Here is a 72,089-nt window from a genome sequence, read left to right on the forward strand (position 1 = left end):
AAAGCACCATTGGGGCCTGGCGAGATGATTCTCTTCCTTTGAATGGAACATTATATACAGGCATGGGCAAATTTTAATTCCAAGCTCACTCTGGGTCAGGCAGGTTCTTTTCAAAGTGCTTTACATGTATTCAGGAATCCAGTCTTTAGAGCAACCTAAGAGAGGGATACTACTATTATTCATTTAACAAAGGAGTAAATCGATTTGCTCGAGCAGGTCCAGTAACATTGTGAGACTTGTTACTGTGTTTGGCATATCGAATATGTCAGGGGGAGCTTGCCAGGCTTTGCCGTGTGGACGAGATGGGAGTTAAGAACCTGCCCCCAGTCACTGAGTGGGTTGTTCCAGCATTGGCAGGCTGGCCTGTGATGGTGTTTCTCACTTGTTCTCACTTCCTGTACCATCCTCCTTAGCATTAGCTACCAAGTTTTCCATTTCAACAATACCTGGAAGGGACTCACTCCTAAAATGTACACTGAGCTGAACTGATACTGCATATACTGGCTAGAATTATACCTTTATTTATTCACTCAATAAATTACTCCAAGAACCTAGCAGGCTTCCCATCCTTGGATAGGAAGCCAGGGAGTCTAAGGGCATGAACTTTGCTCTCCAGATACTTGCAGTCAAAGAGCACAGAGTGATAATCACCATAGAAGTGCACTACAAAAGATTACCTACACTGTTTTATCAAGTACGGATTAATTTCCCAGATAAAGTAATTAAACTCAGTTTCTGTCTAGTAATATGGATATCAAAGAATAGGTGAGGATAAGTTGCGAGTACAAAGCGAAAATTTGGTTTTAGGGAAGGAATCCAGAAAGCACTTCAGAAATGATAAAACTCCTTCATCTGGTTAATGAGCAAATGAAGGAAAGCTTAACAGAAATTTATACCGTAAATTTGTTTGAAAGTTGCTTATTTTGTATAGGAACTTTGTGCAGGACTTGGGGAAGGTATTTGTAATGTTTTAGAAAATACTTCTGAGGGGGCCGGAAGGATAGTATAGCATGCAGGGCATTTGTAGGTAGTCAACCCAGGTTTTTTGTTTGTTTGTTTCTTCTTTTTGGATCACAACCAGCAATGTACAGGGGTTACTCCTGACTCTGCACTCAGGAATTACTCCTGGTGTTGTTCGGTGGACCACATGGGATGCTGGGAATCAAACCTGGGCCAGCCGTGTGCAAGGCAAATGCCCTACCTGCTGTGCTATCGCTCCACTCCCAACCCAGGTTTAATCCTTGGCATCCCATATGATCCCCAAGCCCGCACAGAGTGATCCCTGAGCACAGAGCCAGAAGCCCTGAGCACTTCTGGGTGTGGCTCCCCCCCAAAAATATTTCATTATTTTGTTTTGTTTTCTTTTGGGGTCACACCCAGTGATGCACAGGGGTTACTCCTGGCTCTGTACTCAGGAATTACTTCTGGCAGTGCTCAGGGGACCATGAGATGCTGGGAATTGAACCTGGGTCAGCTGGGTACAAGGCAAAAACGTCCTACCCACTGATGCTATTCCTCCAGCCCCTCAAAAAAAATTGAAACAAAATAGTTCTGGAGCTGGAGAGACAATACAGCAAGTAAGGTTTTTGCCTTGCATGCAGCTGACCAGGGTTTCCATCTTCAGCACCCCATATGGTCCCCCATACACTACCAGGAATGATTCCTGAGCAGAGCCAGGAATAAATCCTGAGTACAGCTGGTGTGGTCCCAAAACAAAACAAAATCCTATTAGTGTAGATTGGGACCACACTCTGTTGGGTGCTGGGGGCTACTCCTAGCCCTGTGTGCTCTGGGGGTGGCTCCTAGAGGTGCTGATGTGGGGGGACCATGCAGTGCTGGGGATAGTATCTGGGCCTGCAAGGATGCCTAGCATGAGCTACCAATCTGTCCCTGAAAACAGTCCTTTTTGGTAACCAGGTGGACCTCCTTACATATAAAAGACAAGTATGGAAAAACTGGTAGTTCCTATGACCTGTTGTGCATAGAAATCAGGTTCTATGTGACAAATGCCTTATAACAAATATCTATTGAAAGTCTTAGGGAGGTAGAGAGAACAGTGAGGGGCAGACTTGCTATGTTGGTTGCTTCTTGGTTTTGTTTTTTGGTTACACCCAGTGATGCTCAGGTGCTACTTTTGTCTCTGCATTCAGGAATTATTCCTGGCAGTGCTTACAGGATCATATGGGATGCCAAGGATCAAACCAACGTAAGCTTACACAGGGCCAGCTCTAGCTATGTTGATTTTCTTGTGCTTTTTGAGTCAGCTGTGCTGGCACTTACAGCTGGCTCTGTACTCAGGATCATTCCTGACAGGGGCTGGTCAGTGCCAGGATCCAACGTGGGTCAGTGTATAAATGAAACGTATTAAGAATTCCTGTGTTTGGGGCTGGAGAGATAGCATAGCAGGTAGGGCATTTGCCTTGCACACAGCTGACCCGGGTTCGATTCCCAGCATTCCCTTATGGTCCCCTGAGCACTGCCAGGAGTAATTCTGAGTGCAGAACCAGGAGTAACCCTGTACATCGCCGGGTGTGACCCAAAAAGAAAAAAAAAATTTCTGTGTTTACAGGAAACAAACTTATAGTTGTATTACAGTGAGTACTGCCTGTGTAATTCTATTTTAGCATACAAAACACTGGGGATCCAGAAAAAAATCAGACATCAAGTTGCCATTGATATCATCAACCTGCTCTATTAAAATAGGATAGCTCATAAGTGAGGAAAATTTGATGCAGGTTTTCAAAAAGTTGGCAAGGATCCTAAATAAATAAACTACAATTAGGAGATTTGCATTGCTACTCACCTGTGTTTCTAGACTCTATGAGTTCCATTTTGATTATTACTGGTTCCCCTGTTTCTTGGTCTGTGTTGACCTTTCCTATGATAATTATAATTTCTTCAAAGAAAATCAGCCTATATTGGTTTGTTTTAACATGACAATCAAGATTGCCTTCACCCTAATTGAGCTTCACAAATCTACTGATAGTAGCATAGCCGGGTATGGCAAAAATGAATAATCAAAGTTTGGGGGGCCTAGCAAGATAGCTCAGAGGGTTTTGCATGTAGGAAGTCGGGTTATCTCCCAACTCATGCGAGGTCCACAGAGCCTGGTACGCTGCTGTGTATGCCTCCAAATCAAACAAAGTTTCTGGACTTTTGGACAGTTTGAATAAGTGCCAGACAATTAAAATTTTATGATTAGGTGTGTGAAGTTTGTAGAGCTGGTTTATTTAAAAAAATGTCACCTTTCTGTCTGCAATCAGGTATCACTCTCCTACCTTCCTGCTTGGAAACACTTTTTCTTAGGGTTTCAATCCATTGAACGAGCCTCAATTCTGGCAAAACCCTATCCCGTCCCTATCCAATCACTTGGAAAGAAGCCACTGAATTTCTCGGCATCTTCACTTCCTCTTACAGAAAAAGGCACTTGCCCTGAGTTTCTCACGCTGCCGCCGCCGGGAGAGTTAAGGAAAAAATCTGGTGGGCAGTGGCCAACCTGGAGCGGGGCGCGCTCGCCAGACCCAGCCCCGGCTACACGTCCCCGCTCCGGGGGACACCGAAACCCGAACCGAACCGGCGGCAAAGAAGGACGCCGCGGTTAGGCACGCGCTGGGAGGAAACGCGCTGGGGGCAGGCGGGGGCGTGGCAGGTGGTCGCCGAGGGGCGGTGCCCTCAGCCCTTTCCCCCGCGCGCCTCCGCGGCGCCGGAAGTTCCGGTGGGGGTGAGCGGAGGTCAGAGGTCAGCAGGAAGTCGATACGTGGCCGCCTCCTGTCCCCGCTGAGGAGGCACAGCAGCCGGAGATGGCGGCGGTGCTGAACGCGGAGCGACTGGAGGTTTCCGTCGATGGCCTCACGCTGAGCCCAGACCCGGAGGAGCGGCCCGGCGCGGAAGGCGCCCCGCTGCTGCCGCCGCCGCTGCCGCCGCCTTCGCCTCCTGGGGCCGGCCGGGGCCCGGGCGCCGGAGGGGAGCAACCGGAGCCCGGGGAGGCGGCGGCGGGGGGCGCGGCGGAGGAGGCGCGGCGGCTGCAGCAGCGCTGGGGCTTCGGCCTGGAGGAGCTCTACGGCCTGGCGCTGCGCTTCTTCAAAGGTGAGCCGCAGCGGGCCGGGGCTGCGGCTGGCCCGACCCGCCGGCACCGGAGCTCCGCTCTGGGGGCCACGGAAATTTGTCACCACCCGCCCGGCCTCTCGGTTACACCCCCCGCCCCCCTGGAACCTTGGTTTCGAGTTCGAGCGTCTCGGTTCCCCGGGTTGCCGGGGCGTTGGGCGTGATCGGGCGGCTCGAGTGTCCTCCCCGAGGCCGGGGACGAGCAGGAAGCCCCTCGCCCCGCTCGGTCTCGCCTCTTGCCGCCCTCACCCCCTCGCTGGCCTCCTCTCGGCGCCCGTGGCGCGGCAGGTCCGATCCGGCCGGTGGGAACCCATCTTCCCAGTGGAAGCCGTGCCCGGGCTTCCGCGAGCCCCCTTCCCCCCCCCCCACCCCATTCATTTCGGGGAACAGCCAAGCCGAATCACCTGGCGGCGTTTTGGCGTCGGGGAAGGAAGCGTTCGGCAAGGACGTTCCCGGGGAGCCTGTGCGGCGGCCCTGAAGAGAGAGGGTGCCTCCCTGTTCTCGTAACTTCCAGGCGCTTGGCGCCCCACCGGCCGACGGCCGCTCGGGATGGGCTCCTGCAGCCCTTGCCACCGCGCTCTCCGGATCATTTTGGTAGGACGAGGTTCAGCAGTGCTCTTCGCGTTTCTGGACAGTGTCTCGCAGTCGGCGTAGTGTGTCTGCCTGCTGTGTGGACCGTTTGAAGTCGGGTGATTCACTGGGTCACTCGGTGTGATCAGCCGCGTGATCTTGTCGGTGGAAAAGCCCGTTAGTTTGACATTTGGGTCTCGTGGGGCGGATGGTCGAGGAGAGCCAGTGAAACTTTGAAAGTGGTTGCTAGGTCACTCCCTCTCCCCCCCACCAGTTGTACATTCCAGAACAGCGTATTTATGACACTTTTCCCAGAGAAGTGTCTCTCGGAGTACATAGTTTACCTGCTGCTGCTATCCGAGTAGTTCCAAGGGCGTGATACCTGCAAAAATTGTGTACGAGCAAACTAACTTGAAGTCGAGCAGAGGAGTAAGAGGCCCAGACGGTTCTCGAACATTTGCTCATGCCAAGTTTGTTGTTGTCTTTTAAATTAAAAAGCTTGCCCTTGAAATACTCATTGTCGTTTGACAGTGAGTTCCGCCCTCTCTTCTCGCCAGCCAGCTTGGGGAATTGGTAATGGCTAATGGGGCTTAGATCGCTTGACCCGAGGGTCACTGGCGTAAATTTAGTTTCCTGCAGGGATGCTGTAGTAGCACTCATATTAAAATCCCTGGTATCATTATGCAGCATAGAACTACGTTTTCCCTTAAATTTTTATTCTTGGAATATGTTTTTCCAGTGTTCATTAAGATTAAGGTATAACATAACAGAAGTGTGTCTAAGGATAGAAAAGAAACAACTTCTTAGTTGTTTACTCCTAGCTTCTTTAGTTCTAGCTTTTGCTATGTGGCTAAAAAGTGGGTGAATTTTTGCAGGAGGCCTAAGTTCTCTCTCCATGTGGCATCATCTCCCAAAACACTACTAAGAGTGATATTCTCCCTCCTGTCTTGAGTGAGCCCTTGGGTATTTCTAGGTGTGACCCCAAAAAAAGGGGGGATCTAATTTAATTCTTTGAATCTCTTTAAGATAAGTTATATCTTCATTTGGTGGGTTGAAACATTTCTTTGGGAACAGGTAGCCTAGATTCTATATGCTATATAAGCACCTAGGAAATGAACTTTCCAGACTAAGTTTCTGTTTATAGCAAAGGAGTGTTGTTTCTGTGAAATTTGATGTCTCTGGTTTAAGATTTAGTGATCCAAACTCGGCATGTTTGTTTAGTAGTAGAACGCCTAAAGGAACCTGTACCAGTAGGGAAGGAAGGCTCAGAGCTTTCAGTCATTTCATTGATAATTACAGTTCCCTCCTTTCCTATTGTACTCTCAGATACACTATCCAAGTACTTTAAAAGGAGAAATAAAGCAGCACTGAAGCATTAAAAACTACCTTTCTTTGTGGGTCATTATTACTTAGTTGTGAAGACTGTTGTTACATGAGATTCCTGCTTGAAGGGAAAGAAGGGTCTAGAAGCAGCGTAAGATTTATGGAAACTGGAGTGAGTCAAGTGTTGCTGCCTTTGTTGTAATGTGTGAATCTTTCCAGCTTGGTATTTTTGTGTTGCAAAGACTTCTAATAGATCACTGTTTTGTGGTTTTGTAAGTATCCCACAAGAATTAGAAACATTACATTTTATCTTCTGCTGTGGGGTAAGAGTATGAGTCTTAAAAGCACAGATAATATTTTCCTTTGAGAGTAATTTGGACTGGGAATTAGGAACCCAGTATGTCCATCATCCCTATCACAGTCATTGTTAACCTGATATCTAAACCCACTATCTCAACTATATACTTGGTTAATTTTATGAAGATAAAAAATTTAGATGAAAAATATGAGAAAATGTATTTACTATCTAAGCTTCTGATAATGATAGGTAAGTACTAACTATAGCATTCTACGTTGTGTTAACACTGTAAATGAATAGTACAACTTACTAATAGTAATAGAACTTAATAGTAATAAAGAGTCTAAGAGAGAGACTAAGTGCCCAGTGACAACTGCAGTTTAAAGTGGAAGATCAAGGAAATAGATGTCATTCCAGGCAGGGGAATGAAGGGGCAAGGCATGTGTGTATCTGGGAAATAGCAAGTAGGAAGTACTAGTTCAGGACCGGAAAGTTGGGTTGACATATCCAGGGGGCAGACTTGAATGCCATTGCAAGTAGTTTTCCTTTCTATATGGTGAGGAATCATTGAAGGTTCCTAATGGGAGGAACAATTGCCCAATTGTAGTTTAGCAAGATTAAACATTTTCTTATTTTGTTATTGTTATTGGACCACACCCAGTGCTGTGTGTGGGTGGGAAGGGTGTACAGTCAACGCCAGAGTCCTGACCCAGGACCTCACACAGGCAAGGGAAATGTTCTACCCCTGAGCTACGTCACTAGCCAGTGCTAGTCCCTAAATTCCATTTTTGGTTTTTGGACCACACTCAGTGGTGCCCAGGGTTTATTCCTGGTTCTGTGCTCAGAGATCCTCCTGCAATGCTCCAGGACTCTATGTGGTGTCTGGGATTGAACCTGGGTCAGTTGCATATAGTGCAAGCTCCTTACCCTCTTTACTGTCTCTTCAGTTATGAAACTAGTTTTTCCTTTTTTCCAAAAAATTTATGGCCTTTTGTGGAGGGTGGGAGGGCCACACCTGGTAATGCTTAGTAGTTACTCTTGGCTCTACACTTAGGAATCACTCCTGGTGGTGCTCAGGCAGTGGTTTGACCTCAGCCAGGTGCAAATGCCCTCATCACTGTACTATCGCTCTGGCCCCCTAGTGTGCCCTCTGATGCTGATGACAGGAAAGGAAAAGCGAATAGGAACCCTGCGTTCTGATGGTGTCCTCAGAGAAGTATTCAGAGCAGCCTGCCCTACTCTCTCCCGTTTTGACTTTTTTTCATGTATATGCTTGAAAATAGAAAGAACTGAGGCACTTACCTTTCATGCAGCTGACCCAGGTTTGATCCCTGGCAACCCATATGATACCCTGAGCCCTGCCAGGAGTGATCTCCGAACTCAGAGCCTTGAGCACCACCAGCTGTGGCCCAAAATCACATATATGTAGTTAGATAGATATGTAAATAAATCCATAGAGCTAATGGAAAAATTTTAGATTTAATTTTTATGCACTTCAGAAAAACTACAGATTTTTTAGATAGCTGGGAAAGTAAAATGTGGGAGAAATCTCCTGCTCTGAATTCTTGTGGTCAAAAGTTCAAAAAAAGACAAGCCAAATTCCTGAAGTAATTAGTACAAGTTTGTATGCACACTGAAAGGCTTTTACCTGGGAGTACTTCCCTCAGAATGCTGAAGGAGACTAGGGATGGTGTTAGGAGGCAGTTTACAAAGCAGTTAGGCAAAGCGCAGCGGGTGCCCTACTCACTGTATTCTCTCTAGTTCCAGAAACATTTCTTAGATGACTAAACTGGTTTTATCTACACACAAAAAATTTTGAGACTAATCTCTTTTTTTAAACACTATATAATGATGCTTCCACATTTGGAAGATTGAATGTTATGGGAAGATTTACCTCCAAATGACTGAATTAAATGTCCCCAGTTGATATGGGGGCCAGAGTAATAGTTATGCAGTAATACTATTGCATACAGGAGACTGGTGGGGTGGGCGGTGGGGGTGGGGGGTGGAGTTCAATCCCCCAACACCACATGGTCCCCTAAGCGCCCCTTGGAGCAACCCTTAAGCACTGACCCAGGAGTAGTGCTGAATGTCCCTCATCCCAAATGATAGGATAAGTACTATTACTACTACAATGTAGATCTTTTGAACGGCCTTCATGTAGCTGATGTATTGGTTATTATTTGTTTTTTTCTTTTTTCTTTTTGGGTCACACCCAGCGATGCTCAGGGGTTACTCCTGGCTCTGCATTCAGGAATTACTCCTGGCGGCACTGGGGGGACCATATGGGTTGCTGGGAATCGAACCTGGGTCGGCCACATGCCAGGCAAATGCCCTCCCTACTGTGCAATTGCTCCAGCCCCAGTATTGATTATTTTTTAACTCATACTGGTGATATTCTAGTTATACTCCAGTGGAATGCTTTTCCTTTTATACTATTTGGTTTGGGGCACAGTTTCAACAGAAAAGGAAAAGTAATGCTGCTTTTCCTTAACTGATTTTCAAAATAGTTGTTTCTAACAGTCTCAAAAAGTGTCAGTTTTTTTTTAAAATGTTATGTGCTTATGCTTTTAAATTTTTGATTTTTCCCCTTAGCTGCTCAAATTGTAACATCTTTACCAAGTGGAAGCCTTTTCAAATTGTCTCTTAAGTGTTTTTGACATGACTAATACTTCCTTGCTATCTAACATGAGATGTTCCAGGTTCATTCCTCAGCAGGAAATCAGCCATTTCTGTAAAATGTGGTTTCTTTTCATGGAAAAGGCACTTGAAGGGATTCATCTTAGTGATAAGAGTAGATGTTTGTTGCTGCTGCATTAAGCATTGTTTACAGACTTTTCAGTAAACTGTCATATGTTTTTGGGTTTTTGATACCCAGCAGTGCTCAGGGCTTGCTCCTGGCTCTATACTCAGCAATTACCCCTAACAGGACTCTGGGACATATGGGGTGCCAGGGATCAAGCCTGGGTTTTTGTATCATGCAAGGCAAGCACCTTTGCCTACAGTATTAGCTCTCTTGCGCCAGGCGTATATTTTTTATGATGTATGATTTTTAAAAAATATTTATCTAATCACCATGAGATAGAGCATTACAAAATTGTTTGTGTTTGCGTTTCAGTCATATAAGTTCCATTTCCCATCCCTCCACCATTGTAATTTCCTAGCACTGGTGTCCCCAGTTTTCCTCCCACCGCTTCAAGCCACCCCGCCACAGTAGCCTGTTTCTGTGTTAAGCGTCTCTCTCTCTCCCTCCCTCTCTCCCTCTCTCTCTCTCTCTCTTCCTCTCTCCCTTTCTCCCTCTCTCCCTCTCCCCTCTCCATTATGGTTTGCAATACAGATGCTGAGAAGTTATCTATATCCGTTTACCTGTTTTCAACAGTGATCATTTCCAACTAGTATTGTCATAATGAACCCTGCTGTATCTTAACTGCCCTCCATCTCCCACACCATTGAACAACCTGTGACCAGTTCTCCGGGCCCGTTTTCCCTGGCCCAGGCATATTTTTGAGGGCATGCTATATAAAAGGAAATTTGGAATTGAATTTGAAGGAATTAGTCTTGGTCCATTTTCATGGAATTGTTGATGCAGATACATATCTGCTAGCATTGCTGTAGATTATTACACTGTTAAATTACTAAACAGAATTATATTGACATGCTGAAGTGGTTTCATTTGGGGGGGCAGGCATGGTCTCCTTTCAGCATACAACTATACGAACTTTCAGAAAATGGTTCATGGGTTGTTTTTTGTTGTTGTTGTTGTTTGTTTGTTTGTTTTTTTGCCACACCTTAAGGTACTCAGGGCTTAGTCTTGGCTCTGTTGCTTAGGGATCAGACCTGGTGGTGCTCAGGAGATCATATGGGGGTGCCAGTGATCCAACCAAGGTCTGTTGAGTGCAAGGTAAATACCAAATCCCCTGTACTATCTCTGGGCCAAAAAATGGCTCATAAAAATACTTTATGTGATTGAGGATGTAGCTCAGTATAATTTATACTTTGGTGATTTATATGTATTTGGTATGTTCCTCCTAGATGGTAGTGGTTGAGCTTCAGGTAATTTCAAATTTATTTGTTATTATTGAGCATTAAAATTTTGAGCTTATTTTTTCTTGTCTTTAGCTTTAAACATAAGTGTGTAGTGTAGGACTTACAGACCTAACAATAGGTGTAGGAAATAAATTTATAGAGCTGGAAAGATAGTACAGAGGTTAAGCCATTTGCCTTGCATGCAGCCTGCTCTTAGTCCCTGGCACTGCATGTTGTGCTTTGAGCACCAGTTGGTGTGGCCCCAAAACCTAAATGAATGAATAAATTGATAGCCACCAAGAATAATGTTGCTGGGGCTGGAGCAATAGCACAGAGGGTAGGGTGTTTGCCTTGCACACAGCTGACCAGGGTTCAGTTCCCAACATCCCATATGGTCCCCCCCAAGCACCACCAGGAGTAATTCCTGGGTGCATGAGCCAGAAGTAACCCCTGTGCATCGCTGGGTATGACCCAAAAAGAAAAAAATAAAATGATGCTTGTCAGACATCAGAGTTTATGTCTGTTAGTTCATATTTCATTTTATGATGTGCCATGTGCCCCTCTGCCCTTCCTTTTGTGCTCAGTTCAAGGGCTTGATACAGTGCTCTTCATGCCCTGCAGTGCTGAGAATTACCTAGCTTAGCTGTGTTTGCTGCCCCTCCAAGGCTTCAGCAGGCAATACTTGGGGGACCTTGTGCTGAGGATGGAACTAGAGTCAGTAGCATGCAAGGGATATGCTTTCACTCATGTATTGTTTCTCCAGCCTCATTCAGATTAAATTTGAAATGAACTAATTTTTTTTGACAGCTGGATATAAGGATAAGTTAATATATGTACATTTAATGTGATTTTAATGGGCTGGAGCGATAGCACAGTGGTAGGGCGTTTGCCTTGCATGAGGCCAACATGGCTGACCTGAGTTCGATTCCTCCACCCCTCTCAGAGAGCCCGGCAAGCTCGTGAGAGTATCTCGCCCGCACGACAAAGCCTGGCAAGCTACCTGTGACATATTCGATATACCAAACACAGTAATAAGTGTCACAGTGGAGACGTTACTGGGCCCGCTCGAGCAAATCGATGAACAATGGGAGGACAGTGATAGTGATTTTAACATTTGCCTACTTAACCACACATGCATAAAGGTATTGATGCATAAAAATTGATGAATTTTCACAAAGTGCAAACACATTGGTAACCAGCACCCAAAGGATATAATAGGGTCTTTTAGTTTTAAATTTTGGAGGGTTTCTGGATCACACCTTAAGGTGCTAAGGGGGTGAAATGCTTTTTTATACATACTAAAAATGTATGTGGGGATCATGGGTGTGGGGGTTGAACTGGGGCTTCTACATGCAAGTCATCCACTGTAGACCTTTGAGCTTTCTCCCTGGCCTGAAATGTCCATTTTAATCTTTTTTTTTTTTTTTGAGGGTACAGGCTCACACTCTGCAAAGCTCAGGGGTTATTCCTGACTCTGAACTCAAGAATTTACTCATGACAGTGCATAGGGGTCGGCTTGGGATATCGGAGATCGAGTCTGGGTTGACTATTCTGGGAGTTGCCCTACCTGCTGTCCTCTCTCTCTAGCCCTCATTTTTAACATTTAAACTGAGAGCTTCTCTGGCTCACTCTTTTTTTTTTTTTTATGCTTAGAATCAGGTATTTTATTTTATTTTTGTTTTGTTTTCAATCTTTTTTTTTTATTAGTGAAACACCATGAGGTACAGTTATAGGCTTACAAATTTTGTGCTTGGGTATCAGTTATACAATGATCAGGTGCCCATCCCTCCACCAGTGCCCGTCATCCATCACCATGGGTCCCAGCATCCCTCCCCCCATTCCCCCCCCCCCGCCCCCCCCCGTCCCATCCTGCCTCTGTGGCAGGGTATTCCCCCTTGTTCTCTCTCTCTTCTTTTGGGTACTGTGTTTTGCAAGAGAGGCATTGAGTGGCAATCATGTTTGGTCTATAGACTACTTTTAACATGGTTCTCCCACCCTGGGAGGGTCCTCACAACACCCTTCATTTGGTGCTCTCTTCTCTGTCTGAGCTTCCTTTTCACCTAGAACGTGTGGCTGGCCTTCCATTCATGGAGCAAAATTCCTGGTACTAATCTCAACCATTCCTGGGTGTTAGTCTCTCTTTTTGTTGCTTTATGTTCCCCAGATGAATGCAATCTTTCTGTGTCTATCCCGCTCTTTCTGACTCATTTCGCTTAACATGATACTTTCCATGTAGTACCACTTGTATGTAAATTTCATAACTTCATCTTTTCTAACAGCTACATAGTACTCCATTGTGTAAATGTACCAAAGTTTCTTTAACCAGTCATCTGTTCTTGGGCACTCAGGTTTTTTCCAGATTCTGGCTATTGTAAAGAGTGCTGCAATGAACAAACAATTGCAGATGTCACTTCGACTATACCTTTTTGCCTCTCTGGGATATATTCCCAGGAGTGCTATAGCTGGGTCAAATGGCAGATCAAATTCTAATTTTTTGAGAGTCGTCCATACTGTTTTCCAAAAGGGTTGAACCAGCCGGCATTCCCACCAGCAGTGAAGGAGGGTCCCTTTCTCGCCACATCCGCGCCAGCATTGGTTGCTTTTGTTCTTGTGGATGTGGGCCAGTCTCTGTGGTGTGAAATGATATCTCATTGTGGTTTTTATCTGCATCTCTCTGATGATTAGTGATGTAGAGCATTTTCTCATGTGCCTTCTTGCCATTCGAATTTCTTCTTTGCGAAAGTTTCTGTTCATTTCCTCACCCCATTTTTTGATGGGGTTGGGTGATTTCTTCTTGTGGAGTTTAACCAGTACCTTGTATATCCTTGATATCAACCCCTTGTCGGATGTGTACTAGGTGAATATCCTTTCCCATTCTGTAGGCTGTCTTTGTATTTTGGTCACTGTTTCTTTTGAGGTGCAGAAGCTTCTTAGTTTAAGATAGTCCCATTTGTCTATCTCTGTTTTCACTTGCTCGGCCAGTGGCGTGACATCTTTGAAGATACCATTAGCTTCAATATCATGGAGAGTTTTGCCGACTTTGTCTTCAATAAACATTATGGATTCTGGTCTGATGTTGAGGTCATAAATCCATTTTGATCTTACTTTTGTGCATGGTGTTAGGCAGAGATCTGAGCCCACTTTTCTGGCTCACTCTTAAGGAAAACGAGCTCTGGTGTCAGCAATACCTGGGGTACTTTTCTGGTTCTGCCATTGCGTACTCTGCCCCTTTTTTTTGCTCGGGGTCATTGTAAGATTATAAGTAAATTGGGGCTGGAGAGATAATACAGAAGATAGGACATTTGCCTTGCACTCAACTGACCCAGAGTCTGTCTTCTGCACTCCATTGGTTTCCCAGTCCCTGCCAGAGACAGGAATATACCTTGAGCACTACTGAGTGTGACACAAAAACAAAATACTATAAGGAATTACATATGTTTATGAACTAGCAGAGTACCAGGAAATTGGTATTCTGTGGCTGCTTATGTTATTAAATAGGAGAGAGAATTGAAAACTTATTATGGGATATGTTGAATTAATGAGAAGCCAGCTTTTATTAAGCACTTAGTATATATTTTAGGCAGTGTTTTTTATTCATTGACTTCGAAATACTGCATTATATTATAGTTTCTTAGAAATAGGTTAAAATTTTATTCATTAGGGGGTTTTTTTGCAGCCCAGAAATTTTGTTTTAATTTTAGTATGTATAAAAAATCATTTTATTCGAAGTATAGTGTATCTGAAATGGTGGTGTGATAGCACCAGGACAGAAAACATTTAATTTTAGACTGCATTGGTAGAAATATATTATCTAGAGGAGGAAAGGAAGAGATTGTCCTATGCTCTCCTATGCAGATCATACATTTCCTGGATTCTGCTTTCAGTTTGAAGTATTGTCTGTTGGCGTTAAAGACTAGAGCTCATTCAGAAGAGAACATTGTATAAAGTGGGGATGAGTCCCTGCCATATTATTGTTAATAACGGCTATTTAGTCAAGATCTGCTCCATGCAGGCACTGTATGCCAAGACTTTGGGCACCATTATTTCTTTTTTTTTGGGGGGGGGGTTCCCTTTATTTTATTTTATTTTATTTTTACAGTTGTAGATTTACAATTTTTTGTGCTTTGGTTTCAATTATACAATGATCAGATACCCATCCCTCCACCAGTGCCCATTTTCCACCACCATGGATAATATCCCTCCCACCCCCATCCCCCCATCCCCCCTGTCTCTGTGGCAGGGCAATCCCCTGTGTTCTCTCTCTCCTTTTGGGTGTTGTGGTCTGCAAAAGAGGCATTGAGTGGCAAACATGTTCAGTCCATAGTCTACTTTCGACATGCATCTCCCCTCCTGGGAGGATCCTCCAAACATCCTTTATTTGGGGCACCATTATTTCTAACCCACACAACACTAATACAATCATTTTATGATAACAGAACTGAAACTTCAATATATAACTTGTCAGTGGTGATGTAATAAATTGCAGGTCTGGGATTTAGCTATAGGTTTCATATGGTTAAATAAGAATGTTTGGCCTAAAAATAGAGAACCCATGGCAAACATGGATATTGTGAGACCCTTTTTTGGATTTGGGGTCACACACTGCAATGCTCAGGGACTGTTACTACTGGCTCTGTGCTTGGGGAAGGGGGTCATACCCAGTTATGTTTGGGGACTGTGGTGTCCAGGATCAAACTCAGGCCTCCTTTGTGCTGCAAATCATACACTTTTGAGTTCTCTCCCCAGCCCTAATGTTTTATGGCCCTTTTTGAGGTCTTATCTGTGAGAAGAATTTAACTTAATGCTGAAGATAAGAAGTAACCCTGGGGTATACCCCAATGATATAGTCCAGCAGTTGGGGCTCTTGCCTTGTATGCCACCAACCTAGTTTGGATCCTCAGAACTATTCAAGGATCCCTCAAGTCCACCAGTAAGTGATCCTTGAGTGCACAGCTAGGAGTCAGCTCTGAGCACTGCTGGGTGTGACCAAAATATAAAGAAAACAAACCCAAAAAATAATAGAAGTAGCAGCTCAGCCCTGGTAAGTAGAACGATCAACTGAGAATAAAGAGATTAAATATCACAGTTACCTAAAGATGGAATAGACAGACTTCCTTAGAATAGTGAATTCCTATTACCAGAAAGTATTTGTGCTTGGTTTGGCAGTTGCTAGGTAGATATGCTTTGATTCCTTAATTTTTAATATTTTGTGTATTTATTACAGGTTTTGTGTTCACTATGAGACATAAAATATTTTATACTTGTAGTAGTTTGAGTAGATAACTTCCTTAACATACAGAAATGCTGTTTTTTTATTTCTTACATTTTAGGTTATTGGTGTTAAAAGTCATGTCTTATAATGTATTCATTTTTAAATTGTTATGGCCAATATTAGGCCAAGTGAATGTATGGAAAGGCTCTGAGCTTTGGTTTTGCTTTGCAACCCATTGCTTTCATCAAAATAAAGTCTAGAAAGGACATTAAAATAATGTTTACCTCCACAGATTAAGAGAAAAATATTATTTGTCTCAGATTAATTTTAGCAATTGCGGTGTGGGATGACTAACCTTTTGTATAATTAATTTCACTTGATTTTAATCTTTCAGAACTTTGAGTATTGGTATCTGATTAGAATGCCATTACCAAATGATTGAAGCTATCTTTATTAGAACTATAAAGTTAGTTATTTAGTAAGATTATTATCTAGAAATCATTTCTTTTTGCTTTTGAAATACATTGCATGGGATATTAAATTTATTTAATTTCTACTGCTCCTTAGTAGCTTGAAATAACACATACTGTCATTGTTTAGGAGGGCAGAAGTTAAAAATGGGTCTCACTGGGTTAAAATGAGGTTGTCAGCAGAGCTGTGTTCCTTCTAGAAACTCTAGGGGAGAACTGTAACCTTTCTTTTTCCATCTTCTGGGATCACTTAACTATTTTGGCATGTGGCCCCTTCATCTGCACAGTCTGCTCCATCTTCAAAGGTCTCTTTGACTCTTCTTTCCCCCTTCCATTAATAAGGACCTTTGTGATTTTATAGAACCCATGTGGGTACTGCAGGATAAGGGCAATTACAGATTTAATCCCCCTCTTTTTTCATGTAATCTAATATATTTACATGCTCTGGAAACATCTTTTATTATTCTGCCAACCACATATGTTCTATGAACTGATTACCAAAAAGTGATTATGTGAATTTATTAATTTTAATCTTTTTATGAAGATAGAAACCAGAGATTTCTTCATTTGGTTTGGCAGGGAAGAGCCACACCAGTGGTGCTCATAGGGCCTTGTGATGCCCGGGATCCAGCCCAGAGCGCCTGCTTCAAAGAATTCGCTCCAGCCTCTTGAGCCCTCCAGCCCCAAACCAAGTAATTTAAAATTTAAAAGGCCAAGTTGTACTACAAAATTTATAATTAAGAGTTGTTATCTTTTACCTGTTTTTTCTGTCTCCAAAACACTTCTTCCTAGGCAATAATTTTCACTGTTTTAACTGTTCCTTCAAGTTTTTATCTTAATTTTTCCTGCTGCTTAAATTTTAAAATAAATTTTAAAGGGGGTCAGAGTAGTAGTATGTAGGTAGGGAGCTTGCATATGGCCAACTTGGGTTTGATCCCAGGCATCCCAAAGGTCCCCCCAGTACAGAGCCAAGAGTAACCCCTGAGCAACACCAGTGTGCCCTCAAAAAAAAAACCAAAAAAAAAATTGGGGGGCCCGGGGCCAGAAAGATAGTCTAGTGGGTAGGGCATTTGCCTTGCACATTGTCAACCCGGGTTCAATTCTTATCACCTCATATCACTTCCCAGGCAACCAGGAGTGATTCTTCAGCACAAAGCTACTAGTGGGTCATGAGCACTTCCCAGTGTGCCACCCTCCCTTAAAAAAAAAAAAAAGAAAGAAAGAAACCCAAGCACAAAAATTTGTAAGTCTACAACTGTACCTCATGATGTCTCACTAATAAAAATTTAAAAAAAAAAAAAAAGAAGAAGAAGAGGGTCCAGAGGGATAGTACAGCATGTAGGATACTTGTTTATATATTCCCCCAGCACAGCCAGGTGTGACCCCAGCCACCACCCCCGTCAAAAAAAAATGATGTTTATTTTTTCGTTTTTCAAACTCCCAGCTTTTGGGGCTGGAGTGATAGCACAGCGGGTAGGGTGTTTGCCTCACATGCGGCCAACCTGGGTTCGATTCCCAGCATCCCATATGGTCCCCTGAGCACCGCCAGGGGTAATTCCTAAGTGCAGAACCAGAACCAGGAGTAACCCCTGAGCATCACCAGGTGTGACCCAAAAAGAAAAAAAAAACCCAAACTCCCAGCTTTTTATATTTTACATTTTATTATTTATAAGTTTGGGGGCCACAACCAGCCATGCTCAAGGGTTATTCCTGGCTCTGCACACAGGAATTATTTCTGTTAGTGCTCAGGGACCCTGTGGGATGCCAAGATTGAACCTGGGTCCGGCCATGGCAAGGCAAACATCTTGCCCGCTGTACTGTTGCTCCAACCCTGATTGTATTTTAGTTTTTATCAAACTGAAGTTAGACTGGATAAGTTCCCCCTTCCCTCCCTCGCAGCCCCTTTGGTGTTTGGGCCTCACCCGGGGTGCTTTGGAAGGGTTGCTCCCAGCAGTGCTCAGGTGACTGAGATGCTTGAATTTGAACCCAGGCATCCAGTTTACAAAGTCCTGGAAGTGAACCTTAAGCTCTTGAGTGCTGCTGGCAGCAGGAGCGTCCCCCAAATTTATCTTCTGAACAATTCTTTGTGTTGGAAATACAGCCTCAGTTTTTGTCAAACACAAAAAGGGGTTAATAAAAACGAACATTCCCAGATCCTGAAGTTCACCTGCCTCTCGATGAGTCAGTTTGTTTTGAGCATTCGAGTTAAGATTCACGCTTTGCTGAATAATTGGTAGTTTGCTTATTTCCTCACCATCTCCTGTTTCACCTGACCTAGCTGACACCATTAAATGTTTGAAATAAGCAAATTTCTCACCTGCAAAGGAATGAATACTTTGTTAAAATTAATAGTAGTCATAGATTAAATGGGCGTTTTTTCATGCCCACTGCCCTGTCAGCTTCACATAATTTCCCTGCAGTAAATACTAATTCTTTTGAGTGTGGATTACATGACTAATCAGAAAAGTATTTGGTGTTTTAGTGAATAGTTCCATCTAATTTTATGTTTTATCAGTCTTTATTTAGATCAGTGTTTCCTGTAGTGGGCATTACTCCCCTCCCCAATCTTCCAGGGGTTGCTAGATCTATCAGGGTGCAGCAGTAGCCCTGGGTGCAACTGAGGGTCTCTTTCTGTTCTCTCTCTCTTTTTTAATTTTTATTAGTGAAACACCATGAGGTACAGTTTGTAGACTTACAAATTTTTGTGCTTGGGTTTCAGTTATACAATGATCCAGTACCCATCCCTCCACCAGTACCCATTCTCCATCATTTACTTTTTTTTTTAAATTTTTGTTAGTGAAACACCATGAGGTACAGTTGTAGATTTACAAATTTTTGTGCTTGGGTTTCAATTGTACAATGATCAAACACCCATCCCTCCACCAGCGCCCATTTTCCACCACCACAGGTCCCGGTATCCCACCCACCCCCCATCCCACCCTGCCTCTGTGGCAGGGTCATTTACTTTCCATTGATCACTTTGCATATAAGGAAATGTCGTGCGGCTGCTCATGCGGCTGGGTGGTTCAGAAAAAATGTCCTGGTACCCGCATGCCAGAGCCATGCTTGTAGAAGCTCATGGTCACCAGGATTCCATCTGGAGAAGGTGGAACGGCAGCACCTACCCCATCTGGGACCTCCCGGTGATATCTGCTCTCTTTGGGGCCCAGAGCATCCTCCAGGAGCTGTGGGGCCCTCCAGCCGGTTTTCTTCTTTGTTGCTGTGTCTCTTTCTGTTCTCTTAAGGTAGATGTTCAAGGTATTGCTGAGTAATTTTTTCCCCTGGAAAGGGGAAATAAGTCAAATAAGTTTGGAAAACTAGTTTAGATCACAGTACCCACTTTCATAAAATTTCACTTCCATCCTCCTTTCAGCAGTGCTCAAGGGCTACTCTAAGCTCAGTGCTTAGGGGGGCCGGGCCATGAAGTGCCAGGGCTCTTACCCAGGGGGTTTTTTTGTTTGTTTGTTTTTCTTTTTTTGGGTCACACTCAGCGATGTTTAGGGGATACTCCTGGCTTTGCACTCAGGAATTACTCCCACCGGAGCTTGGGGGACCATATGGAATGCCAGGGATTGAACCCGGGTCGGCCGCATGCAAGGCAAAGAAATGACCTACCCACTGTACTATCGCTCCGGCCCCCACATACTCAAGAGTTTTTGCATGCAAAGCATGGATCCAGCTTGTTGAGCTATCTCCCCAACCCTTAAATTTTTCTTTAAGACCAAAAACAAAATGAAATTCCCGGAATCTTGACTGAACAGTTTAAGGAAGTTTTATTTTGTTATGCAGCCTACTCCCACTATTTCTTAGACTTGCCATGCTTTTATTTCCTTAAATCGCTAGTGGTGTATTTCCCTTTTTTAAAATTAAAAATTTTTCCTTCCCTGTATTCCTTTAATGATAGGGTGTTGGAGGGGGAAGTAATGCCCACTGTTGGAAACACTGATCTAAATAAATACTGATTAACATAAAATTAGATGAAACTGTTCACTTGGTTGTGGTTCACTGGAAATTGTACAGTTGTGCTATTGGGATCACTGTCAATATGTGGAGCAGTACCAGGGGTCAAACCCAGACCTCATGTCTAAGGTCTACAACTGAGCTAACCCTGGGCCTTGGTTCCCTTTTTTATAAGACTCAAGATAAAATGACATAGGTTGGTGCTTTGGTTTTGGTTTCAGTTTGTTTCTGTCAGGCATTGAGTCCTCCCAGGTGTGGTTCAAAAACAAGCAAACAAAATGTTAAAAATCTGACTGTAACTGGGGCCAGAGAGATAATACATCTCTGTGTAGGGTAGGGTTGTTTGCCTTGCATGCTGCCAACCTGGGTTCTATTCCTGGCATTCCATCTGGTCCCTGAAGCAAAATAATTCTTGAGTGCAGAGCCAGGAGTAAACCCTGAGCATCACCAGGTGTGACCCAAAAAAAAGCTGCCAAAAAAAAAATCTTAACAGTGATTTTAAATTATATATTTCAAAGTTATTTGTGATTGTGTTTCAGGCATACAGTATTACACTTATCCCTTCACTAGTATCCACTTTCCTTCACCAAGGACCCTCACTACCCTTTGCCTTCCTCCCACCAGTCTGCTTCTAGGAAAGGCTTTTTTTTATAATATCTTTTTGTACGTGGTTTACAGTACTGCTACTGACAAGGTCTCATACACAACATCTTACCACCTTTCAGCGCTACCTCCTTCTGCCAGTTTAATATTCCTTCACCAAAGAGTTCACATCCTCCCTGTTCTATTCCCCAGCTCCCTCAAGTGGTGTGTTACCTGCTGAATACCAGTTCTCATATTTGTTTCCATTGTCTACAGGTATTCATTATTCTACCATGATGTGGGCTGGAGCGATAGCACAGTGGGTAGGGCGTTTGCTTTGCACGCAACCAACATGGCCAACCCGAGTTCGATTCCTCCACCCCTCTCGGAGAGCCCGGCAAGCTACCAAGAGTATCTTGCCCGCATGGCAAAGCCTGGCAAGCTACCCGTGATGTATTCGATATGCCAAACACAGTAACAATAAAGTCTCATGATGGAGACGTTACTGGTGCCCGCTCAAGCAAATCAATGAACAATGGAAGAACAGTAATAGTGACAGTGACCATGATGTATCTTTATATCCCAAATATGAGAGAGATCATTCTGTGTTAGTGTCTTTCCCTCTGAATAGCTTCACTCAGCATGATACTATCTAGGTCCTTCCATGCAGCAGCAAATTTCATGACTTTATCTTTTCTTATGACTGAGTAATATTCCATTTTGTTTATATACCATAGTTTCTTTATCCAGCCATCTATTCTTGAACTCGGGTTATTTCTAGATTTTGGCTATTATACATAGTACTGCAAGGAGCACAGGGATGCAAATGTCTTTTCTCCATTCTGTTTTAGGACCCTTGCAGTATATTCCAAGAAGTGGAATTGCTGGACCAAATGAAAGCTCAATTCCTAGATTTTTTAGAAATGTTCTTATTGTTTTCCAAAAGGTTGGACCAGTTGACATTCCCACCAGCAATCCCTTTCTCCCCACATCTGTGCCAGCACTGGATGTTCTTGTTCTTTCTGATGTGTACCAATCTCTGTGATATGAGATGATGTATCATTTTGATTTGCATCTTCCTGATGTTTAGTGATGCAGAGCATTTTTTCATGTGCTTTGGCCATTTATAGTTTTTCTTTGAGGAAGTTTCTGTTCATCTCTTCCCCACATATTTTGATAGGGTTGGGTGTTTTTCTTGTGAAGTTCTGCCATTGTCTTATATCTTTGATATTAACCCCTTATCAGATGAGTGTTGGGTAAATAATTTCTCCCAGTCTGTGGGCTGTCTTTGTACCCCGGTCATTTTATTTGATGTGCAGAAGCGTCTTAATGTAGGCCCATTTGTTTATCTTTGCTTCCACTTGCTTGATCAGTGGTATTTCATCCTTGAGGATGCCTTTAGCTTCAATGTCAGACAGTTCTGCCTGCACTTTCCCCTGTGTACCTTATGGATTTCAGGTCTGATATCAGTGTCTTTAATTCATTTTGATTTGACTTTTGTGTGTGGCATACTTGCATGTAGCTGACCACTTTTCCCAGCACCACTTGTTAAAGAGGCTTTTCCACTTCCTGTTTTTCTCCTTTACTGAAGATTAACTGACCGTTTCCTCATGGTCTGTCTCAGGATATTCAGCTCTATTCCATTGATCTGAGAATCTGTCTTTATTCTAGTACCATGCTGTTTTAATTGCTAATGCTTTATAGCAGTTTGTAATTGGGGAAAGTGATGCCTCCCATCTTCTTTTTTTCCAAAGGATTGTCTTAGCTATTTGGGGGGAGGGGGGTTAATTTGTATGAATTTCAGGAGTGTTTGATCTGTTTCTTTGAAAAATGTCATGGGACTGCATTGAATTTGTATAATGTCTTCGGGAATATTGCTATTTTATTTATTTCACGCAGATGACCTGGCTGACCCCCCTCGGAGAGCCCAGCAAGCTACCAAGAGTATCTCACCCGCTTGGCAAAGCCTGGCAGGCTACCCGTGACATATTCGATATGCCAAACACAGTAACAACAAGTCTCACAATGGAGACGTTACTGGTGCCCGCTTGAGCAAATCGATGAACAACGAGAGAACAGTGCAGTGCAGTGCTATTAATGTAGGAGTACTGCTATTTATTCAGCCATTGATTAAGTTGATTGAACTGGGCATGAACTCCACATTACTTTTTTTTTTTAAATTGGCTATCCATGCAAAATACCATTACAAAGCTGTTCATAATTGGGTTTCAGTCATACAATGATCCAGCACCCATCCCTCCACCAGTGTACATTTCCCACCACCACCGTCCCCCAACCCTTACCCCCTGCCTCCCTGTATGGCGCTTTCCTTCTTGCTCTCTCTCTCTCTCCTTTTCCTTTTATGCATTATGGTTTGCAATACAGGTGCTAAGAGGTCATGGTGTTTGTTCAGGGCACTCGGTATTTTCATCAGGATGATAAGGCTGGAGTAACTTTTCAATTGGGTGGCCACCTTGGGGTGTAGATGTGACTGCCGACTCTTCCCGAAGTACAGAGGCGTGGGGGTGGGGAGGGGAGAGGTAACCCATCCTGACCCCGAGAAAGCCTGGAGAATTTCAGTCACAAAACCCGCATACAAAAATTTTCAGCAGATTATATCTTGGTGTGATCCATCCTGAGACAGGAATCAGGCCAGGAATATGGCGGTGATTTTGGATTGTGGAAGCAAGTGACTGCTGGGGCCTCTGCTTGGGCAAGCCACCAGGCCAACCCGCTCCCCCCACCCCCCGATTTACCCGTCTGTTCAGCCATGCCCGGGTTCAATATTAACTGTGGCTTTTGACCTCTTTAGAGATTTATCTATGGGTCTCTGAAATAAGGCCAATAAATGAGCTTGTATAGCTGAGCTGGTTGTGAGTTTGTGGGCATGATTTCCATATACCTAAATTTTGGCCATTTAATTTATTGGTAAACTTGGTCCCGAATTGTTGGGGTCCAACCAAAGGCACAGTGGCAAGTTTGGGATGTCAGGAAGCCTGAAGTCACCAAGCTGCTGATGCACTGACCCTGCAGGTACACCCCAGTGTTGCCATTTTAATGATACTAATCCTCCCAGTTCATGAGCAGTGGATATGTTTACATTTCTTTGTGTACGCTCCTATTTCTTGAAGTAGTATTTGTTATTTTCTTTGTTTCACCTCTTTTGTTAAGCTGATTGCAAGGTCCTTGATTTTCTGAGGAACAAATGTGAATGGGGCTTTTTTTTTTTTTTTGCTTTTTGGGTCACACCTGGCGATGCACAGACTCCTGGCTCTGCACTCAGGAGTTACTCCTGGCAGTACTCAGGGGACCATATGGGAATCAAACCCGGCTTGGCAGTGTGCAAGGCAGACGCCCTACCCACTGTGCTATCTCTCCAGCCCCTGGGGCTTTTTTTAAATACCTGTCCTCTTTCACTATTTGCATACAGGAAAGCCATGGACTTTTGCATATTTTGTAGTCTGCTACTTTGCTATACAAATCTTTTGTTTTGTAGAGTCTTGAGAATTTTCTAAATAAAGTATACCATCCACAAATAGTGAGAGCTTGACTTCTTGCTTTCCTATCTGGATGCCCTTGATATCTTTTTCTTGCCTAATTGGTATGGCAAGTACTGCCAAGTACTATGTTAAATAGAAGTGGTGAGAGTGGACAGTCTTGTCATGTGCCTCATCTTAGAGGGAAGGTTTTAATTTTTTTAAGTATTAGTTTGTGCTGGAGTAATAGCACAGTTGTAGGGCGTTTACCTTGCACTCAGCCAGCCCAGCCTAGCCGGGTTCGATTCCTCCGCCCGTCTCGGAGAGCCCGGCAAGCTACCGAGAGTATCTCACCTGCGTGGCAAAGCCTGGCAAGCTACCCATGACGTATTCAGTATGCCAAACACAGTAACCACAAGTCTCAAAAATGGAGACATTACTGGGCCCACTCCAGCAAATCGATGAACAATGGGAGGACAGTGACAGACAGTGACAGTTTGTGCTAAGTAACAGTAATGCTAGTGGAAGGGCATGTTTTGTTTTATTAAAATTAAAGAAAATGGGGGCTGGAGCAATAGCACAGCAGGTAGGGCATTTGCCTTGCATGCGGCCGACCCGGGTTCAATTCCCAGCATCCCATATGGTCCCCCAAGCACCGCAGGAGTGATTCCTGAGTGCAAAGCCAGGAGTAACCCCTGAGCATCGACTGGGTGTGACCCAAAAAGCAAAAATAATAATAATAATAATAAATAAAAATGTTTTTCTGTTTTTCTTCCCTTTGTTATTTCTGTTAATAACCAAGGGGTTTGTACATATTTGGTTGCTACTGCTTTTACTCAGTTACATTACCTCTTGTCTTTTGTTTTGGTTTTTTTGGGGCAACATTTGACTGTAATCTGGGCTTACTCCTTACTCTGTGCTCAGGAATCACCCCTGATGGTGCTTGAGGGACCATATTTGGGGGGGTGCCAGGGACTGAACTAGGGTTGGTCGCATACAAGAGTCTTAGTTCCTATACTATCTCTTTGACCTGCCATTGGATTTTTTTTTTGTAGGAGTACTGCTATTTATTCAGCCACTGATTAGCTGATTGAATTGTGCATGAACTCCACCTTACCTTTTTTTTTCCATTTTTTATAATTTTATTTATTGAATCACCGTGAGAGCAGTTACAAAGCTTTTGGGTCTAAGTCTCATTCATACAATGAAACACCCGTACCTTCACCAGTGCCCATTCTCCACCACCAAAAATCCCAGTATACCTCCATCCCACACCCTCCCCCTGCCTGTGGGGCAGATGATTTCCACATTACTCTCTGTCCACTTTGATCACATTCACTATTTCGACACCAGACCCACCATTATTTGAGATTTTACCCCAACACTCAGATCTGCTGAAAAGGCAACAATAGACAATTTGTGTTCTGTTGCTGGTTATGAATAACATACAATGTGTGGCTGCAGTAGGACCATGTGGTTTTGAAATTCTGAAATTTTAACACTTAAATCTGGAGGGATTTCTGCCAAAAGCCACTGGGTTTAGAGATCTGCTCCTGAGTCTCTGGGATCATGGCTGTTGAGCAGCTTGATGAGGAGCCAGAGAGGCCGTTCATGGGCGATGACTTGGGGTCTCGTTGGGGTGGGGAGGACAGGCCCGGCTCCCCCCCACCCCCCATCCAGTGAGGCCCAACAAGTTTCGTCACTGCGGGCCCAAGCCTGACTGTCCAATGGCCTCTGGAGGATGACAGCCACCACGTCATCAAGAGGGAGCAGGCGGAGGGACAGCACCCATTCCCCCCTGGGGTGGCCCGGCAACAGTAACCTACTGCGGGATCTGGACACATTTCTGCCAAAAGCCGCTGGGTTTCGAGATTTGTTTCTGAGTCTCTGGGATCAAGGCCATTGAGCAGCTTGATGAGGAGCCAGAGAGGCCGTTCATGGGCGATGACTTGGGGTCTCGTTGGGGTGAGGAGGACAGGCCCGGCTCCACCCCACCCCCCATCCAGTGAGGCCCAACAAGTTTCGTCACTGTGGGCCCAAGCGTGACTGTCCAGTAGCCTCTGGAGGATGACAGCCACCAAGTCGCCAAAAGGGAGCAGTCGGAGGGACAACACCCTTTCCTCCCTGGGGTGGCCCGGCGACAGTAACGTACTGTGGAGTCCGGATGCATTTCTGCCAAAAGCCACTGGGTTTTGAGATTTTTTTCTGAGTCTCTGGGATCATGGCCATTAAGCAGCTTGATCAGGATCCAGAGAGGCCATTTGTGGGCGATGACTTGGGGTCTCGTTAGGATGGGGAGGACAAGCCCGGCTCCACCCCCATCCCGGGAGGCCCTGTGTGTCTCATCACTGGGGGCCCAAATGTGACTATCCAGTGGCCTCAGATGGATGGCGGTCACTGGGCCGCCAGGGGGAACAGGCCAAGGCATGAAACCTATTCCCACCTTGGTTGGCCCAGCACCAGTAGCCTACTGCAGAGACCAGACGCATTTCTACCTAAAGCCACTGGGTTCTGAGATTCGTTTCTGAGTCTCTGGGATCATGTCCATTAAGCAGTTCAATCAGGAACCAAAGAGGCCTTGCCTCCAATTATATAGCTGAGCCAGAGGTGGTTTGTGGGTGTGTTTCCCACACACCTAACTTTTGGCCGTTTACTTTCTTGGTAAACTTTGCCCCAAGTTTTGGGGGTCTGGCCAAAGGCACAGCAGCAATTTTGGGGTATCTGGAAGTCTGAAGGCGCCATGAAGCTGCTGATGCACTCGCCTCACAGGTACAGATTGACCTGCTGGCGGCACCATATCCCCGCCATTGGATTTTTTAAATAACTTGAACTCAGCAAGTGAATAGGTATACCACAGTTTTATTGCTACGAAAGTTTTTCAGCATTGTGTTTTTAGAAATTTCATTGGGGGCTGGAGCAATAGCACAGCGGGTAGGGCATTTGCCTTGCACGTGTCCGACCCGGGTTCTATTCCCACCATCCCATATGGTCCCCTGAGCACTGCCAGGAGTAATTCCTGACTTCAGAGCCAGGAGTAACCCCTGTGCATTGCCAGATGTGACCCAAAAAGCAAAAAAAAAAAAAAAAAAAAGAATTTTATTGGGAAGAGAATGAAGCACAAAGCAGTTCTTTTAGGTTTGTTAAAGGTGTATTTTGAGTGGGACTGTGCAGGAGATAAGGTGCTTGCTTTGCATGTGGCTAACCCCTGTTTGATCCCCAGCACCACATATGAACACCAGCAGGAATGATCTTTGAGCATTATGCCAGGAGTAGCTGCTGAGCACTGCTGAACGGGACCGATCTCCCCACCCACTCCCCAACCAAAAACAAACCATTTATTTTGGTGATATGTACTCTAATTAATTTGACTCTATTGATTATATTCTACATTAGAATTGGTTTTGATATTTTGGGGCTTCCCCAGCAGTGCTGGGTCTCTGTGCAGGCCAGGCATGCACTCAAGTCTTTTGAGCTGTCTCATTGGTCCTGTGTTGGACTTTTTTTTTTTTTTTTTTGCTTTTGGGGTCACACTCAGCAATGCACAGGGCTTGTTACTCCTGGCTCATGTACTCAGGAATTACTCCTGGCGGTGCTCAGGATGCTGGGAATCGAACCCGGGTCGGCTGCAACAGATGCCCTACCTGCTGTGTTACTGCTCCAGCCCCCTGTGTTGGACTTTTTTTTTTTTTTCTTTTTGGGTCACACCCAGAGGCGGTGCACAGAGGTTACTCCTGGCTCTGCACTCAGAAATTACCCCTGGCCGTGCTCAGGGGACCATATGGGATGCTGGGAACTGAACCCGGGTTGGCTGGGTGCAAGGCAAACGCCCTACCCGCTGTGCTATTGCTCCAGTCCCTGTGTTGGACTTTTAAAAGACACAATTACTGGTCAACCTAAGACGTTGGAAAAACTTACATAATTCATCATTGATTCAAATAGAATTCTAGGGGCTGGAGCAATAGCACAGCGGGTACACGCGGCTGACCCGGGTTTGATTCCCAGTGTCCCACATGGTCCCCTGAGCACCTCCAGAGGTAATTCCTGAGTGCAGAGCCAGGAGCGACCCCTGTGCATCACCGGGTGTGACCCAAAAAAAGCAAAAAATAAAAAATAAAATAGAATTCTAAGCATTAGGCTTTGAAACGGGAATTTCCTTTTAGTCGGTGAGCTATTACTGTGTTCTAAGCACTTTAGAGAAAGTTCCTGCCCTTGTTGCTCATTATCTAGTGATAATTGCTCATCAGTAAAAACCGATGGGTCACAAATTACTGAGTTTCAATTTTTATAAAATGAGGTCAGTGCCATGATTGGTTGTTTTTATTTTTTTCCATAATATTTTTCCAAGTATTGCATGTGCTTACATTTGTTTTTAAAAATAAAATATCTATGGGGCTGGAGCAATAGTGCGGTGGATAGACACTTGCCTTGCACACACCCAACCTGAGTTCAGTCCCTGGCATCTCATTTGGTCCTCCAGGTACCACCAGAAGTAATTGGAATAATTATTGAGTGCAGAGCCAGGAGTAACTATCCCTGAGCATCCCTTGGTTTGACCCCCCAAAACAAACAATAAATTTTTTAAAAATCTAGAAATACAGGGCTGGAGCAGTAGCACAGCGGGTAGGGCATTTGCCTTGCATGCAGCCGACCCGGGTTCAATCCCCAGCATCCCATATAGTCTCCCGAGAACTGCCAGGAGTAATTTCTGAGTGCATGAGCCAGGAGTAACCCCTGTGCATTGCCGGGTGTGACCCAAAAAGCAAAAAAAAGAAAAAAAATCTAGAAATTCACACACACACATACATACACATAAATCTCCTTTTTAATCCTTCCCCACTAGTTTTTTTCAGGGCATTTCCCCAAAATCAGTGCCTCATACTTGTTCTTCCAAGCATTTTCTTTTAAGTAAAACCACATTTCTCTTTGCCGTCTTGCTTCTTTCCACTTTCTTGGTCTTTCCTATTTGATGTAACTTCTAGATTCTTTTTCTTTGCATTTACATTGGTATAAATATACCTGTAGAACATATAAATAGGTGTAATTAACATGCTGTATTCCTGAAATTCTGTAGTCCCTAACGCCCACTATTGATAATTATAAGAAATTAAAGTGACAAGTATACCTATAAGATGCCATAGGTTATTGAACCTACTTGATTTTTATGAAGGTGAAGTGTTGGGGCTGCAGAGATAGTACTGGGGATAAGGCCTTGTACATGACTGACCCTGGTTTGATCTCTAGTATCACATGTCATCTCCTGAGCACTGCCAGAAGTGAATCCCTGAGCACAGCAGTGTCTGGTGCCCTTTTTCCCCTCCAAGAAAAGATGAAGTGTGCGGTGGTGATGCAGAAGTGTGTGCTCGGAATTGATGGAATATATTGTGTGCCATTTCCATGTATAATTTTTTGTAATTTCTTTTGATAATGTTCCCTGTCAAGTCTGGTAGTCAACATACACCACGTTTTCCACTGTGCAGTATTGTTGAGTCTTTTCTAACAAGAAAACTACCATAATGAGTACTTTTGTAACTGCTTCCTATATTACACATTAGGGAGTACTTAGGAATTCGGGAGTGCCTGTGTTATATAGAGATGCATTGGAATTTTTGTTTTTGATGTTTTGGCACCGCACCCAACTTATGCCCAGGGGTTACTCCTGCCTGTGCCCTCAAGGATTACCTGGAGGTGCACCGGGGACTCTTAGAAATACGGAGGATTAAACCTGGGTCAGCTGTGTGCAAGGCAAGCGCCTCACCTGCTATACTATCTTTCCAGTCTCTGTTATTCTTTTATTTATTTATTTTTTAACTTGGTCAAGAAGGGTGTCTTGATATCTGTTTTTATTTCTATTTTTCTTGACCAATGAGGTTGAGCATCTTGGGACTCTTTGCGACGCTAGAAATCGAATGCAAGGCCTCATGCATGCAAGGCAGATGCTGCACTGATGAGCTACATCTCTTACCCCACGCGTTGAAATTCTTTTCTACTGTTTCTTTTTACCCATATTCTCTCACCATTGATGATTTTACTTTGGAGATGACTGTGTCCATATCTTAACTTTCTGCCCACCCCCACCCGTTTTTGAAATGTGAATATCTATTCATCAGTAGTTCTGCCATTTATGAAAGAAGCAGAGCTGTTCCCTGAGAAACAGGAGTCCCCATTTTCCCATACCACTTTTGATTGTTGATGGTAGTAAAGTCTTTCCAGGTTAAACTGACTTAAATTTCCCATTGGACACCTGCCTTGTCAGCCATAATATGAAGGGAAAGGGTCTAATTAGTTTCTTTTCTTTTTTTTTTCTTTTTTTTTTTTTCCCTTTTTGGGTCACACTCAGTGATGCACAGGGATTACTCCTGGCTCATGCACTCAGGAATTACTCCTGGCAGTGCTTGGGGGACCATGTGGGATGCTGGGAATCGAACCCGGGTCGGCCGCATGCAAGGCAAACGCCCTACCCGCTGTGCTATAACTCCTGCCCCTAATTAGTTTCTAATAGTCTGTTACCTCTAAAACATTCGTGAACAGAAAGATTTAAATGGTTGCACCACTAGGAAATATCTGAGATAAGATTTAAACAAACTGATTCCAAAGCCCGTTCTGTGTCAGGTTGCCTCAATGAGATAGATGTGTTTTGAATATAGCCTTTGAAAGTATGTGTGATCTCTTACAATAGGAAAAGTGATTTTTCTTTTTCTCTTTTTGGGTCACACCCAGCGATGCACAGGCGTCACTCCTGGCTCATGCACTAAGGAATTACTCCTGGTGGTCCTTGGGGGACCATATGGGATGTTGGGAATCAAACCCCGATTGGCCGCGTGCAAGGCAAATGCCCTACCCACTGTGCTATCGCTCCAGCCCCTAAAAGTGATTATTATAAAATCATTTTTTAAATGTTAAAAATATTCTTGTACATTGTTGATTCTTTCACAGTGCTAGAAGTCAAACCCAGATCTTTTACACATGTGAAGCATGAATTCTACCACTGAGCAATATAGCCCAACCTTGCTCATTGTTTGTTAATATATGTAAAAGATGTCACATGATAGGGCTGGAGCAATTGTATAGTGTGTAGGGTGCTTGCCTTGCACACCAATGACCTGAGTTTGACTCCCAGCATCCTATACAGTCTCCTGACCCCTACCAGCAGTAAAACCTGAGCGCAAAGCCAGGAGTAAGTCTAAAGAACCACAGAACCACAGAGCATCAAATGATGTACTTTGTTGTTGTGGGGCATGGGCACCTGGTGGTGTCCAGGGCTTATTCCTGGTGGTGCTCTGGTCTTTCCTGGCTCTGCGTTCAGGAATCATTCCTAGTGGAGTTGGGGGACCATATAGATGCCAGGGATCAAACTTGGGTCAGCCTCATGCAAGGCAACACTCTACCTGCTGTACTATCACTCTGGCCCCACATAATGAGCTTTTCAATGAGCTTGACTGCAGCCTGTCAGACTGATTTCTGTGCAGTAGTTCAGACATAAGTAATTAAAAAGAAATCCAGGGCCAAAAAGAAAGTACAGCAAGTCCCCGAACAGCACTAGGAGTGAACCCTGAGTGCAGTTCCAGGAGGAAGCCTTGAGCATTGCTGAATATCAGCCCCCTTCCCCCCCCCAAAAAAAAAACCAAAAAGCATAAAGGGTTCCTGCTTTAGACTCTATTACAATTTAATAATAAGGGGAATTTTATTATAGTAGTGTTTATGACTGTTCTAGGCATTTGTAATGTAGCAAAACTTCCATATTTTGTGCTGAAAATGATGTATTTTGCCAGTGCTAATTGTTTTCTTTGTGTTTCTTTTTTCTCATAGAAAAAGATTGCAAAGCATTTCATCCAACTTATGAAGAAAAATTGAAACTTGTGGCCCTGCATAAGCAGGTTCTTATGGGTCCATATAATCCAGACACTTGTCCTGAGGTTGGATTCTTTGACGTACTAGGGAATGACAGGAGGTAACAGAGTTTTGTTGTATAAAAAAGTTAATAAGAAAAATATTGAAAAGGGTACACAGTGAATGATTGAAATGCAAATAGCTGGATATGAGCTTAGAATAAAAACTAAAATATTTCTGCAATCTTTATATGATTATCAGGTTTTGGTTTGGAAGTTATTGGTTTGTTGTTGTTGTTGGAGTTTTTATGGTTAAATATTGTGGAAGAAGTTTGCTTATCTGATTATGAAAATCAAATAAGCAGTTTCATTTTGGTTCTTCATAAATAATGAGCTATTTAGGACCAGAGAGATAGTACAGTGGAGTAAGATGCTTGCCTTGTACATGGCTGGCCTAGGTTTGATTCCCTGGCACTATATATAGTACTGGAGCCCACTAGGAGTGGTCCCTGAGCACTGCCAGGTATGGTCTCAAAACAGAACACATTTTTGTTTTTTAATTTTCTTTTTGTTGTTGTTTCCACCTGTCTACCAAAACCAAAAAAAAAAAAAAAATGCATTTATTCTTTTGTTTTCCAGCCACACCAGACAATACTCAGTGGTTACTCTTGGTTCTGTGCATAGGAATTACTCCTGGTGCTTGAGACTATATAAGGTGACAGAGATTGCATCCAGTTCAGCTGCTTGCAGGGCAGGCACCCTACCCACAGTATCACTCAGGTCCCCCAAAAACCAAATCTTTTAAGTTAAAAATAAAAGTTATTTAAAATGTTTAATAATTGATGTCCTTATTTTGGGGACAGATGAAAAAATAATACATCAAATATTCAATTGAGACTAAATAGTGGTGTAAGGAAAATTAGACATTGATGCCCTTTGGCTAATTTGGCTATTAACAGCAGTGGAGTTACAGGTTTTTGGTGTTTTGTTTATTTTTTTATTGCTACCACCCGGGAGCACTTCCCCCGCCCCCCCCCATTACAGGTTTATGACAGTAAGTTTGTATATTGCTTACTAATTTAATAAATGAATACATGTTAAAACTTGAAGTTTTGATCCTTTTGCTTATAATAGTTCTTCATTTATGATATTGCAGATTGTTTGTATCTAAGTTGAAATTCACTCAGGTTATGTTACATAGGCTCTAACTTGCTGCTGTTGTTCCTTTCAGGAGAGAATGGGCAGCCCTGGGAAGCATGTCTAAAGAGGATGCCATGGTAGAGTTTGTCAAGCTCCTAAATAGGTGTTGCCATCTCTTCTCAACATACGTCACGTCCCACAAAATAGAGAAGGAAGAACAAGAGAAAAAAAGGTGATGTTTAAGGACAAGGCCTGATTATCCCGGTGATTTGGTGGTTTTGCTCTCATGGAGCATCAGTTCTAGATTAAGTAAATGTCTTACTTCCCTTAGATTCCCACTACTGCAGCTGCTCAGACATCTTGATATGGACAGGGATTTATCTTGTGAGTTTGGAGAAAGGAGGTTGCTGCTGCTTCTACGTTTTAAAAAAGAATCACCCATCCTATGGCAGCACTCCTTTCCTGATAAGCTAAGTTTTTGAGTGAATTCTATCATAAACTCTACTCCTTACCCCTTACCTGCTGCTCTGGAGTTTTTATGGCTAAATGTTGTGAAAGAAGCTTATTTACCCTGTTTACAAGCCTAAACTAAGCACAGTTTCAATCGATAATGTTCCATATCATGGTTATCAGCATTTCAGGGGCTCAAGAGGGAGCTGCTGAACGTGCTATTCATATTTACGGAATTCTCTATTTACTGTTGTAAATTCAGAAAAATTATAAGGTAAGGTAAAGGCCCTCCCGTTGATCGTCGATTTGCTCGAGCGGGCCCAGTAACGTCTCCATTGGAGACTTTGTTGTTACTGTGTCTGGCATATCGAATACTCTCAGTAGCTTGCCGGGCTCTCCAAGAGGGGCGGAGGAATCGAACTCGGGTCGGCCATGTTGGCCGCGTGTAAGGCGAACGCCCTACCCGCTGTGCTATCGCTCCAATAGCTAGCACTTTTTTATCTAGATGTAATTCAGAGTTTCTGATTATTTAAAATTTTAGGTAGTGGAATGATGCTGTCTAGATCCAAAGCAGTAGTAGAGTGAGTTGGGCACTTGCCTTGCACACGGCCAATTCATTGGTTTCATCCCAGGAGCCACATACGATCTATGGGCCCCACCAGGAGTAATCCGTAAGTTCAGAGCCAGGAAGAAGTGTGAGTGCTGCTGGGTATGACCCAATTTCCCCTCCCCCTCAAAAATTAAAAAGCACATTTCTTTCACATTATATTATACTTTTAAGATGATTGTTGGAGCAGTAGCATTACAGGTAGGGTACTTACCTTGCACATGGCATAGCCCACTCAGGTTCAATCCTCTGTACCACATATGGTCCCGTGAGCCCTACCAGGAGTGATTCCTAAATGTAGTGCCAGGAGTAAACCCTGTGTACCGGAGGGATAGTACACGCTTGCCTTGCTTCCAGTCAGCCAACCCAGATTTGGTCCCCAGCCCCCAGTGTGTTCCCCCATGCCTACCAGGAGAGATCCCAGAGTGCAGAGCCAGGAGTAAAGTCCTGAGTACTTTCAAATACCCACTCTCCTCACAAAAAAAAAAAAAAAAAAAAGGTTTCTCACTTTAACCTAGATTGGAAATAACATTAGAAAAGAAAATATCTTGAACTGAGAATCATGAAAGTGTGGCATTCAGAGATCATTTGGTGTGAATGTAAACTTCTCTGTCATAGTACAATACATAATTATAATTCCTAAGTCATGAAAAGGTAAAGCACTAGGCTGGGGGTGTAACCTAGCCAGTGGTAGAGTGAAAACCTTACATGTCTGAGACCCTGGGTTTCATCCTCAACACTGCTCCCTCACCCCAAAAAGAAAATAGAGAATACAATGTAGTTTATGTTTAAGAGGTTAGGAAATCCCTTAGTACATTATTAGAAGCTATTTAGCCAAAGGAAGATTTTGTTTTGTTTGGGGATCAAACAATGCTCAGGGGTTACTCCTGACAATGCTTGGGGAACCATATGGGACACCAGGGATCGAACCCAGGCTGACTGCATGCAAGGCGTGTGCCCAACCTTCTGTAATATCCCCCTGACCCCAAAGAAAGATTTTTTTTTTAAATAAAAGAAAACCTTTGAAAAGAGTAAGATAAGGTTATGTCCACTGTGTTGTGATGTGATGTATAGTGCTTTATGGAAGTATGTTTCTTAAGTTATCCTTTTAATAATAACTTGATTACTAGTGATCTTAAAATATAAAATAAATATTTTCCTTTTAAAATTACTCTTTTCGGAACTGGAGCAATAGCACAGCAGGTAGGGCATTTTCCTTGTATGCAGCCGACCCTGGTTCAATTCCCAGCATCCCATATGGTCTCCTGAGTACCGCCAGGAGTAATTCTTGAGTGCAGAGCCAGGAATAACCCCTGTGCATTGCCAGATGTGACCCAAAAAGCAAAAAAAAAAAAGAAACCCATATATAATTTTATCAAAACTTTCACTTCATTTAAAGAAGTGACTTTCAACTGCTAGATCCCCAGACTGGTGCCAGTCCACAAGGTGTGAATGGATGGTGTTGAAAAGCACTGATTTATAGAATTTAAAATGGGGCTGGAGTGACAGCAGGTAGGGTGTAAGTATTTAAAACTAGATAGGTCTCCTCTGTCCTCAAGATTAAACTCAGACTTGTGAAACATCTTGCTTTGTTCTAATTTTGATACATTGAACTCAGTTATTTTATGCCCTGGCTATGGCTTAGGTGTGTTGCTGATCACTTACAGGACTAGGGAAAGAAAAGTATGATAACTCAGACGGCTCTAGTGGTAGGGCCAAGAAATGGTATCATGTCTGAGGATCCTCGGAAGTCTTGTTTATGTGTTTTCCTGCCACGCTTAAATCAGAATAGCATCCATTTCTAGTGTAGCAGAATCTCTCAGGAAAGGGACTGGGGTTAGGGGACGTGGGGAGGGGCCAGTGATAGCTGTTAGAGCTGCACCCAGATTTTTCAACTGTTTTTTCTTTTAAAGTCAAAATGTAAGCTCGAATTGTTATTTAAGTTTAATTTAATCATTATTTTTCCTCCCCTCTTTCCCTTTGTTGCTGCTGTTGCCGTCACCAGGGAGGCTTGGCTGTAGTGGTCAAAGTCTTGGTTTTGGGGGTAGGGAGATAGCTCACAGGACTTGCAGGACTGATACAGGTGTGCTGCAGGTTCGATACCCTGCAGGGCCTGAGTATCTCCAGGAGTGGCCCTGGAGCCCCTGATCATAGCACTACAAGTTCTTCTTTTATACTTCTTGCTAGCTGCAATAAAATCTGTGCATTAAATCTAGCGGCATACATTTCTGACCCAGTATTAAGCACGTTACTTAAGGGCAGAGGTGCCTGGTTCAATTCACTGCATCTTCAAAATTTAACATCTTGCTGGGAAGATCAAGAACAACAACTGTATACAAGAATACTCTGTACTGAAATGCCATGAAACCATTAAAAAAAGAGAAAAAAAAAAGGAACAGAACTATATAGTCTAAAAGAGAAAGGTCATTTTGGGAGGGGTTTGTTTGTTTTGGGATATACTCCTGGTGGTTTCAGAAATCAAAACAGGGCTTTCTGCATGCAAAGCATGAAGGTGTTAGCCATTGAACTATTTCCTGTCCCAATAAAGACGTTTACTACATCTGTTCAGTGAAAAAATATTGGTAACATCTCAGAAAACAGCCTGAGAAGATGTAAATTACAGGTGTTAGCTATTATGTATGGGAAGAAGAGCACGATAAAAAGTGAGGTGGGGAGGTTGGGGACATGGCTCAGAGGGCCCCAGCACATGCTTTTGCATGCAGGAGCCCCAGCACTACACAGTCCCCTGAGCACTTCCAGGAATAACTCCTGAGAACCAAGAAGGGAGTAGCTCCCCTGCAGTAATAGTAGCTCCCCCCAAACAAAAATCTGCTACGAGCACCTGGCCTTGTAAACGAGAGTCCTGAGTCAGACTCCTGGTGCTGCCCCAATTCATTCCTGGCAGCCCTGCTATCTGGGACCCCTGGTGAGCATAATAACCAGAATGTGAGGCTGGAGCGATAACTTTAGCAGGTAGGCATTTGCCTTGTGTGTGGTTGATCCGGGTTCAATCCCTGACATCCCATTTTCTACTGCTGTGTAGCCATAATTGTCCTTCCTGTGATCTTGCATATTATGAGATAGACATCATACGATACAGTTCTACTAAGAGGTATTTTGGGTTTTGATAATACCACATTGTTCTCCCAAAAGTATCAGTTTTCACTAAGAAATAAGTCAAGTTATTTTTAAACAGATTTCTGGATAGGGCTTATTCTCTTTTCTTTGCAGGAAAGAAGAGGAGGAGAGAAGGCGGCGTGAAGAAGAAGAAAGAGACCGTCTGCAGAAGGAGGAAGAGAAACGTAGGAGAGAAGAGGAGGAAAGACTTAGACGGGAGGAGGAAGAAAGGAGGCGAATAGAAGAGGAGAGGCTTCGACTGGAGCAACAGAAGTAAGCTGGTTGGCTGGTGAGACTGAAGAATGAGAAGTGTACTGTCATGTCTCGTTGCTTGGCTTGTTATCATTGTGTCTGTTTAGAATGCTTTGTTTTTTTTGGTATAACTGCAAAGTTGACTAATATTAGTTGTTTGCCATTTGTTCCAAAGGTTTTTTTTTAGAGTACTCTAATACCCGTGCGTATTGGGAAGGATTTAGGATGAGCTCCAGCATCCAGGATTGGAGCACGAGCTGAATTGTCTTGCCATCTTTTCTGGGTCCACACGATCTCTTCTCTCAGTTTAATTCTGCTTTATTCTTCCGATTCTCTGCAAATTGGTGGTCTGCTTTGGCATACATAGGGCTAGTCTAGCCCAAATTATGATAGTCTGTTTTCATGGATATGAGAGAAGTTGGCTGAAATATGGGAGATCCAGTTAGTTACAAGTTTGCAGGACCGAGAAATCCATTACTAGTGTCTCCTCCTAGTATAGGACTTTGAAGCTGAAGACTTTTCTCTTCCTTAAGGATTGTGGGAACAACTCTCAGAAGGAACTGTTTCTTCAGACGGGATTTATATCCACAGTACACAGTGGGGAGAAGACCTGAGGTTCTCTGAGTGTTGAGACATAGAGTTGAAACACGAGAATATGAGGCTCCACTTTTTTATTTCCGCTTTATCTTTGAGTAGTTCCTTAGGAAAGCTTTAGTTCTATTCTCAAACTGACCCAGAGCTTCATCTCTTTGGAGTAAACCTGTGATTACTCTTTGGGGGCAGGGGAGTGCCCTAAATGGATCCAGCACTTCAGGAGTTAGTGACGTTGCTTTTGAAATGTGTTCATTATTGGATGGCTTTGAGATCTTTGTTAAAGCAGGTCACATACTGAGTTACGAAGCATGTTGTAGTTCTTCTAGGAAGGAAAATTAAAAAGGATTAAAAGTTTGAATCTTTAAAAAAAAAAAAAATTGAGTCTTAAACCAAGTGTGCCCAGATTTGTTTGTTTGTGGCCACATCTGGCAGTGCTCAATACTTAACTTCTGACTCTGCACCAGGGGCTCCACTCCTGGTGGACCCCAGGGATTATGCTAGGGTCACACCCATGTCAGCTGCGGGCAAGGCAAGCCCTTTACCTGCTGTACTATCTCTCCTGTCCTGTAAGGTTGCTCTTTCTTATTTATTAGGCTTTTAATGAAATGTTTGAGATCCTTAAGATTTTGCTGGGGCCCATGCGATAGTGCAACTGGGAGGGTGTTTGCCTTGCACACAGCTGACCCAGGTTCAATTCCTAGCATCCCATATGGTCCCTCATTCCCACCAGGTGTAAGACCTGAACCTGCTGGGTGTGGCCCCCCCAAAAAAGTAAGTTTTCATTGACTTTATTTATTTCCAGTAGCACTTATAACATTATTTTGTTTGGTTTTGGTTTTGGACCATACCCCACTGTACGCAAAGTTTTCTTCTGGCTCTGTGTTCAGGGACCATCTTGGTTGGGCTGGGATCATATGGGGTGAAGGAGATTGAGCCCAGATTGGCTGTGTGCAAGGCAAGCACCCTGCCCTCTATACTCTCTCTGGCCCGAGCCCTGCTTTTAGGTAGAGGAGCCACAGCCACTAGTCAAATATGTCATCTGTCTCTTAGCTACCTTCCTTTCCCCTAAAGCATCCTGGTTAAAGAGATGAGCTAGAGCCACCAGGCTTACACTTGACTCCTCGCCCTGGCATATTAGCAATGTAATCTTGTGCAAGCTACTGAATGCCATCACTTTCTCCTTTATGAAGCCTTCCCATGGGGTGGCACTGGGAACTGAGGGCTTAGTGCATGGAAATGCTTTAGGGTTTTTTGTTGTTTGTTTCCTTTGGTTTGGTTGGTCTCTTTTTTTATTTTTTTTGGTTTGGGCTTTTGGACCATACATGGTGTTGCTTGGGACCTCTCCCAGCTTGCTACCCAGGTGTTGTTACAGCAGTGCCCAAGGGACCAAGGCAGAATAAGGGTTTTGAACAGGCCTCCCATAATGGAAGCATGCACACTAGCCCATTGAGTCTCCCCAGCCCATGGGAGTGCTTTGGCCATTGAAGAGCACCTAGTATGGGCACAGGAAAAGCTGGCACTTATGACAATAGTAATGGTGTGGGTGAAATGCTTGTTCTCCCTCTGCAACCCAAATGTTACGTGGCAACCTTAATGAAAAATCAGATTCCAAGTTCAATTTTCTTATGTCTTTCTTCTGGGCCTGGAACACATCCTGATTGATATACATTACTAGTTTAGTCATTTTTTGAAAGTTACACATTCTAAAATTAAAAAGGATATTTTATTTTGTCATGAAAAACCTCCTATAGTCAGACTAGTATATATATATATATATATTTTAATGTTTTTAGGCAGCAGATAATGGCAGCTTTAAACTCCCAGACTGCCGTGCAGTTCCAGCAGTATGCGGCCCAGCAGTATCCAGGGAACTACGAGCAACAGCAAATTCTCATCCGCCAGTTGCAGGAGCAGCACTATCAGCAGTATATGCAGCAGTTATATCAAGTCCAGCTTGCACAGCAACAGGTATGCTAGACAACTGTAGGTTTCAGCCTTAGGGGGTGTTTTAGTTCACTGAAAGCAATTTCTTTTTAGAGAGTTGCTAATAAATTTTGTATTAGTCTCTAAAGTCTAAGTAACTTCTAGGTGATATTTATTAATGGAGATCTTAGCATTGCACTGGCAATTATGAAAGAGAGTATATGGTATTGAAGCACTAAATGAAGTTGCCACTATTTTATTCTGCTAAAGGCATTTGAGAGTTGTCTGAACTAGTATATTAACATAGACGTTGATAGTGGAATTGGAGTCATGAGCACTTGGGTGACCAGTTAAAGGACATTTGATAGGTTCAGGCAACTTCCGGGAGGGGGCCCCATCGGCTGGTTCTGCTGGGCTGTGTGAGACACATCTTCATTTTTGTATTAGGTACCACAATTAGGGAGTGCTCACCTGCAATACCTGGATAGGGCTCTTCCAGATCTCTGCCCTCAAATATTTTGCTTCCGTATAGGAGTTGAGGGGAAATAACATGGCGCTAGGAGGTCAAATAATACTTGGGGTTCTGCTTGGTTTGATTATCTTGTTTGATTTCACACTATTTGCCTACTGTTCTGATTTTTCTGCTTTTTCTCTTAAATCAGGAGTGGGATATAAAATCCTGTCACTGTGTCCTGTTAATTTCACAGCACTATTAGGGGAATAAACTGTGAGAAGCTTGTTTCTCCTTGAAACTATTTTGTAAATATGGACGATAACTGATTCTACATTCAGGTCTTTTTTTTAATCTTGTGAAGACATAAAATGTCTCTTTAAGACTAGCTAAATTTTACTTCTTTTTACTTGTAAAGCCTTTAACTTGTCAGATCTTAGTAAGAAAGAATATTCCATATAGTTGCTCTGCATTTTTTTGTTAAAAGTATAATCTTCATTGCTTTTGCCGTACTTTTTAAGTTCCTTGAAAATTAGTATGTGTACTAGATCTTTTCCTCTATCTTTAACTGTAGCACTGTAGCACTGTCCTCCCGTTGTTCATCAATTTGCTTGAGCGGGCACCAGTAGCAACACTGTGAGACTTGTTGTTACTGTTGTCGGGAGCTTGCCAGGCTCTGCTTTGCAGGCAGGATACTCTTGGTAGCTTGTCGGGCTCTCCGAGAGGGACAGAGAAATTGAACCTGGGTCAGCCGCGTGTAAGGCAAACGCCGTACCCGCTGTGCTATCGCCTGAAGTTCTTTTTATTGCTGTGCTTTTAATTTGGGGTGCCATCCCCAACTGGGCTCAGGGCTTACTCTGGATTCTAAGTTCAGGGATCACTCCTGGTGGGCTCAGGGAACCATGTGCCTGGGATCAAACTCTGTCATTAGTACATGCTGTACTATGACTCCAGCCACCATCTGGTGAATTTTTTTGCAAGAGAGAAGGGACTTGGGGCTGGAGTGATAGCACAGTGCGTAGGATGTTTCTCTTGCATGGGGTCGACCCAGGTTTGATTCCTCCGTCCCTGTCTTTAACATTGGTGAGAAATTTAAAAGCACTGCATGTTTAGCAAGAAGTAGAGGGAAAGGATGTCAACCCTGGATCATGTTCAAGATAAGTAGTCTTTTTGAGGAATTTCCTTTCTGTCTTCTAAAACATGTTTCTGCTTTAGCATTTCACTTCCCTTTCCTGCTTCTTTAATTTTGAGATCATGTACTAATAGGTGAGCTTGTATGCTGTTCTTGTTTTTAGGTTGCTCTTAATGAGAACAAAACCAATCCTATGGAGCATGACCAGAAATCTTTGAAACAGATTTAGAAAGAAAGAAATTTCAAACTAGATTACTGTGCTTAAACTTGATATATCAAATTGGTTGTCTCTGGGAGAGGAAAAAAACTGGGAAATAGAGAACTTCAGTCCCCTTTCTCAAAAAGGGGAGCACTTGTTAATTTGAGGGCATAGTTACTTAAGTATTTTTTTTCTATTGTTCTTGTACCTTTCTGTGCTTTTAGACGTCTCAAAGAATAGAAGGGAGATTATGTGAACAAATAATAGTAATCTGTTACATGTTGTGTGTAGTCAAATCCCAAGATGATGTTCATTCAGCTTAGTTTCCAGAAAGACTTTAACTGGAGAGGGAACATTTGAATTTGACCTATTGATCATCAACAGAAATACTTTTTTTTTTTTTTTTTTTGCTTTCCTGTCATGCAGTGAATGTTCTAAGTGTGCTGACTTGTTTTGGTTGTTTGAACTTCTGGAAGCTGGTACTCTTTCTGTAAAACTGTGGAAATTACTGACAATCTAGGCCTTGGAAGAAGGTATTATAAAATCTTAACTCTGTTACTAGCTCTGTGCTAGCAGCAAAGAAAGATGCTGCTATTTAAGTAACTTGATTGTAAATGATAATGTTAAATAAAAAAAGTTATGATTATGCCATAAGATTATGTACATTTTTCCTATATATTTTAAGTTTTTATAAACACATGTTCCCATCTATATGACCTAAAATGTTTTAGTTTAGAAAGTCACATAGCCAAATGCTCATCAGCAAATTTTGCACTTTAACAAAATATAATTCTTTGTGGCCAGTAGGTGAACATCACAGAAATTATGTTGAATGAGAGAAAAGACACAAAAAGAAATATTCATTATAGACCGGCAAGACAAATCTACAGTGTTGTTAACATAATCATTACCCTTTGGGTTGGGAGTTTAGGAGAAAGATACATTGGGAGGATTCGGGGGGGTTTGTTTCTGAGTATTAGTTATATGCATATGTTTGATTTATGAAAATTGATCAAGCTGTACATTTATGAGTTGTATACTTTTTTATGCATGCATGTTATTCAAAGTATTTCCCCAAAAGTTACCTAAGTAATAAGGTTCTCTAGTAGTAGTAGTAGTAGTAGTAGTAGTAGTAGTATCTATCCACTTACACTATGAGAAAAAAACCTCAAAGTAGTTTTCTTTTTTTTGGGGGGGGGGGTCACACCTGGCGATGCACAGGGGTTTACTCCTGGCTCTGTGCTCAGGAATTACCCCTGGTGGTGCTCAGGGGACCATATGGGATGCTGGGAATCAAACCCAGGTTGGCCGCATGCAAGGCAAACACCCTACCTGCTGTGCTATTGCTCCAGCCCTGAAAAAGTTGTTTTCTTTATATTTGAAATGTTTTCATTATCCCATTTTGATTCAGGGTACAGTTTGATACCACATTTATGAATATATATACTTTAACCATAATTATATAAGCAGTGACACATATTTCTTTAAGAATAGTTTAACCACACACTATTTCAAAAGCATATTTATTACCTATGGCAATATTTCTCATAACACTTTAGCAGTTTTCAATTAACTATAGTCTGAATTTGGATTTATGTTGTAGTGACCACTTGATTTTTTTTTTTTTGGTTTGTATAAGAATAATTGTCCGAATGTGATTTGTTGATTACTCTGAATACCCATGTTAGATATTATGAAATATTGCCCTGCCTTTATGAGTTTTTATCTATGGCCCATTTATTTCTACCACATTTAAACTTTTCTGACTCAGATTTTATATATTTGAATTATGTCAAGATTGTGTGTGTGTATGTGTGTGTGTGTGTGTGTACAAGTGTGTGTGTGTGTGTGTGTGTGTGTGTACAAGTGTGTGCACATGCCTGGGATTGAACCTAGGACCTCACACATACAAGGCATTGGCTCTAACTGCTGAATCTTATCCCTGGCTTTCTTTCAGTTTAAAGAATAAATGTTATTGTGTTCAATTTTTGTTCTCAATCTCTTTTGTTTTGTATTATTTCTGCCTACTTCAGTTTTTCTTAGTAATTTTCTAGTTATCCTCTGTAGCAGTGTAGCACTGTCCCGTTGTTCATCGATTTGCTCGAGCGGTTACCAGTAACGTCTCACAACAAATTGTGAGACTTGTTGTTACTGTTTTTGGCATATTGAATACGTCACGGGTAGCTCGCCAGGCTTTGTGGTGTGGGCGAGATGCTCTCGGTAGCTTGCCGGGCTCTCTTGAGAGGGGCAGAGGAATCGAACCCGGGTCGGCTGCATGCAAGGCAAACGCCCTACCCGCTGTGCTATCACTCCAGCCCTAGTTATCCTCAGTTAACAAAAATACTATTCTTTAGTAAGTTTGTCGTCCTTGTGATTTTTGCAGTACTTTTTAAGCTTTTATATATTCTACATTATAGATAGAATAAAATCTGGTAAGTTACTTTGTTGGAGCAGAGTGCTTTGGTTGGGCAAAAACATAGGCCAGAATGCTCACCAAGGTAAATATCCCTTTGTTAGCACTTCCTGGTCAGTGTGTTTTCACTTTTTCTCGGCTTTTAGGCAGCATTACAGAAACAACAGGAAGTCGCAGTTGCTGGGGCATCTTTGCCTACATCATCAAAAGTGAATGCAACTGTAGCAAATGATGTGATGTCAGTTAATGGACAGGCCAAAACAAACGCTGACAATCCTGAAAAAGAGCTTGAACCTGAAGCTGCAGAAGAAGTCCTAGAGAATGGACCAAAAGGTATGATTCGGCATATGTGTTTTTCCATCCAGACTTCCACCATAATTCAGACTTAATGAAAAGGTTGGATTCACTACTTTTGGAAGTTGAATGCTTGGTCACCCTTTGTAGTCTGAAATGGATGCTTCTGGATGACCTCATTGTACATGTCTCAAACACTTTGGGTTATTATATATGTTGTTGCTGTCTGACAAATAATGTCCAAGTTTAATGACTTAAAAATGATCATTTGATTAAGTTTTCATGGATCAGAAATTTAAGAACAGTTTGGCTCAGTTGGCAGTGGCTCTGGTCTGTGAGGTTGCAGTGAAAATGAAGTCAGATATAGTTAGATGGAGTAAAAATGAAGATGACTGGAGTAACGGATCTGCTTTCAAAATGGGGTCCCTCACCTGAGACTGGCTATTGTCAAGAGACCTCCATTACTTGCCCTGCGATGTTACCCATAGGGCTACATGAGTGTCCTCAGCATCACATCTCATTGTCTATTTAAGTGTTGTACTTCCTCCAGACTTCATGACCCCAAAGAGAATTAAAGTGACAGTATCTTTTATGGCCTAGATTTGGAGGTAATCTCTCAGTACCTCTGCTGTATTCTTTTGAGCACACACACCATTTCTGATTCATTGTGGGTGATGATCTTACACGTGTGAAATACCCAGAGGTGGATCAGAGGTGTGCGCAAGTGGTGGGATACGTGCTTTGCATGTGTGAGGCCTTGCGTTCCATCTCTGGTGCTGCCTGGCCCTTCAGTGCTGCCAGATGTGGCCCCCACAGTAGCAGAAGATAAATGGGGCAAGGATTACCAAGAACTGTCATGGAGGCTGATTACCATAATGGCAATATATATTTTTTTGAAATGAAGATAACTCAGCAGCTTCAAAACTCTGCTGTTATTTCATGGCAAATCATTCAGCAGTTAGTTGAGATATTTTTGAGTGCTAGGAAAGGCAAAATAACACATAAAATATGAAATTGTTTCTGTGACAAGTACTGTGCTGGGGATGAAGAAAGGGGTGCGTTATTGTTTGAGAACATGTAATGTGAAGAATTTGACCAAGTCAGAGAGGTCACCTGTCTATCTTTGTGAATGACAAATCATTTGAAATACCTGAAACATGAGTAAGATTTAATAAAGAGAAGAGCACACCAGTGACAATGGTGAGAGACGGTGGTGGAGATTGTAAGAAAGTTGGTTTCAGAGCTGGGGAAAAAGGAGGAGGAGGACTTGCCTTGTATTCTGTTCCCAGAACTGTGTTCTCTCAGCCCCAGGCAATTAAAAGTATGGTTCCACAACCCCCATGTATGGCCCCATCACCCCACCACAGCACTGCTTGGCCTCCCTTTAAAAAGAAAAACATTGGCTGCTTGTCATTTTAGAATAAGTAGCACTGTAGCACTGTTATCCTGTTGTTCATCAATTTGCTCAAGCAGGCACCAGTAACATTTCCATTGTGAGACTTGTTACTGTTTTTAACATACTGAATTCATGATGGGGAGCTTGCCAGACTCTGCCGTGCAGGCGGGATACTCGGTAGCTTGCCAGGCTCTCCGAGAAGGTCGGAGGAATCGAACCCAGGTCGGCCGGGTGCAAGGCAAACACCCTACCCGCTATCTCTCCAGCCCCTTAGAATAAGTAACAGAAAATAACTTTAGGGCTGAGAGAGAACTCCATGGACTGAGCGCATATTTGCATACAGGGGACCCAGGTTTGATCCCTGGCACCACATGCTCCTCTGATGACCCTTGAAATTCCCTCCGTGCCCTGACCCTCTGCATCCCAACATTAAGAGATTTCACCCTCATTTTCAAACTAGTGTTTTTTTGTGTTTTGTTTTTGCAGTGCCAGGAATCAAATCCAGGGCCTCCTACATGAAAGGCAAGTGTTCTAGCTCTAAGCTATGCCCCTGGCTCAAGCATTTACCAGTATTTTCTGGATATTTTGTCCAGAGCCCTAGATCCTGCTTGTTAGCAAAATTTCGCCCTTTTCACTCAGCCCTGTGTGGTTTCAGTTTGACCGAAATTTTTCTGTTTATTTGCACTCCTTTAGAAAACCCCCAAAACTATGAGATACTCAGAGGCCAAGACTTTTCTTTCCACATAGAGACTAAAATGAAAGCTTCAAACTCAGCAAAAATGAGTTTATCCTTAAATTCATATCTCTTCCTTTAGAAAGTTCCTCAGCTCCAATGAGGAAGTTTATAAGGTCATTCTTAAAATATTTAAATTACTTAAAATAATTTAAAATATTTAAGTATAAAATACTTAAAGTATTTAAAATACTTAAATGAAAGGTCTTTCTTACTTAAAATATTTAATTGATCATTGGGGTAAAATTCACGAAGATTATAAATTGCTTTGTTACTTGAAGTAGTAGGATGACCTCTGAGTACCTGTGGCATTGTAAATGTGGTGCTTTGAGGGGAGACTTAGGTCACTGGGTGTGAGGTGAGGTGCACAGTGCCTCAGCTGGTTGTGGGCACTGGCCACCTGCAGCTGTTGCTGCCTGCTCTTGTGGGCTCTGCCTCTTCAGCTTTTGTAATTTTTGTTGCCTTTAGACTCTCTTCCAGCCATAGCAGCGCCATCCATGTGGACACGACCCCAGATCAAAGACTTTAAAGAAAAGATTCGACAGGATGCAGATTCTGTGATTACAGTGGGCCGAGGAGAAGTGGTCACTGTCCGAGTCCCCACCCATGAAGAAGGATCATACCTCTTTTGGGAATTTGCGACAGACCATTATGACATTGGGTTTGGGGTATATTTTGAATGGACAGATTCTCCCAACACTGCTGTCAGTGTGCACGTCAGTGAGTCCAGCGATGACGAGGAGGAGGAAGAAGGTAGAGCTGTTGGTCCAGATTCAGTAGCTGCTGGGTTTTGTATTGGCGGCAGTGACGGGGGTTCCACTGTCAGCCAGCCATGCTTCACGGACAGGACTCGATCTCTTGCTTGGTGAGATTGAGGCTGAAAGTTGTGAGAGGGGCCAGCATCTTATAGGCAGTGTTCCCTGTCGGCTCCCAGGATACTCCACAGGTGAAAGTCACATAAATGGGGGCAGCGACATGAGACTTGGGGGCCACTTGATAGGACAAGGGACAGCAGGACGGAAAGAGGTTGGGAGTGAGATTGAGAGCTCAAGGACTTGGGGCCAATCCTGAATGTACCTTATCGCTGGTAACAGCTGTCTGACAATTTCACTGCTCTTTTTATGTTATTTTATACCTTCCAGCCTTGGGTGTTGAAAATCTTAATATGCAAGGAAGTCATTTTGAAAAAATGGTAAAAGAGCAAACAAGAAATTCTGCCACCTTTGAAATTTGTATAAATTTATATTCTGATACTAGTTTTTTAAGTTGTTATAGCAAAGATACTTTTTAAATGGTAATAAAATTACCACCTTTTGGTTCCAGAATACCAGAACATCTGATAATTTTTATTTTTAATTTTTTCAGTTGTCTTTTTTTTTTTTTCCTTTTGGGTCACACCTGGCTCACCAGGAGTAATTCCTGGCTCAGGAATTACTCCCAGTGGTGCTCAAGGGACCATATAGGATGCTGGGAATTGAACCCAGGTTGGCCGCATGCAGGACAAATGCCCTACCCACTGTGCTATTGCTCCAGCCCCTGTTCTTCCCTTTTAAAATCCCTGTTTAACATTTTTTTTTCAATAAGTAGATAGAATTGGATATTTCCAGTGATCATGTCTGTATTTGTCTAGAAAGTAGGTTATAAAATGTACTGCTTATTTGAGAAGATAGTCCCACCCCACAGTTCTCTTATGCAGAGAATTTCAAAGTTGGGTCAGAGCACACCAGGAGCCAACGCCGAGTATTGATTTGGAAGGGCCTTCTCAATTCCTTGAACTGAACCGACCTTTCAGGTGTCTTGTGACTCAGTGCTTGTTCCTGTTGTTGGTCAGTCATGTTTTTACACAGGAGATTGTGTTGGGCTCAATCTCAAGAGGGGCAGGTACACGAAGGGAGGCTGAAAGTGCCGTCACCTTTTGAGGTGTACGTTCCATTCAGTCATTCCCAGACATCCATGGCTCTGGCCCTCTGATGTTATGTCTGGAAACACACATATAAAGGCTAGTACCGTTCGGGAATTCTTTGTCTTGTATGGCATTTTAGTTTCATTGATCTTTATTTCTGAGTGCTACCACTAGCCAGAGAAACACATTGCCCACAAGTACTGTTGACTTAACTAGAGAGAACTGCAGAAATGTAATAATCCAGGCCCTGAGAGTGCTATGAGGCAGATTGTAGATCAAGGGGCTGCTTCCATACCCCTCAGCAACACCAGGACCCTGGCCTGGACCCTGTAATGACCTTCCTTCTTGTGTTTTGTTTCTTGTTTCTGGGTCACATCCAACAGTGCTCAGAGTGCAGGGCAAGCACCCTACCTGCTGTACTTTGCTCCAACTCCAGTATTGGCCTTTCTGATGCAGCACAGGCTCTCATTCAAAACAGACAATTCGGGACTGGAAAGAGAGTACAGTAGATAAGGCATTTGCCTTGTTTGTGCCTGGACCCAGGTTTGATCCCTGGGTTTGATCATACGGTCCTCAGCATAGCTGGGTGTGGTCCAGAAACCAGAGGGGTGTAAACAAAACTGTTTCTGCGAAGATCTAGGAAGGATGTTCTATGTATGTGGACATCATTGTATAAAGAACTTTGTGAGTAATGATGGCAGTGTATGTTCAGCAGTAGGTTGGGGTGTGACCCAGAGGAAAAGCGCGTGCCTCTCCTTAGCTCTGCTAAGTGATTTAACTCACAAACTACATTTCTCAGTATGTCATGTGCCTCCTTAACAGAGGTAGCTATGCCACCATGTCTTGGAAAAGTCGTGCATTTTCTGGTGGTACAGTGAACTTTATAATTAGACTGATATTAGATATAGAAAAAAGTTGCAATGAGTTTCTATATATTCTGGGGCCAGGGTGTGTTTGCCTTACATGAAGCAAACCTAGGTTTAATCCCCAGCATCCCATATAGTTCCCCGGGCACCACCAGCAGTAATTCCTGAGTGCAGATCCAAGAGTAACCCCGAGCATCACTGGGTGTGACCCAAACAAACAAAAAAGAATCTGTTATTAAGAAAAAAAAAGTTTCTATATATTCCACACCCAGTTTCTTTTTCTATTGTTAATATGGTACTATGATACATTCATAAATTGCTAGTGTTCACTTATTAACATTCCATATTCAAATTTCATAAGTTTTTGTTTAATTTTCCAGGATCCTATCCAATATGCCACCTTATAGATACAGTTCATGTCTTGCTCTACTCTTCAAGACAGTTTCTTAGCCTTTCCTTGGAAAGTCCGACAAATGGATATTAACAATCATCAAGTTAGCTCCTATTTCCCCGGTTCACTCTGCAAATTATAAATCTGAAGTCTTTTTTTTTTATCTTCTATGCTTACATAGTCCCTTGATCTATTTTCCTTGAGATTATTTATTATTTCAAACTGAAACTTCATTCTTATTCTCTCTTGTTTTCTTGGGAACTTTTCAATACTGTGCGTTGAACCCAGAATCACACATGCAGAGCATGCCCTCTGCCACAAAGACCCATCCCTGGCCCTATTCCTATAGATGGAGAAGTCTTTTTCCTTGAACCTTGTGTCATTATAACTCAGACTTCCACTGGTGGTTAACACAGAGTGGCCCAGACCCTCACTGTGTATGGTACACAGCAGTTGCTCAGATGTATGAGCAAATGAAAGAATAACTAGATACATTTTCCATGTACATAAATTGTAGAGTAGGGGCTGGAGCGATAGCACAGCGGGTAGGGCGTTTTCCTTACATGCAGCTGATCTGGGTTCGATTACCAGCATCCCATATGGTCCCCCAAACACCACCAGGAGTAATTCCTGAATGCAGAGCCAGGAGTTATCCCTGTGCATCGCTGGGTATGACCCAAAAAGCAAAACAAACAAATCCATAAATAGTAGAGTAGACTGAGAGAATTTCAGTGAATAAATTCTCAAAGAATCAAGGTTTCACTGCTTGGGATTTTAACCTGGGTTTTTAAAATCACAATTTCCCTGGATCTGCTCACTGTCTCCTCTCTGCTTTCTCACAGAAAACATCACTTGTGACGATAAAGCCAAAAAGAATGCCAACAAGCCTCTGCTGGATGAGATTGTGCCTGTGTACCGACGGGACTGTCACGAAGAAGTATATGCCGGCAGCCACCAATATCCAGGGAGAGGAGTCTATCTCCTCAAGTTTGACAACTCCTACTCATTGTGGAGGTCAAAATCTGTCTACTACAGAGTCTATTATACTAGATAAAAATGTTGTTACAGGGTTGGGCAGAGGAAAGCATTTAATTTGGAAATTTCTTTTGACTTTTGTGGAGCATTGCAGTCTGTGTTTACCCTATTGATTTTGGTCTGATGGTCTGCAAACTCACTGGGAATCAGATTTCCTTGAGACTCTTGAGCATTCATACATTCGGGTAGAAGGGAGTCCTGAGACTCGTCCAGCCCGTGGGTGCTCACCAGCAGAGTCATTAGTGGATGCTGAAGTTATATGAGCTATGTGTTAAATCTTGAAAGTCTCCCAAATAAAATATCCCAACATTGACCCCACTGGCTGATGGTTAGTCCATTGCTGCCTGCTGTGTTTTCTGCAAACCCATAGTTAGAGTGCTCTCTCATTTGAAATCCTTATGTTCATAATATGCATGAGGTGAAGATGATTTTGATGAAAGATCGCCACTTTTTAAATTAAAAACTAAGATTCTCATGATGGGAAAAGAGGTAGTCATCTTGACTTGTTCTGAATGGCAGATCATTTTTTACCTTGGGTGCAGCTGTTTAGCTGAGTGATATGTTACAGGGAGCTTTTTTGACATCATCTTAAGATAGACTATTCAAATCTAATTTATAGTTGAAATCCCAATATAAGAACATCTCAGATATCCTTCTTTGTAAGCCTCCACACACTTGGATTCTTTTCACGTGTTCATACCGCTGGTAGTAGAGCAGATGCGGTTTGTTTTTTCTTGATTTGGCTTTGTATACAAGAGCATATCAAGTTGAACCTTTCTAACACAAGTATGTAGTTGGGGATTTTGTTAACTCGGATTGGCAACTATTAAATAAAAACATAAATTGATATAAGTACAATGCAGTGTATGGGGAATAACATTGCACTAATAGGAAAATCACTGCCAGAGATATAGTGTGTGTTCCTTTATTTTGTTACTAAAACACAAACTCTACATGATTCATATGCCATGCTTAAATTTTTTATAGCTTTAATCTGTATTATGTCTTTATTGATGGGATGAGTTACATCTTTGTTTTCCTTACTTGAAAACAAATATGAATTAATTGCCTCAAATTCATGTGATTGACTACTCTAGAAATTGTTTTCAGGAGGGAGGGTAATTGTAGGTAGAAAGCGACAAAGATGGCAATATACACATAACATGCTTATTCTGTTACTGAAATACATAGATTTTTAAATTTTCAAATCATAAGACACTTCTAGTAGGGTTTCCATTGATAAGCTGCAGTATATACATGTCACTACATAAGGGATTTTTGTGTGTGTGCTATATTTCTGTTTTTTGATACCTAGTTTTGTACCTATTAACTCTGTTTAGGTTACTCTGAAACTGGATTATTTTCTCTTAAGCAGTGTTTTATTTGTGTTTTTAGATTTGATTTTGGTAGCCCCAGCTCACAGGTATCCACGCTGTTACATCCAGGATTGTCATCAGGTCATCCATCAACTCCTTGTATATATGGTATAGAAACCACGGGGTTAGGCACTTACTGGCTTTTTTTTTTTTTAATGAGAAAAATACTGTATTTAAGATGTAAAATAAACTTGTAAAAGCAGGCACTAATATATATTTCTTCTAGCCTTTGATTACAGGTTTGTCCTTGCATATATTAAGATGAATTCTCTTCTAAAAATATCATTGTTCTTGGGAGCAGTGTATGTTACTTTACATAGCAGTAATTCCTGTCTTGTGTTCATATAAGAACATTTTTGGTTTTAAACTTTTTTATTGCCTTTGGCTGTTGATTAGTACAGTACAAATACAATTTCAAAAAGATCTTGAAAATAATATATTTAATCAATTAAACCGTTTATCTGTAACTTGTTGATGTTTTATTAATGTACTTACACTCTAAAGTAGTCTGTATTTCATCAGTTGGGTAGTAGGGCAAAAAGGCTTTAAAATATTTTTCTGGGGCCCAGAGCAATAGTACAAGTAGGTAAGGCGCTTGCTTCTCTTGCATGCAGCCAACCCAGGTACCGCCCCTGTGACCCCATATGCTCACCCAAGCCCACCAGGAGTGATCCCTGAGCACCTCTGTGCATTCCCCATCCCCCAAAATAGTTTGACTTCTTGATGGGTGGCACTGACTTTTTTTTTTGAAACCAACCCAGTGGTGCTAGAGAGACCTCCAAGCCTCAACCCATTGGTGCTAGGGGAAGTATATATTGCCAGGGATTGAACCCTTGTCTCTTGCATACTAAGCATGTACTCCAGCATGAATACCAGCCCTTTGAATCATCTTTTGGGCCCAGGGCTGACTTTGCTTACTAAAAAGTAACTTTACCAAAAAAAATTTTTTTTTTGTTTCAGCCATGTGAGTAACATGTTCTTTGAAATGCACAGGGCAACCTACTTTAAAGTTGTTCCCAGAATGTCACACCTACAGGGCCGCAATAAACAAGTGCCCCATTATTGGAGTTCCAGGAACTTGTAAAAATGATTGCGACATGATTTGGATCCTTTTTTGCTTGTTTAAGTTTATTTGGGTTTTGGGCCACACCCAGCTATGTTCAGAACTTACTTCTGCAGTGCTCAAGGAACCATATGCAGTGCAGGGGATTGAACCAGGGTCTGCCACATGCAAGGCAAGTGCTTTACTCCTTGTACTGTGTCTCTCGCTCTTTGTTTAAATTTGGAGAACAGGAACTAGATAATCTTGGATTTGTTTTTGTTTTTTATTTTTTTGTTACATTGGAGTACCATGAAGAATACCAGAGAAGAGTCAAGGATTGAGGTGTTGATGTGTGAGTACATCTTAGAAATGTGCTGGAGGAATCAGTTCAGAGTAATAAGTGATGGTGACTCCTCAGAACATAGAGTACAGCTGTCTGTAACCCAGAACCTCATTATGACCACCCTGGCTTTTCTGAGATCAACACTTTTACCTGCAACCTGGAAAAGTACTCAGGTGTTCATGGGCAGATTAACCTCCATTCACTCAAAATGTTAGGTTTGTTTTTTCCCTTAGGTATATTTGCTTAGGTTCTTTAACTTTCTGAGCGGAAGTATTTTTTAAGTCCAAGTTGGTTATTTAATTTTTGATACCCCATATTTTTGGATTTATGATATTTTCTATTTTCATAGGCTGGAGCAATAGCACAGCGGGTAGAGCGTTTGCCTTGCACGCAGCCAACCCGGGTTCAATTCCTCCATCCCTTTCAAGAGCCCGGCAAGCTACCGAGAGTATCTCACCCTCACGGTAGAGCCTAGCAAGCTCCCTGTGGCATATTCGATATGCCAAAAACAGTAACAACAAGTCTCAAAATTTGTTGTGAGACGTTATGGGTGCCCACTCGAGCAAATCGATGAACAACAGGAGGACAGTGCTACAGTGCATAATATTTTCATTATTTCAGGTGCTTTATTTGGCTTGATTAGAGGGACAGTTGGGGGGCCACGCCTGGTGCTTTGTCAAGCTCAGCGTCTACCCAGGCTTTGAACTATCTCTCCAACCCTTGGAATTGTTTTATAGTAAAAAAAGCTGTCAGGGCTAGAGTGATTGTACAGTACAGCAGGGCGCTTGCCTTGCACGCAGTGGATTTGGGTTCGATCCCTGGCATCCCATATGGTCCTCTGAGCATTGCCAGAAGTAATTCTTGAGTGCAGAGCCAGGAGTAACCCGTGAGCATTGTTGGTTATGGCCCCAAAACAACCAAAAAGAAAAATAAAACCTTAAAGCTGCAGCCTTTTTCTTTTTTGTCTTTGAGACCCTCCTGGTATTCCTCAGGGGTTGGTTACTCCTGACTCTGCACTCAGGAATCACTCTTGGCGGCTCATATTGGATACTGATGCAAGGCAGATGCCCTGACAACTGTACTATTGTTCTGGCCCATCATTTTTATTGACTTAACCATTTGGTAATGGTTTGATTAAGGTATTTAATTCACTGTCAGGAAACTAAGTGGCTGGCTTTTTCAGAATTCACATCACATTCCCATTTGGTAAAATTGAGTAAAATACATATCGGCCAGATTAACTCATTTCTTGTAGCTATAATGAAAGCTTGCAGGGGATTGCTTAATTCAACCCTGGGAGAAACTAATAACATACAAGTCTTTCTGGAAATACATACACATTTTCAATGCTGATATTTTTTAAAACCTTTAATGGCACATTGCACAATTTGTAACAGTTTTTATCCTTGACTAAGATCATTCAGATAATCTCCCAAGTTTTTCCACCACTACAACCAACCCCTGTAGCAAATTTGTAAATTGTGTGTATGTGTTTTATATAAATAAGGTCAACTTTTTGCAGCTTTGGAGATTTCACCTGCATTTGGAGCAACTCAGCTACATTCCTTTTTATCAGCAATGTATTCTTTGTAGAATGACTCTCAGGCCTTTTTCCTGTCATTGAAATGTTTGACTATTTCATTTTCATTATAAGTGATTTTCCAGTGAACTCTCTTATTACCAAACTTTATTTTTTTGTCTGTCTAATGGTTTGGTGGGTGAATCATTGTAATATGCATCTCCCTGGGGCTGGAGCAATTTGCACAGCGGGTAGGGCATTTGCCTTGCACGTGGCTGACCTGGGTTCGATTCCCAGCATCCCATATGATCCCCTGAGCACCGCCAGGGGTAATGCCTGAGTGCAGAGCCAGAAGTAACCCCTGTGCATCACCGGGTGTGACCCCAAAAAAAAAATGTGTCTCCCTTATAACTAGGAAGGTTGTCTTTATTGCAGGCACCACCACTCATTGGCACTCAGAAGACCTAGAAGTACCAGGGCTTTGAACCCAGGGCTCCTCTCTACAAAACATGTGCTCCATCCATCGGTCATCTTTCTGAGCCTTTTTTTTTTTTAATCATTTGTATTTCCTCTGTATTGTATTATTTACCCATTTTTTATTTGGGTAATCTTTATATTGACTTACTGGCATTTAAAATTTGAGGGCCTGGGGGCTGCAGAGATAGCAAAGCTGGTAGGGCGTTTGCCTTGCACGCAGCTGGCCCAGGTTCGATTCCCAGATCCTATATGGTCCCCTGAGCACTGCCAGGAGTGATTCCTGAGTGCAGAGCCAGGAGTAACCCCTGTGCATCGCCGGGTGTGACCCAAAAAGCAAAAATAAATAAAAATAAAATTTGAGGGCCTGAAATAGGGGGCAGGGCGCTTGCCTTGCATGTGGCCAACCCAGGTTCAGTCCCCACATACAGTCCTCTGAGCCCTGCCAGGGGTGATCTCTGAGTGCAGAGAGAGGAATAAATCAATAAATCATGAGCATGTTGGATGTGAAGATGCCCCCCCCCTTTTTTTTGTTTTTTTGGGGGGTTTTTTGGGGGTTTTTTTTGTTTGTTTGTTTGTTTGTTTTGCATAAGGTAGCCAGAAAGATAGTACAAAGATTAAGGTGTTTGCCTTGCATGTGACTCACCTCTCTTTGATCCCTCACACCCCTGAGTACCATCAGGAGTGATCCTGAGCACTGACAGTTGTGGCTTTGCTGCTTACTTAAACTCTGCCCCCCCCCCCATGTTGTTTTATCTCATTTTTTCCTTGCATTTTACTTATTTCTAGTAAAGTAAAGGCCTTCCCGTTGATCATCAGTTTGCTCGAGCGGGCCCAGTAACGTCTCCATTGGAGACTTTGTTGTTACTGTGTTTGGCATATTGAATACGTCACGGGGAGCTTGCCAGGCCCTGCCATGCGAGCGAGATACTCTCGGTAGCTTGCCGGGCTCTCCGAGAGGGGCGGAGGAATCGAACTCGGGTCGGCCATGTTGGCTCCGTGCAAGGCAAACGCCCTACCGCTGTGCTATCGCTCCAGCCCTACTTATTTCTAAGCATTCAAATCTTTGTTTCAGAATTCTGTTCCCTTTACCTATTTGACCATTTGTGTGCTAAATTGCTCTAGTTGTTTGTGGAGCTTTTTTCTTACAGCGGGGCCTAGAAGCGCTCAAGAGAGCCTGTGGTGCCGGGTGTCAAACCCCTGGCTCCTGCTGTATGTAAAGCATGTGCTCCACCCTACTGAGCTGTCTTCCTAGTCCTAACTTACTCTAGCTTTAAGATCTATTTTGATACACAGCAAATCTCCCCCGTCCTCCTTTTTGGTGGAGGTGTAGAGGGGAAGGACACACTTGTTCCTTGGGAGCTATTCCTAGCACAGTGTGACCAAACGTGGGCTTCCACTTACAAAAACAATGCACTCTTTGATCTCTGTCCCTAGCCCAAGGTGGGGTTTTGGGTTTGGGGCCACACCCAGCTGTGTTCAGGGCTTACTTGTGGCGGTGCATAGGGGACCATATGGGATGTCAGGGATGGAACCTCAGCCAGCAGAAAGTGCCCTGCTCGGCCTCCCAAGTGTGTGCAGGTTTTTTTTTTTTTTTGCAGTTCTAGGAATTAAATCGAGGTCTCATGGGTACAGACCAAGCCTCACCTGGTCTTAGCCCTCCTGGGTTTTTTTTTACATTTTCTAGGCTCTTTGTATGTCTTTCCTATACTTCAGGAAAAATCTGAGTGGGATTTGCCATAAAATACTGGATTGAGGAGTTGGAGCCATACTACAGTGGGTAGGGCCTTTGCCTTCCACACAGCCTACCCAGGTTCGATTCCCAGCATCCCATATGGTCCACCGAGCACCACCAGGAGTAATTCCAGAGTGCAAAGCCAGGAGTAACCCCCCATGCATCGCCAGGTGTAACCCAGAAAGCAAATTATATATACATATATATATTTTTTTTAATTTCTAACTGCTGGATATGCTGTATTTATTTGGGGGGGGGGTTGTGTGTGTGTGTGTATGTGTGTGTGTGTGTGTGTGTTTAGTGAATCACTCTGAGGTACAGTTACAGACTTACAAACTTCCGTGATTACGTTCTAGTCATACAATGATCTAGTATCCATCCCTCCACCATTGCCCATTCTCCACCACCAATGTTCCCAGTATCCCTCCCACCCTCCCCATCCCTCCTCCCCTGTATTTGGTTTTCTTAATTTTAGGTACCAGGGCTCCCCCCCTACCCGCAGCCGAGGTCTCAGACATGGCATGTGTGCTCTACCACAGAGCTAATGTCCACAACCGCACAGCTACTGAATTTTAACCTAATTTTAACCTAAGCCTAGAATTTGGCTCTCCACTGATGCTCTTCGGCCAAGGATATCTACCTCAATAGTAGAACATCAGCACACACTACACCATCCCGGGTCACGGTTAGGATAGCAGCTGATCTGCAACAGACTCTAACCTAAAGTGGCTCCCTTCACTGGCAGCAGCTCCTCGGGACTTGAAGTGATCAAACGCTCCAGATTTCTTTAATTTTGTTGCCCTCGCCCCCCATCTTGATGAGATATTCACAATGTTTGTGTGCCTTGTTGGAAACATGCTTGGCGTGGCTCGTTCCCAGATGACCAGGGTGGGGGATGTGTGCTACTCATTTGCCTTTGGCACATTCTTCCCCTACAGATTCTGGTGGCAGTGTCTCCAGCTGGTGCCAGGTGCCACCCCAAACTTGGAGTGGGCAGGTGTCTAAGAAAAGCAGAGGGAAGTGGATGCCTAGCAGGCTGCCTTTGTCATGAATTTTACAAGCATGTGACTTCCACTGCAAATGGCGCACTCCACACATTTGCTACAGAAAATTGAGACAGCATGCATAGCTGAAGAGAAGAAAACTGAAGTGAGAAGCCTGTCGCTAAGTGATGCTAGTTCTCACGTGGGAACTTCCCTTTTCTCCCTCATTTTCAATTAATGATAATTCTAATATGCAGAAAAGTCTTGAGCATAATAAGGACCTTCCACCCACATTAATGTCCTCTACCATTTGCCATACTTGCTGCAGATCTTGTCTAAGTGATTAAACATTATTGGAAGAGGTTTGCATTGAGGGTGACAAGGCACCACACAATGGAACATGACTTCATTTTTAAATTTTGGGGTCACACCTGGCTGTGTTCAGGGCTTACTCCTGGCTCTGCTCAGGGAACACTCCTTGAACTGGACTCAGGGAATCTTATGGCATGCCAGGGATCGAGTCCAGTTCAACTGCTTGCAAGCTGAGCACCCCGCCTGCGGCACTCCACTCACTACAGCCGTTTTATCTTAACCTGTGCTGTCGTGACAGCGGGCTCTCACATATGCTTGGTTGTGGTGCTTACTCCAGTCACACTTCCCAGTGCTCTCGCATATCTGGCTGTGTTCAGGGATCCCTGCCAGCAGCAGCACCAGAGGATCGCACTTGGCATACTTAAGTGTCCCACACATGGCACTCACACTCACAAGCTTGCCAGGCAGGTTTTCACAGCATCTTGTGCAGGTCCCGCTATGTGTATCCTTTCCTGGCTTCCCTTTGCCTCATCCTACTCAAGGCAGGCATCCTGCTTGCTCATTCTGTGTGATTTTTATAACTGAGCTTCCAGAATAAGGAGATAGTATGGTTTTATGATGCTATTATTTGAAAAACGATCTCTGTTAGATTGATCAGCTTCATACAGCCCTACATTTTTTCTTGTTGATCATGTGGACACTGTATGCCATTAGGTAATCATTGTTTTGGTATTTCAGTATTTCCAGCACTCGTGTGTGTGTGTGTGTGTGTGTGTGTGTGTGTGTGTGTGTGTGTGTCTACTTAAGCTCACATGCAAGGGTTTCTTCTTTTTGTTTGGTTTTGTTGTTTTTGTTTTTGTTTTTTGCCAAACCTGGTGGTGCTCAAGGTTTACACCTGACTTTGTGCTCTGGCATAAGTGCCAGAGTCAGTGGTAAGTGCCTTACCCTGGCAGGGCTCAGGGCATCATAAGGGGTGATAGGATTAGAATCCAGACTGGTCAAGTATAAAACAAGCACCCTGCCAGCTGTACTATTGTTCCGGCCCTTGTGAGTGTTGGAGCATCTGTACTAGGTTACAGGATGGTTGTGAGCTGGGTCAGTCTTCGCTTACTCTAGATAGTATAGAATTGAGCTTCCAGAGCCAGCATAACTGGGTTCTACATCTCTGCTGGCACTCGTCAGACTTTATCAATCTGATGGGTGTCACATAATCTCATCCAAAGTTTAATTTGGTTTTGGTTTTGAGACCACACCCAGCTGTACTCAGGGATCACTTCTAGGGACCATATAGGGATTAAACTCAGGCCGAGCACTTGCAAGGCAAACACCTTACGTGCTGTACTGTCTCTCCAGCCCAGGTTTGTATTTTTTTTCCAGCAATCAGACCAAGCCTCTTTTTATACATTGGCCTGTGATTCAAATACCTGTTTATACACTTTATTCCATATTTTGTTGCACCTTTTCTCATAAGAGTACTTATACGAGTACTTGGGAGTACTCTCTTTTGGTTGCTATAGCTTTTGGATCATGTGCATCACAAATAACTGGTACCATAGTTTGACTTGTCTTTATAATGTCTTTGATCATTTGGAATTCATACTTAAAAATTGTTAAACTTTATGGTTTGTGGGGTTTTGTTTTGGTTTAGTTTGTTTTTTTGAGCCAGTTGGTAGTGTTCAGGGCCTGCTCCTGACTCTGTGCTCAGGGGTCACTATTGGTGGGGCTTCGGGGATCATATAGGGTGCTAGAGATCAAACCCAGGTTGGCTGCATGCAAGGCAAGTGCCTTACCCACTGTACTATAGCTCCAACCCCTGGCTTTCTGTATCTTTGTTTTCTGTGTCTTTGAGTTTTCCCCTAAAAGTTATCTTTGCTGTGAACTGGGTATCTGACATACTAGTTTTATATTCTAAAGGGCTAAAAATTATTCGATTATTTTGTAGACTTATTCTTTGCATTTAAAAATGTGTATGTGCATTTCTGGACTCAACTTTGATTAGTTCTTCATTTTTGTCCTTGTACCAGTTATTACCAGTGTACCAGTATCTTACACTTAAATCAAATCTTGGAGAGTAAGGTTTCCTTATCCCTTTTAAAAATTGTTTTGAGGAGTTGTAGCTCTCATACAGCAGGCAGGGTGCTTGTCTTGCACCTGAGCAACGCAGGTTCAGTCCTCATACCCCATATAGTTGCCCCAGGAATGAGCCCTGAGCAATACCAGGGGTAGCCCCCAAACCAGCAAAGATTGATAGTAAGTAGGTAGGACATTTGTCTTGCACACAGCTTACAGGGGTTCAATCCCCACCTCATGTCCCCTGGGCCCCCCCAGGAGTGATCCTGAGATCAGAGCCAGGAATAAGTCCTGACACAACCAGGTGTGCCCTCACACCCTGCTTACAAAAAAATCCAAGGCCATAAAAATGCCCCTCTATGTTTGTTTTCAATAATTTTAGTTTCGAGAGGGGCGGAGGAATCGAACCCAGGTCGGCCAGGCCAGCCGCATGCAAGGCAAACACCCTACCGCTGTGTATCGCTCCAGCCCCGCAAGCCACCAAGAGTATATCGCCTGCACGGCAAAGCCTCGCAAGCTACCCATGACGTATTCAATATGCCAAACACAGTAACAACAAGTCTCACAATGGAGACGTTACTTGGCTGGCTTGAGCAAATCGATGAACAGGAGGACAGTGCTACAGTGCTGCTACAATTTTAGTTCCAGTCTTACAAATTGGCCATCTATCCCATATAATCAATTTTACATCTTAAGTAATATAGAGATTTAAATTAATTCTTTTAGTTTTCTGTCTGTTTTTGAGCCACACTCAGCAATGCTCGGAGGTTGCTTCTGGCTCTGCAATTGGGAATTGCTGCTGGTGGTGCTTGGGGACCATATGGGATGCTGGGAATTGAACCTGGGTGAGCCGCATACAAGACAAATGCCCTCGCTGCTATACTATCCTTAAGCCCCCCATTCTTTGAAATTTGAGCAGGTCCCATTCTACTATCCAGTATATTTGTTCTTCGAGGTGGGGGGGGGTGGAATCTCCCTAGCAGTGCTCTGGGGACCCAAGGACCACTCCCAGTGATTCTTGGCCAACTGGGCTGGACAGTTCAGTGCTAGACCTGGAGGATGCAGCTGCCCAGGCTTAGCAGTGCCAGGGACCATCTGGATGTGCTGGCAGGCCTCCAGGGCCACCCTAGGCAGTGCTGAGGGCTATGAGGTGCTTTGAACTTAGGTCCTCGCATGCTCCATTGGCTGCTGAGCTGCCTTCTCAGCCTCTTTTGCATGTGCTTGACCTGTTGTCCTGGCTCCTCAGTTGGGGAGACCATTATTTCTCCATTGAATGACTCCGAAAACCTTGTAGAAAAACTATTAACCTGTCGGTGGCATTTCCAACTTCACCAATAAATATTTTTTTTTTTCATAATCTTTTGCCAGTTATGGATCCTGTGCCTCAGGAATTCTGCATATGGCTTTCGGTGGTGTTTTACTTTGGGTTTTGGTTTGGGGGCCTACATCTGGCAGTACTCGGGCTACTCTCAGCTTGGTGTATCTAGTCTTACATCAAAACCTTTTGATCAATCCACTGAAATGTGGCCATTATACCAATTGGTGACAGGTTGATTTTTTTGTTTTTTTTAAATTGTCATAAAATATATACATACCAGTGCCAAAGAAATGTCAGCGGGGGGGAGACTGGTTCACTGGCATGCAACCAAGCCCCCATGGAATGGCACTGCATATGATCCCCTGATTATAGCCATGAGTGACCCCTGAAAACAGAGCCAGGATAATCCCTGAGCACTGCCAGGTGTGCCCCACACCAAAAAAAAAGCAGTAGTTGGGTGGGCGGGGCATGTAAAAAAAACACATTACAGGGAAAAAAATTACACATTTTTCTTCTGGTTTTTTTTTTTGAGGGGTGATGGTGTTTGAGTTTTGTTTTCGTTTCGGGGGGCCACACCTGACCATGTTTAAGGCGGGGAGTGGGATCAGCTGTGAACAGTGCCTCACCACTGTTTTCTCTCTGGACATCCCATTCCACCTGGTGGTTCTGTTTATTGCTGTTTCCCTGGAGTCAGGGGGCCCCGTTCTAGGCTTCCAGAGGGGAACCTCCACTCTGGAGCTAGTCCAAGCAACCGTGACACCCTTGAGGCTGTTCCCAGGGTTGCTGACTCACTGAAACTTCCCAGTGCACCATCTGATTCCAACCCCAGGCCAGTCCTATGCTGTTTTTTTTAAAAAAAAAAAAAAATAAAGCACAAGGAAATAGCACACTGACCGTAAAAAATCAGAGTCATTGGCAGCAGAACCAAAACTGATTTCAGAGCCACACAGTTAATCATTCGTGAGAGCCTTTGGTCTTCATTTCCTGGTTTTCTCCAGTCATTTTGTGGGGTGTTCTTTGTGAGCTTCCATGGAGGGTGCTATCTTACCTGCAATTTGAGGTCCATGACACTGGCCTGGTATGTTGGTTTGCTGGAACGCTTTTCTCCGTGAGCTGTGGTGTTCTTGTTGGAGCTGGCATGAGGTGCCGCACAGGCTGGCCCTGGAGGGATGAGGTTACCCTCCACGCACGTGGAGGCTTGCCCGGAGGAAGCAGAGCCTCGGACCACTGAACTCCAGGCTGGCTGGAAAGCAAGTGTCCCTTTTTGTCTCCAGGGTAATGGCCTGGTAATGTGACCTCAGGGCCACTCAACTTCCTCCTGCTTGGCACAGGTGACGGTGCTCCCTGCCAGTAGCCGACATAGGCCCACTGCCGCTCCGCCCAGTTCCCAGGGAACCAGCCCCCGACTAGCGATGGGGAAGCCTCTGTGTCTGCCAGTGCCCTCCTCACCCTGGCCGACCCTGCTTCCTAAGGATTGCACCCCACCCCATGTCTGCCAAGGCCTGCAGGGATAGAAGTCCATTCCTGACCTGACTGCCTCTTTGTTCTGGCATAAAAACATGCTCAGATTTCAGCTTAAAAGGGAAAAGCTCGCCCTCATCCCTGCAGCCACACGTTACCTTTTGCCCAGTCGCAATGGAGCCAGCTGCCCATCTTGGCTGCCCCTCCAGCAAGCTCTGGGGACACCACCCCTCACCCTGCCCTGCTTTGCCACACATGACCCTGTGGACTCCTTCCTTCTCATAATCCTCCTTCCTGCTTTCCAGTTGGCCCATCTCCTGCTGCCTCCTGTGCGCTCACTGAGGCTTCCTGTTGCCCCATCTGTCTGACAGGCTGCTGTGCTAGGAGCCTTAGCTGCGTCCCGCTGCACCAGCTCCTGCTTAGGACCCTTCCCTACCCCAGGAACTGAGCGCTTTGGTCTCCCCACCCCCACTGCCTTTTGCTGTTGCCACTGCAGCACCCAGGCTTAGGGCTTGTATTGCTCACCAGGGTTCACACTTTGTCATGCTCAGGCAAAGCTTTGTCATGGTGTGAACAGCTCACACTTCTTTTTTTGTCATGGAACCTAGGATCCCAAATGCCAGAACCACCAGAATCACCTCAGGCTTGAGAGTGTTCAACCTTTGAGCTACCCTGCTGCCGCCTAGAAAATTTTCTTTTCCTTATTTTTTTATTGGTGAAGCAAGATAGTTTTTATCAAAACTTATTTAGAAAGATTGAGGGGAGAGAAGGGGGAAGTCTGTGTTCAAGAGAGAACACAGGCTTTTCCTAAGTGGAAATAGACATAGAAACAAGCAAAAAACATGCGTCCAAGGGAGAACCTGAATTTGAAGAGCAAGGCTGGAGGTTTTCTTTACTTTTTCTGGTTTTTTTTTTTTTTGGGTGGGGGGTCGTACCTAGCAGTGCTCAGGGCTTACTCCCAGCTCTATATTCAGAGGTCACTCCTGGTGGATGTTCAAGTGACCATGTGGGGTTCTGGGGATCAAACTTGGGTTGACAGCATGCAAGGCAAGCACCCAGCCCACTGTAGTATCTCACTGATATCAGGATTTTGTTCTGGGGTGATACTAAGCAGTGCTCAGGGGTTACTCCTGGCTCTGCACTGAGGGAATTACTGTTGGTGGTATTCAGGTGACCATATGGGATGACAAGAATCGAAACGGCTCTGTACAAGGCAAATGCCTTACCTGCTATACTATCTCTCCAGCCCCAATCCTAGGATTTTTTCTTAATAAAAAAATTTTTAGCCAGGTTACAGAAATACCCTGAATGACCAGCAACAGATGAGTATGTGAAGAATTTGTGGTGTGGATACACAATGTAATTCTATTCAGCTGTAAGAAAAGATGAAATCTGTAAGTTTGCTGCAACTTGAGTGGAACTGGAAGGTATGTTAAGCAAAATGTCAGAAAGAAAAGGACAAATACAGGATGGTCTGATTCACATGACACAGAAACAAAACAAGAGAATAGTATTGGATGGTGATAAACCCTCAGCTCTGGACTACAAAGCAGATTACCAAGCAGTGGGGCAAGAAGTGATAAAAGTATTTTGATGGTAAAGAAGTAACTGTACACCAAAACCACAAATGTTAACTCTTGTGTGATCAACATAACCAAACTACAATAATAAATGTTTTGAGGTTACTGTGTACACCATCTAAGTCTCAGTGTTAGCTCTGATTCCACATCTGTATACACCGCATCACATTCACAGCAGGTTTGGTGTCTACCTGCCACCATACCAGGGACCGTCTTTACTGAGATTGTGTGTCGGTAGGAAACTGTTAGCAGCTTAAAGACTGGGGTGGGTTGGGAAGTTCCTCATCTGGCCTTCGGGAACCATGCAGGGTGCTGTGAGACCCAGGGTCCTCTGGAAGCTTGAATGCAGGGTTGGAACTTCAGCCTCTGAGCTTTTGCCCTGTGATAAGAACTGTGCAGAGGAGACACTCGCCACCACTCACCGCATGCTGGCCGTCGCTGCCAGCGCCCTCTGGAATTGGGTGACGCTCACCACAGAGGACACTGTGCTGAGCAGGAAGGAGTCTGATTTCTGCTCTGCAGAAGGAGCCGTCCTGGTCGGAAACTGTGACCCAGACCTGGCTGGAGCCCACAGGGACACAGCTGATGGGATGATGGGAGACAGGTGGGGGCCCCGATCCAGCTGGGGAGCTCCAGAAAGGGTTTTTTTGCCAGTGACAGACCAACAGCCTAAACAATGATCTAAGCACCCCGGGTTCCATTCCCCGCTCTGCATGGTACCCCAAGCACCACAGGTAGGACCAAAAACCCAAAACAAAAAATGAGTGCTCTCTGAGGGGAATCTGTGGGGAAGGGATGCGAGCACAGGGTCCTGTGGCAGAAGGGATGTGTCAGTGTGGCTGAACGGAAGACTGGGTGGGCATGAGGAATGAGGGCTTTAGAGCCCACCCTAGGGATGGGGGACAGGTGAGGGAGGAGTGTTCAAAAGACTGATTTGGGGGCTGTAGCTGCAGTGCTCAGAGTCAGTTTTGGGGGTGCTCTTGTAGCATGCCGTGCGGGGGATTGAACCCTGGGCCTCCCGCATGCAAAGCCTACACCCAGCCCATCAAGCCATCTCCCGGCACCGCTGGTTGCTACCTGGGGAAAGCAGAGACCAGTTCTGTGCTGCAGTAGTGCCCCAGGTGAGGAGATGGTGGCTCGAACCGAGATGCAAAGAAAACCTGGTGTTGATCTCGAGGCCCATTTCATAGCTACAGGTGACCAGGGCTATTCTGAGTGGCAGCTTGAGCGGCCTACTGGGTCACTCCCTGTTATCAAACCTTTGGGGGTTTCCTGCTGGAGAGTATGGACACCACACTCACCAGTATCTTTTTTTTTTCTATTTTTGGGTTTTGGCCCATACCTGGCAGCACTCAGGGGTTACTCCTGGCTCTGTACTCAGGAATTACTCCTGGTGGGCTTGGAGGACCCTATGGGGTGCTAGGGATCGAACCCTTGCACGAACTGGTCAGCTGCATGCAAGGCAAGTGCCTTACCTGCTCTACCATCTCTATGCCCTCCCGCCCAAAGCTTCCCCCTCTTGAAATGAGCTGGTTAGGGTTTAGTCATACAGTGGGGAGGGGAAGGCCCGCCCTGTCCATAGTCGGGGGAAGGGACTGGAGTTACCCACTCAGGCCTCATGCACTGAGCAAAGGGGAAGCCAAAGGAACACGGCTCTCGGGGCTCTTGTGGATTCTAGTATGGAGCCCCACTGGCATCTCCAACTTGGGGTGTTCGAAACCCACCGCATCCTCTTCACAAATCCTCAGCAAGTGGGATTGTCTGTGGGTGCCCACCTTCCTGGTCCCTCACTCCAGCTTGCCTGCAGTCTCCAGCCCTCTTGTCCCCTCTGCAGTCACCCCCTGTCCAGCCACACATCCGGGGTGTCCTCTCCACATACGTGCTCCCCAGAGCTCTCCAGATGGAAGCCTCTGGGAGAGCAAGGCATCTGGACCTGCCCCTATGCTCCCAGCTCGCTCTTGACGTCGGGGATTCCTTCCTCTCCCTACAAGCCCTGGGATCCCCTCCCCCAGCCGCCCCTCTGCAGCGCCCCTGGCCTGTGTTAGCCTCCAACCACACCCAAGACATTGCCGCCTGCCGTATCTCGCAGACCGGAGCCAGGAACCTGAGTGGGTGGGCAAGTCTGGCCCATCCGGGAGTCCCCTCTGGGGGGTCCCACCCAGGGACACAGGGAGGATGAGGGCCAGAGTGAGTCTCTGCCCCACGAGCAGTCTCAGAAGCCCTCCAAGGAGGAAGCTAGTCTCTCCACTCAGCAAGTTCTTGGGAGTCGCAGAGACCAGCTGCAGCTGGGAGCACCAGCAGCCTGAAGGGACCCTGTTCCAGAGGCCTGTGCCCACGGAACTGTTCTCGGGGAAAGGATTCTGGGGAGGGCAACCCAGAAGAAGGGATGCAAGGAGCTCCTCCATCCCCTCAAGTCAGTGTCCCTGCAGGTCCCACCTGCCAGCCCTTGTTCCTCTTCATTCCTCCCCCCTCTGGTGCTGAACGGGAGAGAGAAGGGAGTAGGGATGGTTCCCTGAGAGGCTACGAAGCTGGGTGTCCAGCTCTACCTAGGAAGGAGTGAGGGAGCCACCAGAGGGACCATCCCTGAGGAGAATCTCCTTCGGTTTCCTTCCTCCCACAGGACAGTGCTGAGCTAATGCAGCTGTGGTGCTTGCTGCTTTCTGGCACTTTCTCACAGTCGTGCTTCAGAGGTGAACATGGAAATTGTTTTGGTGGCGGGGGGGATTTGAGGGCCATTCCTGACTTCTCTCAGGGCTTAATCCTGGCTCTGCCCTCAAGAATCACTCCTGGAGGTGCTCAGTGGACCCTATGGGGTACTGGGGACTTTACCCGGATTGGCAAATGCCCTCCCCACTGTACTATTGCTCCAGCCCTGGTCATAGAAATTGAAGAGCTCGAACCATTGGTTCAGGGTCAACAGCAAATCCTTATCAGAGCAGAAACTCAAACCTAGGGCTGTCAGCACTGCAGAGACAGTCCAGAGGTTAAGGCACTTGCCCTGCATGCGGCTGACCTAAATTGGATCCCCAGCAACATGTATGTTCCCCCAACACCCACAGGAGTGATTCCTGAGCGGAGCTAGGAGGAAGGCCTGAACATCACCATGTGTGGCCCAAAACACAAAAATTTGAAAGTATAAATCCAGGGCTGGCTAATTCTAGGTCCCCCACTTGTAACTGAAACTGTGGTTACGGGTTGGAGAATTAGGTCAAAGAGTTGGAGCACCATGGCAAAACTGGACAGCTACATGCAAAAAAAAAAAAAAAAATGGGATCAGACCTCTACCTAACACATGCACAAAAGTCAGATCAAAATGGATTAAAGACCTCAACATCAGACCAGACTCCATCAGGTACATTGAAGACAAGGTTGGCAAAACCCTCCATGACATTGAAGCTAAAGGTATCTTTAAAGGTGACACACCATTGGCCAAACAAGTGGAAACAAATAAACAAATGGGACTACCTTAAACTGCCAAGTTTCTGCACCTCAAAGAATACAGTGACCAGAATACAAAGACAGTTTAGAAAATGGGAGAGGATATTCATCCAATACCCATCTGATAAGGGGTTGATAACAAGGATTTACAAGGCCCTGGTTGAACTCCACAAAAACAAAACATCCAACCTCATCAGAAAATAGGGTGGTGAAATGAACAGAAACTTTCTCAAAGAAGAAATCCAAATGGCCAAAAGACATGAAAAAATGCTCCTCATCACTAATCATTAGGGAGATGCAGATCAAAACAACAATGAGATACCATCTCACACCACAGACAGTGGCCGACATCCAAAAGAATGAAAGCAACCAGTGTTGGCACAGATGTGGGGAGAAAGGGACCCTCCTTCACTGCTGGTGGGAATGCCGACTGGTTCAGCCCTTTTGGAAAACAATATGGATGTTTCTCAAAAAATTAGAAATTGAGCTCCCATTTGACCCAGCAATACACTTCTGGGAATATATCCTGGAGATGCAAAAAAGTATAGTAGAAATGGCATCTGCACTTATATGTTCATTGCAGCACTGTTTACAATAGCCAGAATCTGGAAAAAACCCGAGTGCCTGAGAACAGAAGACTGGTTAAAGAAACTTTGGTACATCTACACAATGGAATACTATGCAGCTGTTAGAAAAGATGAAGTCATGAAGTTTGCATATAGGTGGATTAACATGGAAAGTATCATATTAAGTGAAATGAGTCATAGAGGGACAGACATACAGACATTGCACTCATTTATGGAATATAAAGTAATGTAATGGGAGACTAACACCCAAGTACAGTAGAGATAAGTACCAGGAAGATTACTCCACATAAGTACCAGGAGGATTACTTAGAAGCCGGCCTCACAAGCTGGGGGAAAAGGCAGCTCAGATAGAGAAGGGACCACCAAGTAAAGGGCGGTAGGAAGGCCTGCTCAGGATGAAAGATGCAGGCTGAAAGTAGACTATAACCGAACATGATGGTCGATGGTCACTTAATACCTTTACTACAAACCACAACACTCAAAAGGAGAGAGAGCCAGTCGGCATTCCCACCAGCAGTGGAGGAGGGTCCCTTCTCGCCACATCTGCACCAACACTGGTTGCTTTTGTTCTTTTGGATGTGGGCCAGTCTCTGTGGTGTGAGATGATATCTCATTGTTGTTTTGATCTGCATCATCCCTGATGATTAATGATGTAGAGCATTTTCTCATGTGCCTTTTTGCCATTCGGATTTCTTCTCTGAGAAAGTTTCTGTTCATTTCGTTGCCCCATTTTTTATGGGGTTGAAGGTTTTCTTCTTGTGAAGTTCAACCAGTATTTTGTATATCCTTGATATCAACCCCTTGTTGGATGTGTATTGGGTGAATATCCTTTCCCATTCTGTAGACTGTCTTTGTATTTTGGTCACTGTTTCTTTTGAGGTGCAGAAGCTTCTTAGTTTAAGATAGTCCCATTTGTCTATCTCTGTTTTCACTTGCTCGGCCAGTGGTGTGACATCTTTGAAGATACCATTAGCTTCAATGTCATGGAGGGTTTTGCCAACTTTGTCTTCAATGTACCTTATGGATTCTGGTCTGATTGTGGTCTTTAATCCATTTTGATCTTACTTTTGTACATGGTGTTAGGCAGAGATCTGAGCCCATTTTTTTGCATGTAGCCGTCCAGTTTTGCCAGCACAATTTGTTAAAGAGGCTTTCTTTGCTCCACTTCACATTTCTTGCTCCCTTGTCAAAGACTAGATGATCATATGTTTGGGGGGAGATGTCATTATATTCAACCCTGTTTCGTTGGTCTGCAACTCTGCCTTTGTTCCAGTACCATGCTGTTTTAATTATTACTGCTTTGTAATAGAGTTTGAAGTTAGGGAGGTTGATTCCTACCATTTTCTTTTTCCCAAGAATTGCTTTAGCAACCCTTTTGGAAAACAGTATGGAAGATTCTCAAAAAATTAGAAATTGAGCTCCCATTTGACCCAGCAGTACCACTCTTGGGAATATATCCCAGAGAGGCAAAAAAGCATAGTCGAAGTGACATCTGCACTTGTTTGTTCATTGCGGCACTGTTTACAATAGCTAGAATCTGGAAAACACCTGAGTGCCCGAGAACAGATGGCTGGTTAAAGAAACTTTGGTACATCTACACAATGGAGTACTATGTAGCTGTTAGAAAGGATGAAGTCGTGAAATTTACATACAAGTGGTACTACATGGAAAGTATCATGCTAAGCGAAATGAGTCAGAAAGAGATGGACAGACTTAAAAAGATTGCATTCATCTGGGGAACATAAAGTAACAAAATAGGAGACTAACACCCAAGAATAGCTGAGATAAGTACCAGGAGGTTCACTCCATGGATTGGAGGCCAGCCGCATATGCTAGGGGAAAAGGCAGCTCAGATAGAGAAGGGAGCACCAAGAAAAAGGGTGTTGGGAGGATCCTTCCAGGATGGGAGATGCATGCTGAAAGTAGACTGTAGACTGAACATGATTTCCACTCAATGCCTCTTTTGCAAACCACAGCACCCAAAAGGAGAGAGAGAACAAAAGGGAATGCCCTGCCACAGAGGCAGGGTGGGAGGGGGGCGACAGGGGGTGGGAGGGATATTGGGATCAGTGGTGGTGGAAAATGGGCACTGGTGGGTACTTGAACATTGTATCATTGAAAACCAAGCACAAAAGTTTGTAAGTCTAGAACTGTACCTCATGGTTTTTTTACTAATAAAAATTAAAAAAAAAAAAAAAAGGAAGAGAGAGAGCAAAAGGGAATGCCCTGCCACAGAGGCAGGGTGGAGGGGGATGGGGTGGAGGTTGTGGGAGGGATGCTGGGACCATTGATGGTGGAAAATGGACACTGGTGGAGCGATGGGTACTCGACAATTGTATGACTGAAACGCAAGCACGAAAGTTTGTAAGTCTGTAACTGTACCTCATGGTGATTCACTAATAAAAAATTTTTTTAAAAAAAAGTTGGAACACCAGCCAGAGTCACAGGTTCGAGCCCTGGTACCCCATGGGGCACTGAGCACAGAGGAAGTTACCTCCAAACCAAACAGAGGTTTGTGGTTTCAGCTCCCAGCTCATGCCCTGTGGCCCGGACAGGCTCCACCCAGCCCACAGCGCCCCCATGCGGGTGTTGCTGTTCTTTTTATTTTGTTTCTTTTGGGAGGGCCACACCCAGAGGTGCTTAGAACTTTCTCCTGGCTCTGCAGTCAGGGGCCACTCTGGGTGGGGCTCAGGGGGGCATATGGGGTGCCGGGTTGGCCACAGGCAAGGCAAGTGCCCTTTGTCCACCGTACTGTGGCTGTGATCCCTGATTTCCTTCTTGCTGGCCCTGGAGCATATGCCAGGAGGGTGCTGGGCTGAGTGGACAACCTCACCCTGCCCTGTTATGACACAGTGGGGCTGCCAGGCGCACTTGGGTTTGCTTGTTCTGGAGCCAAAAGATGACACCAGAGTCCTCTACTACTGGAGCCTGGCCCTGGGGGATGCTGGGCTTCTGCCAGAGAGTCAGCTGGGAGACAGCTTCTGGAGGCTTCCTGCTGGGCGTGACCTCTCAGCGGGGGTGGAGGGGGGGGAGCCCTCTCTGCTCTGCCCTTTGTTCACTTCACTGCTTGCCAAGGCTTGAGGTTCCTGCTGGGAAGCAGATGCCACT

At 44.0% G+C, this 72,089-nt stretch overlaps 1 protein-coding gene across 1 annotated transcript; it reads left to right on the forward strand.

Annotated features, from left to right (window-relative positions):
• Positions 1-3,737: 3,737 nt before the first annotated feature.
• Positions 3,738-52,490, forward strand: ACBD3 (acyl-CoA binding domain containing 3). The gene is made up of 8 exons (XM_056139019.1): positions 3,738-4,086; positions 31,828-31,969; positions 33,079-33,219; positions 37,276-37,434; positions 39,801-39,975; positions 44,272-44,458; positions 47,017-47,301; positions 50,551-52,490. Exons 1-8 carry the CDS (start codon positions 3,801-3,803, stop codon positions 50,760-50,762), a joined length of 1,587 nt encoding a protein of 528 aa, XP_055994994.1. The 5' UTR covers positions 3,738-3,800; the 3' UTR covers positions 50,763-52,490.
• The last annotated feature ends 19,599 nt before the right edge of the window (positions 52,491-72,089 follow it).

Source organism: Sorex fumeus, unplaced genomic scaffold (genome assembly GCF_029834395.1).
Source record: "Sorex fumeus unplaced genomic scaffold, SorFum_2.1 ptg000007l, whole genome shotgun sequence".
Lineage (NCBI taxonomy): Eukaryota > Metazoa > Chordata > Mammalia > Eulipotyphla > Soricidae > Sorex > Sorex fumeus.

Excerpts from the sequence above, each read along its gene's own strand:
- ACBD3 (XM_056139019.1), top strand. The coding sequence starts at position 3,801 with ATGGCGGCGGTGCTGAACGCGGAGCGACTGGAGGTTTCCGTCGATGGC. Across the intron at positions 33,220-37,275 it reads GAAGAACAAGAGAAAAAAAG|GAAAGAAGAGGAGGAGAGAA; the intron begins GTGATGTTTAAG and ends TTTTCTTTGCAG. Across the intron at positions 37,435-39,800 it reads CTTCGACTGGAGCAACAGAA|GCAGCAGATAATGGCAGCTT; the intron begins GTAAGCTGGTTG and ends TAATGTTTTTAG.